Source organism: Ochlerotatus camptorhynchus, unplaced genomic scaffold (genome assembly GCF_037179485.1).
Source record: "Ochlerotatus camptorhynchus isolate MF236.1 unplaced genomic scaffold, CSIRO-AGI_Acam_v1.1 ptg000323l, whole genome shotgun sequence".
NCBI classification, from domain to species: Eukaryota; Metazoa; Arthropoda; class Insecta; order Diptera; family Culicidae; genus Ochlerotatus; species Ochlerotatus camptorhynchus.
Window position 1 is genome coordinate 1,490,607 of NW_027040811.1, and position 68,841 is coordinate 1,559,447.

At 42.1% G+C, this 68,841-nt stretch overlaps 3 protein-coding genes and 2 pseudogenes across 4 annotated transcripts; 3 read left to right on the forward strand and 2 right to left on the reverse strand.

Annotated features, from left to right (window-relative positions):
- Nucleotides 1-1,365: 1,365 nt before the first annotated feature.
- On the reverse strand, nt 1,366-27,219 carry Got1 (Glutamate oxaloacetate transaminase 1). The gene is made up of 4 exons (XM_065229843.1): nt 26,992-27,219; nt 2,384-3,043; nt 2,019-2,327; nt 1,366-1,956 (listed from the first exon to the last, which is right to left on the reverse strand). The coding sequence occupies exons 1-4, from the start codon at nt 27,098-27,100 to the stop codon at nt 1,808-1,810; spliced, it is 1,227 nt and encodes a 408-aa protein (XP_065085915.1). The 5' UTR covers nt 27,101-27,219; the 3' UTR covers nt 1,366-1,807.
- On the forward strand, nt 14,714-17,413 carry LOC135707958 (uncharacterized; annotated as a pseudogene).
- Nucleotides 27,220-31,005: 3,786 nt separating the features above from the next.
- On the reverse strand, nt 31,006-46,025 carry LOC135707921 (putative transporter SVOPL). Of its 2 annotated transcripts, XM_065229841.1 has the most exons (6): nt 45,950-46,025; nt 32,939-33,062; nt 32,829-32,876; nt 32,434-32,758; nt 31,404-32,375; nt 31,006-31,335 (listed from the first exon to the last, which is right to left on the reverse strand). In XM_065229841.1, exons 2-6 carry the CDS (start codon nt 32,964-32,966, stop codon nt 31,143-31,145), a joined length of 1,566 nt encoding a protein of 521 aa, XP_065085913.1. In that variant the 5' UTR covers nt 32,967-33,062; nt 45,950-46,025; the 3' UTR covers nt 31,006-31,142. The 2 variants fall into 2 exon arrangements, with proteins under 2 accessions (XP_065085913.1, XP_065085914.1); XM_065229842.1 differs by lacking the exon at nt 45,950-46,025 and having other exon boundaries at nt 32,939-33,251.
- LOC135707942 (synaptic vesicle glycoprotein 2B-like) lies at nt 40,510-41,992 on the forward strand (annotated as a pseudogene).
- A 12,651-nt stretch (nt 46,026-58,676) lies between the features above and the next one.
- On the forward strand, nt 58,677-60,549 carry LOC135707919 (synaptic vesicle glycoprotein 2B-like). The gene is made up of 4 exons (XM_065229837.1): nt 58,677-58,846; nt 58,908-59,232; nt 59,293-60,267; nt 60,333-60,549. Exons 1-4 carry the CDS (start codon nt 58,771-58,773, stop codon nt 60,547-60,549), a joined length of 1,593 nt encoding a protein of 530 aa, XP_065085909.1. The 5' UTR covers nt 58,677-58,770.
- The last annotated feature ends 8,292 nt before the right edge of the window (nt 60,550-68,841 follow it).

Below are 68,841 nucleotides of genomic sequence, written 5' to 3' on the forward strand. Positions count from 1 at the left end.
GGAAATGAGGTTCTGATGTGAAGTATAGGTAATTCTAAAATAGGTAAATCAATTAATCATTAGCTGCTAACAGTTACTAATAAATGGGTACGATAAATCACTCATAGATGAGTATTGCCACTCCCACTGAAAAATGGGCAAAACCTTAATCATAAATGGATATTCGATTCCTACCGTGTATTTAAAGTAAAGTTAGGATCTTATCATGCAAGCACACACCTTTTACGATTCTTATCCTACTTACTGACGACTTTTCCTAGATACAAGCTTCGTCCAGTATACATTGGCTGTCTCCAACCGGCATGATCCTTTCTGTCTGCTTCCTCTTGCCGGTGCAAGTTTAATTCTTCTTTTCTTGTTCGAATTTTCTCGCTACTTTTCTCCTATTGAACTTCTGGTCGTGTTTCCATTTGTCCTCAGGCAGTTAATATTAGTACATGATAGGAAGAAAGAAAGAAATAGAACAAGTTAAGTGTGAGCCGCATGCATTGGTTACTTATTTGGGTCATAGTGTTGTCTTCCCTATTTATTTGCCTCTATACACTCTCATATCGCAACGTTTAACTCAACCCCTTCCCTCACACTATTATGGTCGGAAAAGAGAACCCATATTTAGTAATCTATCGCGAACTGCGATGCAGAAGATATTAATAGCAAACTAATCTGGAACTGGTCTAAGACACATAACCCAGTGAGTATTGACACATCACACTGTTGTGAATGAGCACGGACGCGAGATTTACTAGAGTATTAAATGCAAAACGCAAATTCAAAATAAAACTTGACAAGACATCGTCAATCCCCTTATTCTTGGGCAGGGTCTGACGATGTAAATCTGATTTTGATCAGTGGACGGGCCCCATATGGTACATTTTCTCACTATGAACCTGTCATTTCCAGCCTTCATGAACTATTTAATAAATGGAAACCATAACATGGGTTACGCTTCCCCTAAGCGGGCCCTCCGCATCCTATCTCTGTCTTACGTCAAATGCCAATGGTTTGAATGTATCAATATATACATTGGAAATCACGTTCAATCAAATAAACCCATACCCCACTCACTTGGCCAGGCTTCAGAATCGTCCAGTGGGCAGTGCGCTCTACACTCCAAGTTCCCTTTCTTTCAACTTCACCCCAAATTTGATATTTTACCCCTTTGAGTGTTGATTAATCACAATGAAACATTGTGACAGAGCACGGACTTGAGGTTACTAGAGTATTAAATAATCTAGGTCCTATTTAGGATTATATCTGAAAAATCCAAATCTGGCCAACGCTCACCTATGTTCCAATCCTTGTCCGCCGTTTTGCGCCATAAATCAATGCCATTCTTCAAACCACGGTCAAACAAATCAATTAAGCCTGTTTTCATTAGTAGCCACTATAATTGCGTTATCTAAATGCTTTGTTGCTTGGAATACGAATCGTTGTTGTTTGTTATTATTGTTCTGTCGTGCCTCTAATGGAGTATAAAATATGTCGATTACAAAAAGTGTCGCTAAACTTCGCTTGGTTCTTGTGTTGGATTTATGTTGGAAAAATTTGTACATGCTTTGCTTGAGTCGGTTGTATTTACTACCTCGGTTTCAGTGGAGGACTTGCTGAGTAGTTGCTTGCACAATTTAAGATTGTAGGGCGGTATTATACGATTCCAAACCAAGAACAGATAAATGATCGAACTTTTTTGATTCACCTGCGAATAATTGCTGCCTGCATAGCAGGATAATTTTTAAGGACTCACATAATCACATAAAATAATAAACTGTTCTAGGAACAACGGCTTTTTTTTTTTAGTTTTCCGAAGCTAAATTTTGGAGGAAGCGCGAGTAACTGCCTCGTGGATAGCCTTTGCCACGTAATTGACGTTGTTCGCGTTCAAACCGCACATGCTGATGCGACCGGTCTTCAACAGGTAGATGCTGAACTCATTGATCAGAATATCCACTTGTTTCTCTGTTGAAATGTTGTAGAACTTAGAAAATTGATCGACTAACAAATTTTGCTATGGTTCTTACCATTCAACCCGGTGTAGGAGAACATGCCAATCTGCTGGGTGATGTGTTCCCACGTTCCTGGCGTCTTCAGTGCGATCAGTTCATCGTACAAAGCCTTGCGCATGGTGATGATACGGGAACTCATCGTCTTGATGCATTCCATCCACTCGGCCCGCAGAGCTTTATCGTTCAGCACCATGCCAACGATGCGACTACCGAAGGCCGGTGGGTTCGAGTACATTCCTCGGACCAGCAGCGTGATCTGCGAGGCTACGGCCGCCTTGGTGGAAGCGTCCTTCTGGACGACCGTTAGGTTGCCGATACGTTCATCTGAAAGAACCGATGTTAACTTCGGAAGACAATCATTCTGAACACAAGTTACTCACTGTACAATCCAAAGTTCTTGGCGAAGCTCTGCGCGCAGAGCAGCTCAAAGCCACGCTCCACAAAGTACCGGACGGCGAAGGCATCCTTGTTGGGATCGCCACTGGCGAATCCCTGATAGGCGGAATCGAAGAACGGGAACAGCTTCTTCTCCTCGCAAACGTCGGCGATCTCCTTCCACTGTTCCTGCGTCGGGTCGTTTCCGGTAGGATTATGGGCACAGGCGTGCAGAATGATGACCGCTCCCTCCGGCGCATTCTTCAGATCTTCAATCATACCCTCAAAGTCGATACCGCGGCGTTCCTGGTGCCAATAGCGGTAGGTACGTGGTTCGGTGAAACCGGAGTTCACAAACACCTTGTGGTGATTTTCCCACGTCGGTGACGAGTAGTAGAACGTGGTTCGCTGGAGGATACGGGCGAGGAACTCAGCACCCACCCGCAGAGCTCCGGTTCCGGACAGGCACTGAATGCCGAAGGCTCGCTTGCTCTTGATGGCTTCCGAGTCGTCACCCAGGAGCAGCGTGGTGGCCGCATTGGTCATGGTGTCCATTCCCAGAACCGGGAGGTACTCGTGATTCAGGCTACCGTCGGCCACGATGGCTGCTTCGGCCTTCTTCACCACCGGCAGGATCCATGGTTTGCCCTCGTCGGTACGGTAGGCTGGAATGGTAATGGAAGGTGTTATAGACGTGGATCAACGAGAAACATGCAATTCAGGTAGCACTGGATTGACTGGTCGAATTAAAGTGTCATACTGGTGAAAGTTATGTGAAATTCAAGCAGCTTAAACGAAATCGCAATAGTGCGAAAATTTGTTTTACTTATTCATAAGTTCAATATGGCGACACCAAAACAATTGTGTGAACGATTTCAGATCCCCAGGTCGTCTACTTGAAGTTTCATAAGCGTGATAATTTAATAAAATCCAAAATTAAATTGCAGAATGCGGAATCCGATTGTTTGAGCTCCTCACAATCTCAATCTGCATGCTTCAAGATTTCTTTCAACAAACAGAAGTCAAATGGAGGTCAGAAATAGAAATGTATGTATCGATATTCGATAAAGTCAATACAGTTAATTTTCTGTTTCCATTATTTCTCACAGAAAATAGCGATCATAAACTCATTGAAGAGCAAGGATAGCACAATTTTAATCAACAACAACGAAAACCTGATTAATGGAAACGAAAATCTAAAAGATAGAGTTGAATTGTAACGAAGACTACACATCAAGAATACTGGCAACTCATCCATTTTCTCAGACGACCGGTATGAGACAGGCACAATCGCGTCATCTGCCGCTCAAAGGTAAATACTCCGAACGGATTCGATAGCAAAGGTTCCATCCTCAGAAGAAAGGTTTGTGTATTTGCTCATTTTTTAGGCGTTGCTTCCGCCTTCGCTCGACCGCAGCGCTACTGTATCTGTCGCTCGAATTCAGGCAAAGTTGCCAGTCTTCTTGATATGCTGTCTATGATTGTAATCTAAACAAATTATCTATAATTGAACCACCGACAAACCGACATGACACTTCATTCTAACTTATGGCCGAAAATCGTAAATGGTCGATTTAAATGTGTAGTGATCCGAACTGTCAAAACCATAGGAGTTTTTGATCTAGATAAAAATAATTTGTCCAGAATAGATCAGATATGAACCAATTCATAACTTTTGCGTGTGGGTTCATGGCTTATCTAAATTTTCCAGAGAACACGGAGCCAGATGTCAGTAGTGTGCTTTGTTCAGAAATTTTATTGTTTTTGCTATGGTCATTCATGTCGGTTTGTCGGTGATTGAACATCATCGCATATCTGTGATTTTTTTTTTCTGGGCTTCCTGAACAGAATTCTTTTATAGCGGTAAGCTCCATCGAGGATAATACGCCAATATCTAAATCAGCCTCGATTTTGCTAAGCACCATGCCGTATCAATTTTAATCTCGGGTATATTTTTAATACGCCGAGTCTTGGGGACACACACATGCACGAGCATCAAATTGATGTAATTTTTCTGATTACACGGTCAATGAGAATAACTCAGAGAGAAAGTCACTTTTACTCAGAGGTATGGAGAAATTTCCAAAAACTGCAGGAACTTAGCGCTGAGTACCTGCAGTTTTCAGAAATTTCTTATACAACTGAGTAGAAGTTAACCTCTCTGAGTTATTCTCAGTGGCCGTGTATAATCGCGAAATCCAACTCGCTTATCGCTGCATCAAATAAATTTTGAAAACCTTAACGGATCTTATTCGGGAGGAAGCATCAAGTGATGGAAAGTGTCGGAATGAATATGAAACCCCACAGCGGACTTTTCCGCAACATGATATTTCCCCTACTGCATGTTCCATGTTTGCCGAAAAACTTGTTGCCTATTCGGGATGGGTTATGTTCCTGATTATGCTACTCTTCTGGAGGAACTTCTCGTCGAAATAACTGTGAATTTGTAGTACTTCTCGGAATTTATTGTCCGCAGTTATCAGAATTTCTCCTCGGATGTTCTCATCGGAAGTTCACCTGAATTTTTCATCGGATGTTCTTAGAACTTCTCGCTGGAACTTCTCGCCTTAAGTTCTCTGATCTTCTCCTCAGAAGTTCTCTGAACTTCTCGTCGGAACATCTGTGAACATCTTGTCAGACGCACTAAGAGTTTCTTGTCGAAAATTCTCTGAATTCCTCGCCAGAGGTGTTCAGAACTTCTCGCCAGAAAATCTCAGAATTGCTCTTCGGAAGTTCTATGGACTTCTCCTCGGAAATTCTCAGGACTTATCTTCGGACGTTCTCAGAACTTCTTGTCGGCAGTTCTTTGAACTTCTCAACGGCAGTACTCTGAACTTTTCGTCGGAACTTCAGGGACTTTTTATTAAGTTCTGTGAACCTCTTGGAACTTCTCTTTAGAAGATCTCTGAACTTGTCGCCGGAAGTTCTCTGAACCTCTCTACGGAAGTTCTCCAAACTTTTCGATAGAAATTCCAGGAAGTTCTTTGATCTTCTTGTCGTAAGTTTTCTAAACTTCTCGAAGGAAGTTCGCTGTACTTCTGGTTCTAACTTCAGGGAACTTTAATGAAGTTCTGTGAACTTTTCGTCGGAAGTTCTGTGAAAATTCGTCGGAAGTTCTCTGAACTTCGCGTCTTATGTTCTGTCGTCGGAAGTTCAATAAACATATCGTCGGAAATTCGCTGAAACTGTCATCGGAAGATCTGCAAACTTCTCACCGGAAATACTCTGAGAATTTTAATTAAGTTCTGTGGTCTTGTTGTGGGAAGTTCTGTGAAATGTACGTCAAAAGTTTTTTGAAATAGTCTTCAAAAGTTCTGTAAACTTCTTATCGGAAGTTCTCTGAGCCTCTCGTCGACAGTTCCCTGAACTACTCGGTGCAAGATCTATGAACTTCTCATCAGAAGTACTCTGAACCTCTCGTCGAAATTTGTCTAAACTTTTCGTCGGAACTTCAAGGAAGTTTTGTAAACTTCTTGTCAGAAGTTCTCTGAACTTATCGTCGGATTGCAAATGCTATGTTCAATTAGACGAGTCATACATTGTATTCGGGGTACTCGTACACAACGCATATTCGTTATAAGTCAGGTAACACAGTAGTGTTGCACCAAATATTTGATCACCATACTATTCGACCGAATATCAAGCTTTGTACTCTCAAAATTTCACTCCAACACCTTGTCGGCTAGCTGAGAAAAGGCCTAATACATGTATCAGACAAAATTTTGGTTAATGGCCGAATAGCACTATTCGGTGCATCGCTATTAGTGATTGACTTAAGGGTGAGGACTTGTTACTGACTTAAGAGTGAGTGTTGTGGACCGGTCGGCAAATCTCTAAGACTCGTTGAAGAGTACGCAGGAAAGGCACCACCTGACAATGCAAGCCTGTTCGGAGATGCTCTATAAATGCCGGTAAATGTCGGGACTCTAATGGTTCGGGAGAGCTTGAAGATCCTGACATAAATGCTCCATCTAGGTCATTTATAGAGCATCTCCCTCTTAATAATGGGACAGTCCTGCATTGCCAGATGGCGCCTCTCCTGCGTACTCTTCAAAGAGACCCAGCGATTTGCCGACCAGTTCCGAGACGGCTAATACATAGGTGTAACAGTCGGAAGAAGTGTTAGTTTGTTTACTTAAATGAACCATGCCCATTTTGTTATGGCATGTTTGCTATACGAAATGCGCCTCGTATTTATTAGCGAATTTCACATCAAAGATTGATTAATTGAGTAGGAAATCAGTTTGGCACGGCATTTGTGACCAGCATACACCTTCCGGTAGTATGAAACAGGTCAAAAACTGTTCAAATCCGCAGATAAAATTTTTGTTTTGAATTTCTGTATAGCAAAATAGTGAACTTTTCGTGAACATTAACGGCAAAGAACTCACCAACACTGGGAGACTGTGAGTTCCTGCCCACCTGTTCATTTTCCATCGTGGACCAGTTCAAACTACTCACCTCAATCCACGCTATACAGTAACAAGCCGATATCACATTCGTGATTCGTCGGATTCTCGATCATCAATCCGCAGTACAGCATCTCCGAAATAATCTTCTTACAAGACGTTACAATATCCAGCGGCCTCAGAAAACCTTCTGTCTCCTGGATAGCATCATCGTCGTGGAATGTATTGGGTATGGTTTTGAACTGGCTTTGTTGAACAAAATAGAAGTAGGTATTCGAAGACGGCTTCCAACGTCGATGGCAGATCCTAAAGCAGCAGTGAGCAGAACATCTAGACCAGTACTCTTCTTCCACCTACATGCCTTAAGGCACTCACCTCGAAATTCTCTATAGAGATACTATGATAGTATGCTATGCGAGAGAGAATGGCTGCGTGCTTTCTAAGATTTATCCTCTCTTGGTGCTTACCGAATGGGGTATTAAAATCTGGATTAAATCGCGTATTATTCTCGATGGAGCTTACCGCCATTAGAGTGGTTTCGAGAATTTCTTGAATGATCATCAAAATTCCCTACTCTTCATTGAGGTTCTCTAAAGATGATTACAGGAACAACCTTGAAGCTTTCATTGTTTTCCTTTGAAATTTACCTCAAAACTTCGTTGGAAATTTCCTTTAAACTTTTCTCAAAACTGCTTTGAAATACTCCTAAGAGCGAGGGGAACGAAAGTAATCCGCTCTATATTTCATATGACGGATTTCTAAAAAAATTTGCTTCATAGTTTCGAGTTTTTGTGATAAATTCCGTTATTATCCGATTTCATCCACTATTTCTCGATAATCTAATTCAATGCAGCAAATAGGGAGTTCCAATTTCATGAGCGATGTTACAACTGTAACCGAAATGTGTGCTCTAGAACACTTGAAGTGATAGGGCATCTCAGCCATCATGAGACCATTTGTGGACTCTTCCTGAAATCATCCTAACTGATGTTTGAACAAACGATTTTCGAGAAGACTTCTCGACCAACAATACTAAAGAGTGGATCAGCAAACTTGTAATGACCTTATCTTGCAAAATAAAGCTCACCTACGCAAATCAATTCCACTATCGGATAGGAGAGAATTTTGCCTTGCCGACGGTGTTGTTGATTTGGCAAGACGAGCTTCGATTCATGAGAAAAGAACATTACAAGATTGCATTACAAAAGCTGATCCACCTTTTCGTATTGTTGGTTTCTTATAAACAAAAGACTGTCACCGTTACTAGAGTCGGTGTATAATGAGTCACGCCAAGAGTGAAGCCAAGTCTACCTATTTAACTGTCAAACCGGCTACCTATCGTGCAACGTAAACAAACATTACGATGCTATGAAAGGTCCACGAAAGGTATTGCAATAAAATATAAAATATAATCGAAGAAATGATCATAAACACGCAGTGAGTATTAAATTGTCATGGAATACGTTTGGTAATGATCAGTAATGAGAATTTCTTTTTTTTTGTTAAGATAATTTGACAACATCACTTTTATAATGGTTTACTACAGCCACTATTTTTTTTTTCTCGCTAGAAGTCATTTGAAGTTGATGTAGAAGTCTTCTGTTGCCAAGTGAAAAGAAAGGGAATCTTTCGAAAACCGTGATGCGATTTCAACTGTTTTTCTCTTGGCGTGACTCATTATAGAGCTTTTTGACGTTTAATCGGCAGCATTTAAATTGAAGAAGTGCGAGCAAGAGGGAAACAGATTAGTGGGAAAACAAACTATCCATTTATCCCTGTGTGCTCACACTTAGATTATTTTACCGAAATCTGTGAAATTTTACCGAAATCTCAACAGCTGAACGTTCGGTTAACAGTTCGGTGATTTTTTACAGATTTCCTGTAATTTTTCACCGAATATCTGTGAAAAATTACAGGAAATCTGTGAAAAATCACCAAATTGTTTACCGAACGTTCAGCTGTTGAGATTTCGGTAAAATTTCACAGATTTCGGTGAAATATTCTTAGTGTGCTAGATAGAGAAAGACAATTAAACGTCAAAAAGGTCTATACACCGACTCTAACCGTTACCTGTGATGATAATTCAAGCTGAACATTGCATTAGGTCCTAAGTAACATTGATCGATTCTCTTCGTCGTCTTTCTCTTTGTATCCCCACGGCCATGTAAAGACATTCCCAGGTATTTTTAGCAAACAGATCGATAAAAGAAGCTTTTATCTAGCATCTAACACGGCAAACACAGCAAGAAACGGTTATGTGCTCAAGTTATTAACGAAAGAGAAAGTCAACGAAGAGAATCGATCAATGTTACTTAGAACAAAATGCAATGTTCAGCTTGATATGTGACCCGATATCAAAGATGTGATCGATGAACATCGATATTATTCGTTTTTAGAGATTTAAGCTCGATTATATCGGATGAAACCAAAGAATCATTAAATCAAACTTTAGAGTAATTTTTGACAAAATTTGAATAAATCTGGAATATTCATCCTCTTTGCCTAAGAGTACTTTGGGCATGGTCTTCAGAATTTTCATTGAATTCTGTTCATAATTCCCTTTGAATTTTCTTGTAAATTCACTTTGAATCCTACTCAGGATTCCCTTGGAATTCTACCCAGAACTACCTTTGAGCTCTCCTTACGTTTTGCCTGGAGTCTGGAGCTCCTCAGAACTAATTGGAAAGGAATCCTCAGATTTTACTTTGATCCTTTGATCTATTCATTTGAATTCAATACGTGTCAATACTTTGTAGGCCTTTTTCATCCGAATCTAGTGCAGCCTGTTATCGGTGGACGTTGACCATAGCATTTGCAGATTCAATATATGAGTCATTTTAACCCGAGGGGACGACTCTATGTACGTTGCAGAAAAGATTGTGTTTTGCTGTGGATAGCTGCGTGCACGCTGAATAGATAGAAAGGAGATTAATGACGATTCTGCAAGTAGATGCGAGAGCTGAAAGAAGAGTTTTCGAAGATTGATTCGCTAGTGTGAGCATCTAGTATTGAGATTTAGATGTGTCGCCCCCCTCGTTCTAACCGACCACTGTGCTGAAGTACATTTCTCTATGAACATTTCAAAGGGTCCTATCTGCTTTGATCGATTCTCTTCATCGACTTTCTCTTTTCATAACCACTGCTATGCAAACAGATTTCGCGCTAATTCTACCACATAGTTTGATAAAGGAGGTTCTTATCTAGCGTCCAAAACGTCAAATACAACAGGGAAGGGTTCTGCAGCTGAGTTATTGACGAAAGAGAAAGTCGATGAAGAGAATCGATCAATGCAGATAGGACCTTTTGAAATCTTTATCTAGATTTGGTTAAATTGACCGTAGTTTAAAACTTCGCAAACCATCAACGTCACGACTACGGCTGTGTGGTGCTAGAAAAATAACCCCTATATTCATTTAGGATGCTGGATTTTCAGGAAATTTAACTTCAGACAATCATATGCTAAGTTTGTCGCGGTATTAAAGAGAAAAGCAATACTTTGTCATCGTCTAGCCATATTAAAAATATTATTTCTCGATCAAACGAAATCAAGCTCCCATCCATTTTGAATTCCTAACTTGAAGCCTTCCCACGTTTAGTTTTTGAAACGCTGAAACATTTCACTTATATGACAGCTAAAGCTCTCCACTTTATTTCGTGGTACAACATGTTTTCATTATTGTTCAGTTTGTTAAAATGGCGTCGAATCAAGTGGAAGTGTCGGTACGCGATCTCGCCAAGAAGCTAAAACCGCCGAAGAGTACCGTTTTTAGTGTGTGCAAATTGTTTGACCAGCGCTTAACTGTGGATCGGAAGGTTGGAAGCGGAACAAGTATACTCTCGACAAATGGACCAGAAGGTGGTAGCCATTATTGAGAAACAGCCAAACCTTTCAGTTCGTAATATGACTCGCAAAGTTGGAAAATCAAAATCATTAAGTACAAAAAGTGAAGCAGAGGCATGGTCTGAAGGCATACAAAGTAAAAAGCAAAATTTCACTGCCAAAAAAGTTCTTGTATCGTAATGGACGACTTTCGAAATTCCCCAAAAAGTATTTGGTTTGGCAGACCATATGTAGTTGCGGACGGAAATCCAGCACTATCAACAAATATGTGTACGAGAAAGAATGTTTGCAAATGCGGTTGCTACCCTTCATCAGAAGCCACGACACTCACACCCAATCCGCCAAACTGTCCTGAACATCGCCCAATAGAAAGATACTGGCGAAGACTACAAATCAAGAAGACTGGCAACTGTTCCATTCTCCCATACAAATGTCAAACGTCACTGATAACAGTGCCTCTGTCAATCAAAGGTGGAACTTTGAAGCACAAGTGTTAGTAAGACTGCTCATAAACAGTGACCGTGTGTGTGTGATCTAATGGTACCGAAACGAATAATCATAACACGGTACTCATTGTTGTTGTTTTTGTTTTGCTCTACAAAATTTCACGGCAATTTGTATCCTAATCACAGCAAGCCGGTGGTTTTCCAACTACAAACCGAAAAACTTGTCATGGTGGATCAAGTAGAGGATTGAAACTCGGATCGATACCTAGTGAAAGTAACTTTTACTTATGTACGATGAACCGAAATATTGTTTACTTTGCCTGTTGGAAGCAATCAATTATAAGGAATTGTCGGCTTCCACCTCCGTTGAGTGAACTACCGTGATTCGGAAGCTGCTGAAAATTTATGGATCCAAAAAGAAGAAATATCCGGTACCTACATCACGATCCAACGGAAGACGTAGCAGGATCTAATTTAGGAGAAAATGAAAATGAAGAACAACAATCCCAAACGGTACGTATTGATAAAGAATATATTTTCATTTTAGATGTTGTCAGAACATGAAACCACCGGATAGTGATCCTCTGTATGCTTTAACAATTCTTAGAATCGACCGACCCCTTCCAGAGAATGATAACAACAGTGTCGGATTGGCCAGTGACATTCACGAGCGTCACAACTTAACTCCCCTCGCTGTGGCCAGGTGCCGAAGCCGTGCGGAACGGGCATGTATTTTAATAATGCATCATACGAATGCCCATAAATGCACCACTAAAGCAAAGATGAATACTAAGATGAAACTGTCGGAAGAAAAACTTTCTATTTTAGTGTCTTCTTTCACGGTCCCTTTCATCCAATGAGAACCCCCCGTATTCAAGGTAATTTTGTGATTTTGCTGCCCCCTCGGAAGAGATGAAATTTTGCGCTCATTTTTATCAAAACAATCACACCACAATCAGAGATGTCCCATTTTTAATTACTCGATTAACAACTAATCGATTATTTTTTGTTCGCTGTGCTGCCATTTTTCCACCAATGAGAGTGCAGCACATGTTTGAAACGATCGGTGATGATCCTGTGGAGATGTTATCGGCATGATCTAACCGATTATAAATAGTTTACTTTTCGGTTCGTTAATCGATTAAACGATTATTCGAATGAAAATCGGACATCACTAGATGAATGTGAAACGTCATTTCAAATATAAGGCCGTTCATAAATAATGATACAATTTGAAAGGGACCAGGGTTAATCACAAATTACGTCTCCATGGTAACTGAAATAAACACGAGTGTTCACCGGTTGACTAAAGGGCTTAGGAAAAGTGGAAGATAATTCTGAGATAGCAAATTAATGATCGAGGAAGGTCCCACTATCATTGTGCATGGCATCATTGCCATAATTTTAATTTTCAAAACAAATTTACTTACGCATCTCTAGATAGAGCTGGAATAAGGGCGAATGTCGCAAGTGTAAACAAACTGAGGTTAATACATCACGTTATACTACTATTAAAATGCTACAAAACGATACTAAAAATGTTTGGACAAATAATGTACTTTCTTAAAAAAAAGCAAAAAACATAAGGGCGAAACCAACTTTTTTTTTATTACAAATTGAGTTGGCTCTTACGGCCGCTTCCTCCCATATACATAGATGGGGCGAAACAGACATATTTTTTCCATACAAGGCGAAAGATATAATTTGAATCTTTTCACTACTCCTTGCAATTACCGGTTGGTAATCAAAAGAAAACATTGTTAATCTGATCGAAATAAGCGAAAACACTCCAACACATGAATTTATCTAGAATCCAACAAACTGCAATAGGTCGATAGTAACAAACCATCAGGAAAAAGAACGTAAACATTGAGGCGAAACAGACAATGTCAAAAACTAGCAGGCGAAACATAGGGGCGAAATAGCTTCTGTGAACGCAGCCGGGCGAATAACCTCAGGGCGATACAAGATACTATAAATGAAAAGGGCGCATGCAACATTTTCATTTTTTTCGAGCTGTAGATAAAAATAATAATATTTTTATTTATCTCACCATAATGCTAACCAATAATGTAATAATTAGGAACAGTTCATTTCTAGGAATGGGTTTATAGTTTAAATTATATTTAATAATTTTTGTTCAAAACTTCAGATTCATTTTTCTCAGTTCAAGCCCATTGCGACATTGGCCCTAATTCCAGCTCTATCTAGATTCTGTTCAGTTTCAGCTGGAATTTTACTCGTTGTCAGTATAAAGCAAAGAAAGAAACGTTTCACTTTTTACGACAATCATAACAAAACCAATAATTGACAGCTATTTATTTCCATGTCTGTGAATGCACTCGTGAATTAACACACACCATCATACACAGGTTCCACTTTTGCTCAGAAGAGGCGTTGCCGTTACTGTCTCCTGATATTTGGCAGAGTTGCCAGTCTTCTTGACTTGTAGTCTTCGGTACTGCGGGAACTATTCGAAACAAAGGGGGAAAGGCAAATGGCATCAATGATTTCAAGAGGAGATGGAGGCACGTCATCACTAAGGAATCTGAGGATACTGTACGGAACCTGATGACGCTGGCTATCGATATAAGTCTACTTTATGGAAATAAACAATCGGTTTTGTTGTATTATGCGTAGATTTTCTTTTTATCTTAGTGTCCGAAATTTAACGTGAACAGGCTTTATCACTTATTATTTCCGATGCTTTAATTTACGTTTAATCATATTGTCGAGCAGTCTTAAGATGATCTTCTACACGGTCACTGAGAATAACTCAGATAGAGAGAGAGAGAGTTACTTCTCCTCAGACATGCAGAGAAAATTGACCTTATTGAACAAAAAAAAATATTATTGCAATATTTTGCAATGTCAAATAGGGGAATTTACGTATTCTTGGCAACCTAAGCAGCGACCTTCTTTCTAAAGCCTTTTTCTCTAAGGAACGCACACATATGCAGTATTGGTTTGTTTACAATCTTTTGCTGCCAGCTGCTCTAACAATTTCAGTCGAAAGAATTGTCAAAAACTGTTTTGAAACGCTTTTACAAAGCTCCAATCTTCTCTAGTGAGAGCGAGTATTGTCGGCAACCGTTCCATTTGAACTGCATGCAAATCTGCTGTTCTATTATCGGCAACTCGAAATCAGCTACAATGTGTAGTGCGTGTGTTGCATTTCAAGAAAACCTTGCTAGATTGCTTTTTCTAAGCGGTAAAAATATAGTCAAATTGAAGCTGAAAGCATAAAGAATCGTTTGCATGCATTCAGCGAAGTGTTTTCGTAAGAAAATCCAGTGAAAATAGTGTTTCAATTTGTGTTGCCGAAAATAGTCTGTCATGCCAAAGCCGTCATTTCCCCTATAACTTTTTTAAATTCAATATTTATATTTTGTAGCTTCAAAAAATTTTGTTGCTGTTTTCATTGCAAATTCTGAAAACAAATATATTGTAGATTCAATAAAATATATTTTTGTCTTCAAATATTATTTTAACTACTTTTAAAAAATATATTGTTAAATTAAAAGCAACACTTTTCCAAAACATACACCGGCTCATTTTGTCAGTGTATGTGTGTGTTTTCAATACTTGCGCATGCTCGGCTTCCCAGTCGCCATTTTTAGGCTTTATTTAAAACGCAAAATGGACTCGTCGGAAGAAGTTCTTTTTGAGGAAGTGGAAGAAGTAAATGACGCGCTAGTCGATTTATTGCAGAGTTTTGAACTCTCGGAACAAGTTGTCAATTGCTTTCTTGGTAAGGAATTCAGTATTTGCATTTTAATACGTGTTTTAACGATTTTTTCTCAATTCCACCGTGGAAACGTTGAAAATTGTCGAACGCAAGGAAATCGAAGAATTAATACCACCGCCATTTCTTGCTGAACGGACGAAGTGCATATATGGATTGAACGCTTGGAGAAAGGGACAGGTAAGATTGTACGAACAAATATGTTTTATGACAACAATTATTCAGACTTTCAATTATTACCAAAGGGATTACCGTCGCTATCGTCAAACCAATCAGCGGACAGCACCGCGGCTTCATCGCAGCCGGTAAAAAGAGTTTTTACAGCAGAAAATCTTACTCGAGAACGTTGCAACGCAAATTACTTGCTTAACGCGTCATCAAAAGGTCGAGCCATCCTTCAAAAACGCCAAACACAGACATTTTTATCAAGAGCTGATAAGAGGACCATCACTCACATCGTTGTTGATGAATTCAAGGATCGATTTGGAAAATTAACCCCATCTGAGCTACGGGACAGAGCATCCGAGCTAGGAAAGCTATTTCCAGGAGAGCAAGAGGTAATTTACTTTTCTTCGATGATTGTAAAGCTTCAAAACGGACATAAATCGATTTTTAAAATACCCCCCGAGATAAGTGTCAATTATAGTTGGAAAGACTAATTAAATGAAGACTAAATTAATGTTCTTAACTAGGACGGATGGTACCAGCCTACATTCATCAAAAACGGTGCGGGTCGAAAAATCAAACTTCGAAAACAGGCTAAAGGACGACTATACGACAGGAATATTAACTACAGAGAACCAATTGAAGATAATCAGGATGACTTGCAGCAACCGTCAACATCCGGTGTGAAGTTTTTTGAAGCGGAGAAGATAGTTTCGGAACAGCAAGGTAGACTGATAATATTATTGCCAATTGAGAAATCCAACTTAAACTCCTGCGCGCCTGGTGGCAGGAATAAGCACTAACCGACGGTGATAAGTCTGTGACAGCCCTTGAAAATTTCATTGATTGTATGCCAAATTATTTAATTTCAATGTAATTTCATGAAAATTTGTTGTCAGCATGGATGAATCTTGTACAAAATGCATAAAACTATTTTGTAATGCATTGTTCTTAAATAAAAAGCTACTTCAAGACTTATAAATCACTGAAAACATGTTAAGGTTTGAAATCATCTGCCGATTAAACAGCAGACAAAGTTGGCCGACTAAATCAATCGAGGAAAAACTATTAAATAGGCCGATTTTTCGGTGTAGCACCAGACGAAAAACGATTTAATGTGCTGATTAATACACCGACTGAAATTAATTTTTAAGTGGCAATGGATTTAGTCGATGGACGCATCGAGTGATTTGGATGATGTTTGTTTATTTGGAAGATATTTCCGAAACAAAGCACGATAAAATTCAGCATTATATACCATTATTACGAGTACTACTTTTTTGCTCGGATCATGTTTTGAGTTCCACAGAAACTCGCTAGAATGAATAGAAAATAATAGTTTTTTGGTGGAAATTTCAAAAATGTATTCAGTTTGACACATTATTTCGGACTTATCACCGCTGCGATTGCAGCGTCACGGTGGTCGATTGAAACATGGATTTGTCAATAAAAATAATTTGCTAACGTTACATTATTTGACAGCTTCAGAATATCAACAAACCAAAGCCTGGTTCGTACACAACCACGACGACTGGGAAGAAGTGAAGCAAAAGTGGAAAGCAACCAGCAGGCTAAGATCGTTGGAACTTTCAAAAAAATCAAGTTGGACCAGTTCCTCGATCTTGGCTGTGTATCCAACATTGAGGAATCATCAAGGGTATCAATTAGTCAAGATTGATTTTTTGCATAAGTTCCCAGCAAGGAGACGCTTCTGCTTAGTTCGTTGGTCAGCATTTTTTGAAGGTATTCGTTCGATATTGGATATTGAGGTAACAGATGTTGATGGAAAATATCTTCTGTCTTTGCTTGATAGTGAAGATTTATCAACAGGTATGAAGGCAAAATGACTTAATCATGACTTAATTTTTAATAACGTGTTTGTACACAGATACTCGCAATTTCGTCATCGTATCGTTGTTGTCACATATTCTGCCAAGTCCTGATCTAACTTGTTCAGGAAACGGTGGAAACCATCAATCCTCGAAACACGTCAAAGTGTGGTGATTCATATCAACGATCTGTCGGAATTGAACGAAACACTTGGTGGACTATTCGATAAAAGTCGCGAGAGAGGAATCGAGACAACTCCTTTTATACTGGTTCACGGAGATTTTAAGAACCCTGTTGGCTTTCTTGTGTGGAACAATGTTGTTTCCTATAAGCTACCCAATTTTCTGAAGGCTCTTGACATTTGCATGAAAATATTCAAAGCATACAATATTGATCACCCGCGACACTCATCAGCAGTATGGGACTTGCTTTCTACATTCCTGTTTGACTTTGATCCTGTTAGCGACAAGGCTACTATTTCTACACTGTGTGCAGCTATACGAAAGAATCGGTCATCACAATGATTTTGTGCATAGTAAAACGATGCTCGTGGACAACTAATTCTATCGACCGATTGTATGACCATTTAAAAAGGCATCACCAACAAATCAACATATACACATGTAATTATGAGAGCTGTACTCAGTGATGTCAATATTCCAGTTTAAACTGGATTCTTCCAGTTTTTTTTACAACATCCAGTCAAACAGTTAAATCTTAAAATCTTCCAGTTTTTTCAATTATTGTCCAGTTTTATCCAGTTTTTACATAGCCCCGTGTATAGAACTGGTTGTTTTACCCATTGATTGATGTATTTCCTTTTAGAATGCAAAAGCATGATTCCTATCCCCTCTAAGCCTCCTTAACTTCCCTTCGCTTATATTTATCTTGATAATGACAGTGAGTGGTGAAGATGGTGGCTGTATGGCTATCTCTTTTTGTCATGTGACCCGCGTTTTGCATAGAAAGAGATGCAGTTTTTCTCGAGGTTTTTCTTTGTTCGGTGGCTTATGCTGTGCTATAGACCTTTTTGACGTTAAATCGTCTTTCTCTATCTAGCACGCATGGATGAATCGGCGGTTTGTTTTCCCACTAATCTGTTTCCCTCTTGCTCGCACTCGTTCGATTTAAATGGTGCAGTAGTGTGCGCCGATTAAACGTCAAAAAGCTCTATGCAAGGTGCCATTCTCTATTTGCATTTGATGTGTCGATTTTCTGATATTTTTTAAGCGATTCGACAGTTATTCCAAAGCATTTTGAAGTGATTTATCTAAGGTTTATCAATATGTTTCTTCTGAATCCGTGCTTGTTTAAGTGGTTTTGCATTCCCATGAATCGTAATTTCTGGAGTGTTGGAATGTTTCCGGCATTTGCCGAAGTAAATCCGAACATAACTGAAGTAATGTATCATTTTCCAATTTTTGAGTCAAATAACTTATGAATTTATGCAATGGTGTTGTGCAATACGAGTTTATAAAAATATTTGATTCAAACTAATCCCGCTTTAACGATCCGATTCATGTCTGGCCTTTTTTTAAGCCAACCCATGTTTTGAATATTTCCCTCCTTTGTCACCATTGTTGTTGATTTAGGCTACAAAAAATGTCCATTATATCATTAATCTCTTTTTATAATCATTTCAGTACTGAATGTGAATTCCACGAATTTCATTTTCAAGGACGTCTACATTGGCTTTTTGTGAACCTATCCTGTTTGTCAAATTTGGCGGTATTTTGTGAAAAATGCCGAAACGAAAAGCAGTTCCGAATGCAGGAAATTTACTTAAATACTTCAAAATCTTCGGTATGTTATCAGCTTTCCCTAATGCATAATTGAGTAGTAATATGATGATAGGCAATTTGCTCTTTGCAAACAATAATTGCAACTGCAATTATTATGAATTAGAACATCAGCTGGTAAAAGAGCTCTTAGTCTATCTTGTGCTCTGCCTGGCTTAGTTCTCATTAACTCCGCATTTGTAGTCATTCTTCAAAAAAGAAAATGCCTGTTCAAAAAGCATCGATTTCTAATCATTTTTGCGTGTTTATTATATTTTTAGGAGCCGAGTCTCAGGACAACCATACAAGCTCTCGTGAACGTGATGATGATGTGAAAAAAGCTGAAGAAGCTAATAATGAGTCTCGTAATAATGACATAACATCTCGACAACATGATGACGATGAAAAACACTCTGGATTTTCTCGAAGGGTTCCAACCACTGGTAATCAACACCCAAGCAATTTTCTACCAGAGAAACAATCAACTGACCAGCCTTCACAGTTCACAGAAGAGGGTTGTGCATGGAAATTCGACGAACTAAATAACGGTACCAGCAGAAATGGTATACTTAACATTTTTTGGTCAAATAATTCAACAGCTAATGTTTGCGCACTTTTTAATAGGGGATGAAAATGGTTCTCAGGATGCATTCAGGTCTCGTGATGACTTTAAAAATATAGCTGGTTGCTCTCGATCGCTAACTAGAACTGAGGCGTTACTGACGAATCAATCAGTTAACAAAATTTCGATAGATATCACAAAGGATTTTCAGCACGATCAAAAGGAGACGGTCGATTATATTAGCGCTGATGATAGCGACTGCAACGATGAGTCAGAACTGGTAAAATAATCCTGCAATTTTTACTTTATTTTATAACAAGCCATTTATTTAATTATCGTAGGTGACTGTCGTGAAATCGTCGAAAAATCCAAAGAAAGCTGGTCAAAAATACTCCAAGGAATGGGAATTTAAACTTCCATGGCTGATTGCATCATCCTCGGACAATCATGCTGGTCATTGCACTATCTGCGACGTTGATATTAAGTGCTGGGCAGGTATAATTGATTTTCATAAGCATAGCGAGCGCAAAAAGCATCTACAGAAAGCAAAGGAAGTAAAAATTGTATCCAAAAGCATGAAGCATTACACGGGCGGTGAGTTAAATAGCAAAGCTCGCAACTCAGAGCTACAACTATGCGCTTGGGCTGCAGCAAACAATAAATCTGCGTCGGATATTAAGGCATTTGCTGCATGCTTGCCTATAATTTGTCCAGATTCCGAAATCGCTAGAACTATACGATTAGGCCGCACAAAAGCAACATCTATAATTACAAATGTGCTGGGAGAGGGTCAACTAGAAGATCTGAGCGAGCACTTGAAACATCATCCATTTAGCCTTATTGCGGACGAGTCTACCGACGTGTCGACAAAAAAATCATTGGTTCTAGTTGCACGGACTTTCTTTTGGAAACAAGACGCCCTACAAGTTCGAGATTGCTTTTACGATGTGATCGAAGTGACAGAGACTGACTCGCGAACCCTGTACGAGGAAGTTGTTTCCTCTTTTGAAAGAGCAGGGATACCATATCGCCAGAACTTGTTAGGTTACGCTGCGGACGGTGCGTTAAACATGACCGGACCAGTGAAGTCTCTTGGAGCACTGCTTAATAAAGACTGTCCTTCTTTATTTATCCTTAAATGTGTTTGTCATAGTATGGCACTGTGCGCTGCTTATTCATGCAAACACATCCCTGACGAAGTTGAACAACTCTGTAAGGATATTTATTCGTACCTAAGTTGCAGTCCACTACGAAACAGTAAATTTAAAGACATACAGACGCTGCTGGAGTTAAAGCCCCTTAAGATGCTCCACCCGTCCGCAACTCGTTGGCTTTCCCTTGAAAGCGTGGTGAAACGGGTGTTGGAGCGCTACGAAGCATTAAGGATTTACTTCGGGTTTGTACAGAATGTGGATCAAGTAGAAAAAAACCGTGTTAAGACCATTTTTGATGGACTAAACAATCCTTGCACGAATCTTTATCTTACTTTCTTAACGTATGCTTTGAATCTAGTGAACAAAATTAACAAACTGTTTCAAAGTGAAACGTCCGAATTGCATGTTTTACATTCGACTATTACGCGGCTTTTTAAAACGGTTTTGGATAATTACTTTCGATCAGATTATATGAAATCGCTTCAAAATTTGAATGATGTGGAGTTCGATCAAAAAAACTATGTTGATTTAAATCAGGTTTATGTAGGAGCTGCAGCAGCACTTTTGATTGAAGAATATGTAAAAGAGAACAAAATCAATAGCAATGATTTGAATGAGTTCAGAACAAATATTATTATGCAGTCGGTTTATGTGTTTCTTAAAATGTCTAGTATAAGAATTTAATTCCTTTGTCTTTTGTCTCTCTTTAATAGTTTCTGTTTGTCTTGTCCCCCCGTCTCGATGAGTCTCATCGTCGCCCACTGGTCACCATAGCCGGTCGAACTCCAGACGAAACTAGAACCGCACTACCATTCATACTGGCGACAATGCTCTGATGAGACAACGAAACCTTGCCCCCAAACTCCTCCCCTGATCCTATCCTTCGACAATGTACCTCTCTAACCTCGAGTAAGCCGCGAGTATTCGGCCCAACTCCTACTAGACATAGAATTAAGTGAATTTTGTTACAAACAAAGAACAATGAACTATCGGCTCCGTAAAGCTAACGCGATTGAGCCTCCCAAATAAACGAACTAGTTAAAAAAAAGAACAAATATTATACGGTTCTATATTACCTTGTCTCATCAGATTTTAAAAAGATTTGATTTCAATCATCCGTTGATCAGCAATATGTCAATTCTTGATCCAAAAAATGTGCTGGATGGAAAACATTCCACCATTTTGCCCTTGATTCGCAGCATTCCAAATATTGTACATCCTTCCAAATATCAAGATACGGATGATGAGTTCCGGGAACTGAGGAACATAGATTTTGAAGATTTAGGTCAGGAGAAGGATGCTATATTATTCTGGGGCAAGATTTTGTCTTTAAAAACATATGATGATTCATATGCATTCCCAAATTTACGAGAATTAATCCCCAGATTATTGATATTGCCCCATTCATCAGCCACGGTTGAAAGAGTTTTTTCAACTTACAATATAAATAAAACCAAAATTCGGAACAGGCTGGGTACAAGCACAATGAAAGGTATTTTGGCTACAAAAAACTACGTTAGTTTCAATAGTGACAAATCGGGGTCTGTTAATATTAAACAGAATGTGAGGGCCAAATACAATTATAATATGTATGAAGCAACCAGAAAGGACGGCAGGGAGAAAGAAAACAAAGAGAATTAATGACTTTTAACTGTTAAGTTTTGTTTAATTGTTACAAATAAATATTTTTGTTTACAAAAGAAGTTTTCATTTTACATACGTATGATTCGCCAACGAAAGAAGTAAAACTTTCTGCTACTTTAGTATACTAAACACTCATTTTTTATTTTGTTGGCTATCAAGTCAAAACTGCCTCAATTTTTATCTTTTCTGAGTACATCAACATTTGCTCATTTACAGTATTCAGTATTCGTCATATGGCCCCAATTTCCATCGTATGCGTTAAAACAATAAAAACAGAACACTTCAGCGAATTTACACGATCAGATTGTCTGTTTAATTGAAGACAAAACGCGTCAAAACCGTCCCAGCAATTAAACGATTTCTGTGACGTTTTCGGCGCGATTTGTTTCCAATGAATCAGAAAATAACGTTTTTGCTGACGAATTAAATTACATTTAGTGTCAATAAATTAGCATTATTCCATGAAATCTAGATGAAAATTTCAATTGGTTCTATCTGAATTGATTGATTCTCTTTATCGAGTTTCTCTTTTGATAACCACGGCTATGCAAGCACATTTAGTGTTATTTTCGCCACATACTTTGTGTTTGCATGAGGTTATTTCAAAGCGCCCAAAACGACAAACACAGCTGGGAATATTCTTGCAACTGAATTATTATCAATAGAGCAAGTCGATCAAATCAGATAGGACCTATTGAAATGTTCATCAAGAAATGATAAATTTTACGGGGGTATGAGGAAGAGACATCATTTACTCAAATTAATACATCTAATTTCAGATTTATTACAAAAGGATAAGATTCATACTGCTGTTTTTTAGTTATTTTTAGAATCCAGTTTTTTCCAGTTTTTTTTTAGCATTCTTCCAGTTTTTAAAAAAAAAATATTGGCAACGCTGGCTGTACTCGTAGTTACAATGTTCGAGCATCATTTTTCAGACATTTAAAACAAAACTTGGGCAATAAAAACGATCAGTGTTCACTCGGCTGTCGACAAAAGCAGACCACTCTCGATGTGTGCTACGCGATCGTCTGTTTTCTCGGCAGCAACCATTGTGTGGTCCTCCTCATTGTTCTTCATCAGCAGTTCTTTCGGTCGATGCGTCGTCGACTTTGGAAAGCAACCGTTTCGTGATGAGTGTGTGAGTGCTGACCACGTTTTGCGTCCATTGCTGCAATGGACGCACTCTGACCCTCGTTGGCGTACAACAATTTGCCATACAATGAAACTACTGGAAGCGGCTCCAGTTCTGATGGAGGAGGCTTTTTGGATAGCGGAAGATAAAGTGTTTATTGTGTTGTACCTTTTGACTATATTGTTAAGATGTATTGTATAGTGACCAAGAATCCTCGGCTCTGTAAAGTTAATTCGGTTGAGCCTTATCAAATAAATTAATAAACAAAACAATAAAAACGATCACAGAAACATAAATGTGGGTGAAATTCAGGAAGACAGGAACGAATGCTGTACAACTAAATCCGAACGCAACGAAGCACAACCATCGCAACCAAACAGTCGTCGCAACAGCAACGACGTTTCAGAATTTGATATCGAAACACCTACCCTTGATGTTCATGATGATTCTAGTATCATTGATATTAAGGCTATCGAGACTCAAATGCGCAATCTGAGTATCGGTTTTAACCTCAAACGGTTGGACATCAATGTGTTACCGAGAAAAACAGTATTTGAAATTCAACATGACGTACAACAAAAAATACTCAAGCCATTCGACGAAGTTGTCAACACGATGCAAATCGCCGGCCTACTATCTGTGGAAGGCCAAAGTATACTTAGAAAAATGTTTGAAATGTTTGAGGGAACGGACACGGAATACAAATTCATAGAAAGTTTAAAATCAGCCGACTTGTATGCAGTCCCAAGAGAGTTCGTGATAAGTAATGAGTTACGTCCTGGAATCGTTAACAACGAGCAAGGAATGGATAGCGATCCTATTACTGGTAAATATAAACAATATAACAAATAATTTAAATATATTGCTAACTCAATGTATTTACATTTTAGGAATCCTTATGCCGCTAAAATTTCAACTTAGAAAGTATTTAGAATCGCCGTCCGTTTTCGAGACAATTCTTGAAAATCTCACACCGTCACAAGATGGTTATATTCGCAGTCTTATTGATGGTACCATATGGCAGCAGAGGAGAGCCAACATTTATTCTAAAATCGTCATACCGCTTAACTTGTTCTTCGATGATTTCACCACTACGGACACAGTTTCTCCACATGCGTCTCGTACGTCTATATTAGGAATATATTACTACATTCCTTGTCTCCCAGGTTTTATTCTGGCCAAATTAGCTTACATCTTAGTGGCAGGATTTATTTTATCGGAAGACAGAAAAGAATACGAAAATGAAGATTTATTCAGTAACCTAGTAGAACTGTTGAATGGCCTAAAAATAACTCACAATAACGCAAGTATCACGGTTCATTTCATGGTAGGATTTATAACGGGCGATAATCTAGGTATCTCAAGAATTCTGGATTAGGTTGAATCGGCTAGAGCAAATTTTTATTGCAGAATGCAAACGTAACCGTGAACAACGTGAAAAGGATAGTACAGAATACGAACAAAGTTTCAGAATGATTTTGGAGGCGAACCAGCCCAAGGCTGAAAGCCTCCCTAATAAAGTTAAATAATAATAGTTTCAGAACGATTGACGGTTACGAACGTGATTTGCAACAAAATGATGTTTCAAACACTGATATTCATAAGAACAGTGTTTTCAATCAGATTCCATCATACCACGTTGTTTTGAATGTTTATTTTGACTTAATGCACGACCTATGGGAAGGCGTTTGCGTATACGGGCTGGCTCATTGCTTAAACTATTTCATCAAAGTGAAAAAAAAATTTACTCTTGATGAACTTAACTATAGGAAGAACGTTTTCGTTTTCGGAAGTTTGAACTCATCGAACATACCAAATGACATCAAAGACACGAACATACTTAAAAGTAAAGTAAAAATGACTGCCAGTGAAATCAAAACAATAATAACATTTTTTCCACTAATAATTGGTATGTTGATCCCGAAAGATGATGCTGTTTGGTTATATTTTTGCAGTCTTGAAAATTTGCCATATTTTAATGTTACGTGAAATACATCCAACATTATTAGACACATTGAGAACGTTAGTTGATATTCATCACACGCAATATCAACAACTATTTGATGATACATTAAAACCTAAACATCACAATATCGTCCACTACGCATCTTTTGTACTACATTCGGGTACACCTCGCCATCAATGGGTAATGAGAGGAGAAGCTAAACACCGAGATTCCAAATAGTACAGCAGGGTAAATAACAACAAAACGGATCTATGTAAATCTTTGAGTATAAAGGCGCGGTATAAATTTGCACTCAACGTTTACAACAGCGCTTTTATTACCCCAAAAATAGATTTCAGCAAATCTAAAATCTTGCCGCCACCTCCTTCCAATAATGATTTTTAATTATTTGTGACAGAAAAAATACGTTTACTTGATATTTCAGTACAATTTTTAGACAGTTTCATGAAACAGGGATCGAAATTCAGCAAAGGTACTATTTTATATGTAAAACATTGTAATATTATTAATATGTTTCAGCTGGACTGTAAAATGATAGACAAAAACAATAATCTAATATTAGTTTGCCGTAGCATGCAATGTCGTTATTTTGACGAACATCTGCAATTTTTTGAGGTTTATAAATCACAGGATCCTACATTGGTTTCAAACATTGCCCGTTTCGAAGCGCAAACTATTAATTTACATACCGTTAATGAAAGGTCATACCTACGGTTTTGTAATTTTTGTATAATGGATAAACCTATTGACTTACTATTTGTATACTCGTTTGTTAATAAATAAAAAATCAAAAACAATTTTTCAATTTATTTAAAATTATTTCTTGAAAAGAAAAACTGCTAAAATTAAAAATTAAAATATTTAAGCCAAACCATTTTTTTTTTTTCAAATTATAAAAAAACAAATTGTTATTCGCAGCATTTTTTTTTAAATCAAAGAAAGTTATTGTTGGTAGCAACTTAATTTTTTTTTATTAAAAAAAGATTTTGTCTGTTTGAAAATAAATGTTGTAAATTCAACAAAATATATTTTTGATTGCGTTTTTGACAGATTTTGAAAAGAACAATATTTTATGTCCGAACAATAAAGATTTATTGTTGAATTCAATAAAAAAAAGTTATTAGCCGGGGAATGATAATTTTTGTTGTTGTTTTTAATACATAATATAATTGAAATTAAAAAAACTTTTTTCTGCGTGGAGGTATGGAGAAATTTCTAAAAACTGCAGGAACTCAGCATAGCACATAGAAATCTTTCTATGCCAACCAATACATGCATTTGTATATTGTGTGGCAAGCACAATGATACTCTCAGGGAAGCCGAGAAAACTTCCACGCAGCAAAATTTTCTCAACCGGGAATCGGTAATACCGTGCCTTCACTCACTAGGCTATCTGAGGCCCTGAGAACAGATAGGTACGATGAACAATTATCATCAATAAGCATGCCGGTGCCTCGACTCTCAAGTAGTATCAAATTTCGCACTCGTCGCCATATCAGTGCTTGTTAGACTCAATAAGCCCTCTCTACCTTCAATTGATATGCCTGACTGACTGGCTGCACGATGATACGAAGCAAACGACTCCACGATGATGAAGAAATGAAGCCGGTCGCACCATCACCCGGTGCTGGCTGGTGGTGCCTCAAAATGATGATGAAAACATCTCATTTCTGCACGCAGTCACCGCGGCACATCATGCCTGTATACGCGAAAATCTCATACAGCTGACCTTTTTGACCTTGACGAAGCCCTCCCTAATCTACTAGAGCGAGTGTGCATGGCACTCTCACTCTTTTTTTCGCAATCTAAATAAATACTCCATCAGCTGCGTGGTGGGTGTCGATGAAAATGATCGTAGCACCCTTGCAGGAACGTAGTTCAACGTAACGCGTAAAATTCATTCATAAAAGGAAAGATGCACCACCTACTACTACTCACCTCCGACTCCCAGGTTGACCTTGTTCGGGTTTGGATCCTTCAGGCAGGCCTGGTTCAGGGCAAACACCTCGATCGGAGGTCCAACTTCAACTCCAGTGAAAATGCTCATCTTCACGGTTTATTCCACTGCACACAACAGAATAGTAATACAAATAGTAACTTCAATATTTTTCTTTCAAATTGAAACCGCTTCCGCCGACAAAATGCGCACGATTGTTGTATAATAGATTTTTTCCTTTCTTTTTAGATCAGAATACACATTCCGGTAAACGAATGCGGAGGAGAGAATCGATGGGAACCGACTACTGACGGGACGTGTATCCAATGAAGATAGATGGAAAGTGTAACGCACTTACAAACGGAACCGAGCTAACATAGCAACACTTACACGACTACCACACAACTCAATACCTACGGCTTACTGTTCGGTAATAATGGGAAAATGCTACTCTTGTGAGGGTGAGGGAAACAAACACTCTTGTCGCACGCTGTACCGAAAGTGATAACAAACAATAATTATTATTTTAGGTGGTATTGTTGTTATCACCGCATCGATCAGCGGCTCGAGGAATATTTTCGCACAATACTAGCTCCTATGTACACATTAAACACGTCAAAAAGAGATATATGAATGTATACCAATGTGTCTGTGAAATCTTTTAGAAAGTGCTGATTCCGGTGTGGTGTAGAGAAGCGAAATCGCGAGAAAAACTGCACCGAGAGAGAGAGAGAGCGATTCGCGAATGATGATTTAGGGAGCACGGGGTATTGTGAGTGTCATGCAGTGCCTCTGAAATAATGGGATAATGTGGAAATAGATTGACCAATAAAAAAGGATGGGTCAACTTTACGATTCTACTGAAATAGGATGGGTGTGTTGCGATTCCTGCAGAGTGGCCAGATTATTTTTTTCATTATCGGTAGCTTCTCAAAACTTTTATGGGTAGGTCGGTAGGAAGGCTTTTGTGAGCGGGGGGAGGGGGGGGGGGGATGACTCTGTGCTCCAGAACAATAGACTGTCCTTCAGATCTTCTGCTTTAAACGTGTCGAAATAAATTTTCTATTTATAATCTAAAAATCTGTGATTCTCGGTAGGAAAAGTGAAAAATCGGTAGTTTTGAACCTTTCGTCTGTGAATCGGTAGGCACCCCGAAAATCGGTAGGACTACCAATAAATCGGTAGGTCTGGCCACCCTGGATTCCTGTCTGAAGTAAAGTCATATAATTCAAAATATACAAAATCCTGCAAACTGGCAACTTTGATTTCTTCAATAATAATCTGCACCCCGTGAAAATACTCAAGCTTTTACAGAGCGTCTTCGTTCTATGTAACATAATTTTTTTATCAGTGCAGTTGGGTTTTTGATCTAATTTCCGTCATACTACGCACAACCCGCGGTTTACCTCTCTTTTTCGAACGGGTTTGAACGAAAAATGGAATATTTTTTTTAAAGATGACTTCTAAATTTATTGGATTTGATAAGGAGTAACAAATTATTGAGATATTGTTTAAAATCTAATATTGCTTCTTGATTCTAAATTCGTCCTACGAGTTTCAATTTTGCCCAAACGCATTGAAACGCCATTAGATTTTCTTCGTCCTACGGATAAACGTAGAAAAAAAGGATCCGCTACGAGCGCTTCTTTTGTTTTGAGAACAATGAGCGTAAATATTCATACAATGCGCTCTAATAGGATTTAGGTTTTTTTTGCTTTATTTTCCCCTATTCTGTATTTCGTTTCGAACGAAATTCTCATACAAAAAAATATTTTTTTGTATGAGAATTTCGTTCGAAACTAAATACAGAATAGGGGTGTATAGAGACTTTCAGCCCGTAGCTGGTTCGTCTCTTTGAAGGATTGGGGCTCCTGAGGGGGTCCCGGATAGAGAAAATAAATAAATTACATAGTGTTTGTTACAGAGTTTAAGTATGTCAGAGTTCTGTGTCGATTGTTTTAACAGTAAGGAAGGTGAACGAAGTTGTGGTTAATTTCCGAGAGAGAGGGTCAATGTCCGTAGCCTGCGGGGTTGTCATCGTTGTTCTTCCGTTTGACATGTCATTTAGAGAGCTGGTGTTGTCCAAGTGCCGTCGTTCGTCCGTTGTCGTGTCATTGTTTGTTGCGGGGTTCTACGGTTCTACGTATATTGATAATAGCCTGTGTCTTTAAGGAAGTCGAGAAGTGATCTTTCCCTGTCTGGGTCATTGGATAGTGCGTCTCTGATGCTGAGACCGATACCGTATTGGTCTCGGAGGTTTTGATGTGCAGGGCAATTTATTATGAGATGCTCAACTGACATTTTGGTTGAGCACCCCATACATTGCTTGTGGAATCCATCACGGGATCCGAGATCGTGTGAGAATCTGGTGTAGCCGCAGCGTAATCTGGACAGTACTCTCTGGTCCTTCCAGTTGTTGGTGTCGGACCAGCATTTCGATTCTCCTTTTATTTTGCGTAAGAAAGGGTCTCGGGTATTAGCCCATTCCTTGTCCCATGCCGAAGCGATGATCATTTTGATCCAGATTTTTAAAACCGCTGCAGGGACTTCCGGTTCCACTGGGGTTTTCGATCTGCCGATCGCTGCCAGCTTGTCCGCAGCCTCGTTTCCACTGATATTGCAGTGGCTGGGAACCCAGACATATATGGTGTTGCTGTTGGAAGCCATTTTGATTGCTTGCACTAACGGGTGTCGGTTCTTCGGACTCTCAAGGGCCTTCAGCACACTGGCCGAATCGGTAATGATGACCTTCCAGGAAAAGCTCGACTCCGTAACGCCTGAGAAGATGGCAGCTGCCTCAGCCGAGAAGATCGATGTAGGCTTAGGAAGGCCTCTGCTGGTATCTAGGTTGGGGCCGAATACGCCATAGCCGACTTCGCTCGCTGTTTTTGAACCATCAGTATAAATGAGCTCGTATCCATTCAGCGTTGCTCGTTGAAGCGCGGGACCACAGTGTGGGGGTTCAGATTTTCTTTGGTTGGTTTATTTAATGCCCATATGATCTTAGGCGGAGAGTGGTCCCACGCTTCGTCTCCGACCCAGTGGACCCTGGACACTGGGGGGGAGGTTCTGTTGGGTGAAACCTTGAAGGAGCTTGTTTGCCTCTTTGAGGAGGAACACTCCCTCGTCATCACCGGTCGTCTTCTCCAGGAAACTAGTGGCTTTGAAACATACGGCTTTTGCGAATATGTATCGAAAGGGGAGGATTCCAGCCTCGACACACGTGGATGCTGCGGGAGTGCAAGGAAGAAGACCAGACACACGGCGGATGCATCGGTTGAAAGTTGGTGCGAGTTTATCGATTACATTATCGAAATTTCTACACAGTATTCAATCACTGTGTGTGGTGGTGTCCGGTTGGTCGTCATCAGCAGCAGCAGTGCTGCTGCGTAGCGTTGCATATTTTTCTCCAGTACACAACGAAAGGCTGCCCGCAAGCAGCGAGCTGCAGCCCACATGAGCGTCCATTCACCGAAGAAGGAGGAAGAAGCCGCCCCGCTACTGATCGGAATCATTAGCATTTCACGAGTCGCTGTGAGCCATGTATGCCAAGCGCGTCAGCCTCGGTCCAAACAACATACATATCGCTAGCTTCATCAGTGTTTATTTCGCCACACATTTTTTTTTTGGTTTGCACCCCTGTATAGTCAACAAAGACGTACTTCTACGTCAAAATGTCAAGTGCCGACCGGTTGGTTAGGCCCTTAAGAATGTGAACGCGTTAGACAATTTCAAGGGCATGTACGGGAGGATTCGAAGTAGAAGTCCAGAGTTCTTCAAAGAGCGTTTGAGTCTTCATCAAAATGTTCAGAAATCATCTACGAATAGTAAAAAGTCCAGAGGATCTTCAAAATTTGAATATTGAGTACCTAGCTCTAGAGAGCATATACAGAATTTTTAGAGAACTTATAAGCTATGTTCAAAATGTTACCAAGCGATGCCCTGGAAATCAACTCACTAGTCCATACTTATTCTCCAAATACCGCCACTAATCCGTCTCACAGAGTAGAGTAGATCGTCGATGAATGGATGGTGAAATTATCTCCGGAAAGCCACTATACACACCGATTTTAGAAAACATCACATACAAATCTCCCATCATTGAGTATATGAGACATAAAAGTCCATTTGATCCGTTGAATACAAATCAATCTTACGTCGTCTTCGTTTGCACCGATTGCCGAATGTTCGGTATAAAGAACGTCAATAGCCCACAGATGATCAGCAATACCGAAGCGATCCCGAACGTCAACTCACAGTGCCGTTCCAACAGAATTCCCAACATGTTGGATCCGACCACACTTCCCAGCCGGCCAACCATCAGCGCGATGCAAACGGCCATTGCCCTAGAATAGATCAAAAACAATTTCGGTAAGCTCTTCCCGCAGGCATCCCCAACATGACCTTGACCTACCGTAAACTGGTCGGATAGAGATCCACTATGATCGCGTTGACCACGACCGCCGTATATCCGCTGCACAGGAACACTATATACAACCAGATCACCGCAATCGGTATATCCACTACGAACAGCAGTAGCCCAGCTACGCCACAGGTCACGAACACGAACACCAATATGGGCAACCTTCCGACGGCGTTGATAATCATTCCGATGACGGCGAATCCCACCGCGTAGATTAGCTCCAGGACAAACGAAAGCTGAAAAGCAGCCGGTTCCAACATCAGGTTGCCCTGCTGATCTTCCTTTACGGCGCTGAAGTTTCCATACTGGTAGATAACCTCGCACATGGTGGCCCTACTGACGCCGGAGTCCCTCACGATAACCAGCTGGTTGACAATCTCCGGGAAGAACATGAACATCCCGTGTGCCGCCAAGTACGTGCCAAACTGAAGAATACATACAATCACCGTCTTCTGCAGATGTTGACTCATAAATAGCGGAGCAGTCTGGTTCCAAACCAGTTGCATGAGGGCTAGACAACCCTTAGTGTTCCTCAGCGCATCCCGCTTCTCCCGTTCCTGTTGATCATCCGCATCTTCTTGGATGGATTCAATCACAAGCGGAACTGATTTTCTGCACAGGGAGTTGAACCGATACACCCACTGGATGGCCTCGATCGCTTGCTTCGTGTCACCTTGGTTGAACGTGAACTTGGGGGTCTCGGGGAATTTAAGCAATATCAAGGCACAGATCAGTCCCGGTAAGCTGCATACAATCAGATAGAGCCGCCAGGGTCTATAGATGATGCCTAAGAAGGGAAGAGGCAGCTCCCAGCCCTGGTTGATCACGATGTAGGCAAGACCGGGAAGTAATATACCACCTGTTCCGAACACCACGGAAGCTCCCATGATAGCCCGGGATGCATTTTTGCGGCTATGGAATTCTCCCAAATAGGCGTAGGTGGCCGACGATGGACCGGAAATGCTGCAAAATAAATGATGGTTGAAGTTGTCTGCCAAAAAATCTAGAATCTGGACCTCACAAGAATCCCACCATGAACCGCAGGAAGACGATCACCCAGAAATTGGCGGTGAAACTGGAGACCGTGCTGATTACGAAGGTGATTAACAACGCCGGGATGATGATTTTCCGCCGACCGTACGTGTCCGCTAGGAATCCCCAGAGATGCGAGCTGACGATAACCCCGGCAAAGCCCACTGCACTGAGCACACCTTTTTCCTTCGTAGAAACATCCAAGTCCTGACCAATCACCGGAATGATGTAGCTAACACCGAGGATTTCCAGCAAAAATGAAGCCAGGATGGTTCCCGACACTATTATCAGGACTACGTTGAAAATGCCGAATTCTGCAACCGAAGAACTTAGTTAAGGCACATTTGCTATGTTTATCAGGGTCGCATTTGTAAGGTTCCTTACTTGCCATCGCTAGAGCATCCTCCATAGTCAAGCTGCTCGATTTGCCAACTGAAGTTTGAAAAAGAAAGTTGAGTAAAGATTCGAATTTTCCCGCCTGGATTTAAACGTACCTGATCCCTTCCTTTCTACGATCTCCATCCTGCAGCAGGTGTTCCAAAGTTCAACGTACTATTCGTGCTGGATCCAGACGCAAACTGTACCTGTCAATGGGATTAACAAACTACAAGCTGCACGCTTTGCGTACAGGTTGATACTCTTAATAAATGGCAATCGGAGAGGCTCGGATAACTGTTTCTAACCAAATTTAGCCCATCTTTGTTATCAGCATGCCCTCTATAATAACACGAGTAAACGTATCGTAAATTATACAAACACGCGGCCTAACAGGGGAAGCTACCTTCATGGCAGCTGCTGCTTTGTCTCGCTTGGTCTGTGTTCTTAGTTCTTATCATCGAATGATGATGATGATGATGAAAATTTCATCATCTGGCTTATCAAACTAAGCAACAGGAGTCTGCGTGCGAATGATGGAGATAATGCGGAAGTTTGTTTGACGAATTCGCGATCATTTCTATGGCTATATTACTATTTGAACCGTTCCGGGGTTCGGTAGACGAGTTCAACGAAGTGAGAGAGCTCAGCATGTTAGGAATTGTTAGATTGTTGGAATGCACTAGAAGATGTTCTGTAGAATTTCAGAAGGATTTGCTTGGAATCGAAAGCCGATATGCTGTGGAATCCCAGGTGGGATTCGGAAGACAGTGAATTTAAGGCGGGATTCTGTGGAAACTCAGACGACAGAATTCTGTGGTATGTTAACTGGTTTGCATGGAATTTAAGACGATATTCTGTGCAAGCGCAAGCGGGACTCTCATAGCAGGATTCAGATGAATTACGAATTTCCTAGGAATCTCTATGGAATCGGCGATGGATTGACTTGGAATCCAAGGTAGGATTCTGTGGAATTCCGTAGCAACCCAGGCGGCATTCTCAAGTTAGGGCTAAACTAATCTTCGACTGGTTTGCTTGAAGTCTAAGGCTGGAATCTTGGCCAAGATTTGTTAATTTAAACACAATTTAGATCCCTATAACTACGGGTAAAATTAGTCTGCATAAGCTCGCCATAATACTTAAAAATACTAATCTAAACGCTACAATATTTTATTTAAAACGTTGCCGTCTTTGAACTTGTCCTATCTCAGGAGATATAAAGTTATGCCGTCTTTCGTACAGCGCAAAAAGTTTTACGATCTTAATCTAAAACTAGCCCTGATGAAGATCTCATATCTTATCCCCTGGATTGAAACGATGACAATGATAAAACTGTAATCAGCACGTTTTCTTGGAGACTGAAAAGCCGAAACAAACAAAAAATTCCCCGAATTTCTAGATTTTTTTCAAAGTTTTCGGTCTTTCCTTGAAGTAAATGGAACTGTTTTAGAGATCTCTACTGTTCAATAAAGATCTCTAGACTTTCCTGAATTTCTTAGAACTTTTAACAAGTTCCCGTAATTTTCCAGAAGTTAATTAAACTGCTTTCAAATTCTTCGGTTTTTGATCCTTGAAGCTCATAAAACTTCCTTTGAAATTTCTAAAATTCCCTGAGCTTCTTTGGACTTGCCTGGAGTTTTCGTTCCTCCATGAAGCTCTCCAAATTTACAAGAAATTCTCGGAACTTCTCTTACGTTCTAAAAAATATTCCTTATATTCATGGAACTTCTCTGAAGACCCCACAGTTTTCTAGAAATTTTTGGAACATTATAGAAATTCGCGGAATATTATATAGTTCCTCGGTACTTCTTGAAAGTTCCTGCAATTAATACTAAGAGCATCCCTGAACATAATAAAACCACAGAGAACAGACATTCAAGTTTGAACAAATTTTTTGAAGAATTCAAATAAAATACGTTAGAAACACTAGCGCCGCCATACGAAATGTTGCGACTCGAGTTATCACTTTTTGCGATTAATTAGTTAACTGAACTAAAATTTGGGTTGATCTTATTGACCGTGTATTCAAATGAACTGTCAAATCAGTTCAAAACAAACAAGACAAAGCAATGGAAATCAATCGAGTTTCTGCGGACTAAACTCTTTTACAGTTTCCTGTAGATCTACAACCGTTTTCGCTCCAATTTGAACTGGGCATAGTAGTCAGGAGCAAAACTTACTTTTTTATTAGTTCACTGGCGGCGTATCTTCAAATGATTCAATGATGGTGTGAACTCTAATAATTAACCCTCATTTAAATTCAGAAAAATGTGGTAAGATTTGAACACTGCTTACCCTGCATCCGTTCATCCAGGAATTCTAAAAGCCTCCGGGGGAAGTGGTCGGAACATAAATTTTTTGTTGCAAGTGCTTGGACTTTACGTGAGAAGAAAATCTCCTGTAGTTTGTGCAGGAAAATTGTGAAAAGATTTTCGCTTGGTAACACCTTGTTTATTTGCGCACCAATGAAACTCGTTATGCGCCAACCGATGCTGCCGAGTTACAGGACAAAGAGAACTTTTACAGTCAACTGAATGCAGTCGTGGATAAAATTCCGAGAGGTGACATCAAGATCTACATCGGCGACTTCAATGCGAAGATCGGCTCCGACAACACGGATTATGAGCGTGTCATGGGGCGCCATGGTCTTGGCGAAATGAGCGAAAACGGTGAGCTGTTGGCAGAGTTTTGTGGCAATAACGACATGGTGATCGGGGGTTCGCTCTTCCCCCATCGACCAGTGCACAAAGTCACGTGGGTTTCCCGTGATGGACATACCGAAAATCAAATCGACCACATCTGCATCAGCCGAAAATGGAGAAGGAGCCTTCTTGACGTTCGGAACAAACGCAGTGCCGACATCGCGTCTGACCACCATCTCCTCGTTGGAGAGATCCGCCTTCGTATCGCGCGGGTCCAGCGGCGGGAGGAGCGGCTCGGACGGCGATTCAACACACGCCGATTGGAAGATCCAGCAGTAAAAAGGTCATTCGTCGAGGAACTGGAGACCAGAGCTGCGGATATTCCTGATGGTGGCAGCGTAGAAGAGCAATGGACGGCGATCAAGGATGCCTTTACTGAAACGAGTGAAAACAACCTGGGCGAGCTGCGCGCTCAGAGAAAGGAGTGGATCACGGATGACACCTGGAGGAAGATAGAGGAGCGGAGAAATGCAAAAGCCGCGATAGAGCGGGCGAGAACCAGAGGAGCGAAGAACCAGGCCCGCCAACTGTATTCGGCTCTCGAGAAGGAAGTGAAGCGCTCGTGTAGGCGGGATAAGCGAGCGTGGGTGGACTCCCTAGCCGATGAAGGTGAGAAAGCCGCAGCAACAGGCGATATCCGTCTCCTCTACGATATCTCACGACGCCTGAGTGGAGCAAGGATGAATCCTAGGATGCCAGTGAAGGACGCGACTGGTCAGTTGCTCACCGACCCCACTGATCAGCTGAAACGCTGGTTTGAACACTTCGAACAGCTTCTACAAGTTTCGTCGGTCAACCAGCCATCAACATCTCGGCATGAACCGCCAAGAGTGCGACGCATCACTCGCGTCAATTCTGAGGCGCCATCCCTACCGGAGATCGAAGCTGCTATCCGAACCATGAAATCCAACAAGGCTCCCGGGGTCGATCGCATATCAGCAGAGATGCTCAAAGCTGACCCCATGCTATCTGCACAAATGTTGCATCAACTATTCTGCAATATCTGGGACACCGCGACTTTTCCGGCTGACTGGATGCAGGGCGTCTTAGTGAAGGTCCCAAAGAAGGGGGACCCAACTGTATGCGATAACTGGCGTGGCATTATGTTACTGTGTTGTGTTCTCAAAGTTCTATGCAAAGTTATCCTCAACCGGATACAGGAGAAGATCGACGCGACTCTCCGACGGCAGCAGGCGGGATTCCGTGCTGGAAGATCCTGTGTGGACCATATTGTCTCGCTCCGCATAATCTTGGAGCAGGTCAACGAATTCCAAGAGTCCCTTTACTTGGTTTTCATTGACTACGAAAAAGCTTTCGACCGACTCAACCACGAAAACCTGTGGGGCGCCCTAAGGCGCAAGGGAGTTCCGGATAAAATCGTCAACCTCATCGAAGCTCAGTATGAGGCTTTCACGTGCAGGGTGCTGCACAACGGAGCCCTATCTGACCCTATTCGGGTAGTCGCTGGAGTGAGGCAAGGATGTATTCTATCACCGCTACTGTTCCTCATCGTAATCGACGAGATAATGGTTGGTGCGATCGACCGTGTGCCGAACCGTGGGTTGCTCTGGCAGCCTATTACAATGGAGCATCTAAACGACCTAGATTTGGCGGATGACGTTGCTTTAGTATCACAACGGCGTTCTGACATGCAGAGTAAGCTCGACGATCTCGCCGAACGCTCCTCAGCGGCAGGTCTCAACATCAACGTCAGCAAGACTAAATCGTTGGATATCAACACGGGAAATCCATCCAATTTTACGGTAGCTGGTCAGGAAGTGGAGAAGGTTGAAAGTTTCCAATATCTTGGCAGCCAGATAGCGTCGGACGGCGGAACCAAGAGTGACATAGGTGCACGGATCAAGAAGGCAAGGGCTGCTTTTGCGAGTTTACGAAACATCTGGAAGTCAAATCAGATTAGTCTCCGCACGAAGATCCGAATTTTCAACTCTAACGTGAAATCTGTACTGCTGTACGCTAGCGAAACATGGTGCGTATCAGCGGAGATCACACAGAAGCTGCAGGTGTTCATCAACCGATGCCTGCGGTATATAATTCGTGCTTGGTGGCCTCACAACTGGATTTCGAATGCCGAGCTCCATCGACGGTGTCACCAGAAGCCGATATCGACAGAAATTCGGGAACGTAAGTGGAGGTGGGTTGGCCACACTCTACGGAAGAGCGGAAATGAAATCTGCAAACAAGCGCTGGATTGGAATCCAGCCGGACATCGCAGCAGAGGCAGACCCAGGGGCTCATGGCGGCGAAGCCTAAACAAGGAGATTAAGCAAGTCGACCGGAATTTGACCTGGGCCCAGGTCAAGGCGAAAGCAAACAATCGCCCAGGATGGAGATCTTTCACGTTGGCCCTTTGCGCCAGGGATGGCGCTCAGGACACTTAAGTAAGTAAGTAAGTAAATGAAACTCGCACTTGCGGCCCATGTTTTGATCGGATTTAAACAAACAATGTTTTGCTCACAACAATTTTGACATTTATGTTAAGATGACGTCTGCCGGTCATCGACGTCGATGGGCAGCGACACTAGCACCACCACGATATTGCTAGTTTCAAATGTCTATTCAAAATAGCAGTTAAATTCCTTACACACCTTAGGAATTTGACTTAGATGTCTGTTATCTGTGATAAAACCACAAACGAAGTGACAGACGACTACCTGGCAAAGAAATCAATTAAAATAATGTGGTTCGCTGTAATATAATTTTCTTAGAAGCTTGTGCCATCAGCCACCAGAAGGGCTAGTAATTTTGTTTTGATTTGAAAAAAGTTGACCCCCTGATCAGGATCTCGAGGTATATTATAAGCTAGAATTTCACGTGTATACTAGCCCGCGTAGTGAGAAAAATCTGAACTATTGTGCGCCAAGAAATAGGGTTTGACATTCTGAACAACTTTTTCGAATACAGTAACTTTCTATCTGGTCAGGATCTCAAGATATTTCATGTTGTAAATAACCAATTAAGTCAAATCGCACGTAATATGGACACCGTTCACGCGGTTTCCATTAATACTTTCCCTATTATCAGCATTTGTTTTGGCGTTTACTGTAATCAAAGTTTAGCTTGTTCTGTTCAAAACAAGTTTTTTGAGGAATACCCGTCGGTTTCAGATCGATTGGTAGCTCGATTGGTAGAGTCGGATAAAAAGCAGGTTCAAGGCTGGAGATAACTCTGCAGCGCTGAAGAGAACAGTAGCCGAACTGCTAGGCTCGGACTATCCAACCCATTCCCACATATACACGGATGGATCGCTTTCCCAGGCCGGGGTCGGAATTGGAGTAGCCGGAATTTCAGCACCTATGAGTAGCAGCCTACCGCCGCAATGCTCGGTTTTCTCCGCCGAAGCTGCGGCCATCTTTGTTGCCGATACAACACCCTCGGACCGGCCCATACTGGTGCTATCCGATTCGTACAGCGTGATACAAGCCCGTACATCGGAGACCCTGACTAACCCCTGGATACAGGGTATTGTGGAGGCCACTCCTCCGAACACAGTGTTTTCCTGGATCCCTCGGCACTGCGGTATCCCAGGAAACAGCGAAGCCGACAGCCTGGCAGGGCCCCCGTTACACCGACGAAGTACCACTACAGGACATAAAACGATGGATAGTCAGCAAAATGTGGAAAGCCTGGAAAGCAGAGTGGTGCCAATCCCAATCCCTCTTCATCCGAAGAATCATAGGAACGACGAGCAAGTGGACGGATATGTCGTAACTACGGGACCAGAAGGTGGTTTCTCGTCTTAGGAGAGGACATACAAGGATCTCACATAGTTTTGGTGGGACGCAGTTCCACAGAATGTGCTACGTTTGCGGAACCACTGCATCGGTGGAACACATCCTATGCCTGTTTCCGCAATACCAATAACTACGGTAGCAGTACGCACTTCCCAACAGCATTAGGGACATACTGGGCGACGAACCTTCCACTTTAGCGACAGTTATTCATTTCCTCAAGGACGCTGGGCTATACAACAACATTTAGGTTTTTAACTTTCTTTTGGCTGACGGGACATCTCTGCCGGACGGAGGAGCTCCGATCTCTTTTAAAACCCTACATAACTTTGATGTACCAAATTGTTTCTTTTTCTCGTTGCCTGTATTGTTAGTCTTTTTACTGGAATCTGTTTTAATTGCTTCTATTTGAGTACGTGTGAATTGTAAGCCAACTCCGTAACAACATTTGCAGGTAGCAGAACCCGCTCTAGGGCCTCCTATTTTATAGAGATGAACTAGCCAACGGCTAAAAATCTCTCTAATAGTCAAAAAAAAAAACTAGGCTTGTATGGATTCAGAATCATCCAAATTGTTCGCCTGAATTGTTCTAGGTTAGGAATCGGTACTTCTGTCGTATACAATGTTCATCCGACGTTTCGATCTATTTACAATCGTGTTCAAAGACTGTTAAATATTTAAATATTTAAATATGCATTAGGGACTGTTAATCAACGTAGGCAGTTGATCATACAATGTTTTCAACAATCTGCATGGATCTGTATTTGTAGACACTCGTAGAACCGTAGAAAACCGTCTACGTAGTTTATAAACAACCTCTTATTTTCTGTCGAACACCTTATAAAATCCGAATGGTTCAAAAATATAAATTAAATGGCACATTCGGGTTGCCGGAAAGTGTTGATAGCTCTAGCTGTCCGGAATAAATCACTCTCGACAGGAGCCCGCTACACATTCCGCTAGTTGAATATACATTCAGATCGCGAACAAGTCCAATTTGTGCGGATATCCAGAATTTTCCGGATCTTATCGAGCGCTGCAAAAACAAGGCCGTTCAACTCTATAAAGCGCGAAATAGAACAATGTGACTGCAAGTCAGTGTTTACGTGCAACTTAAAACAGTTGAACGCAGACTTCAACCCGAGCGGACCATCATGGATCACTCCAAACCGACGACTGCGGTAACCAACGAGAAAGCTGTAACCTTTGACGATGCTCTCTCGATAACCAGTAAGTATGCCACACTTTACACTTGATGATCCTTCAACCTTCAACCTGCGGACCGTTCCAGAATTCGGCGTATGCAACATCGTTCTGATGGCCATTTTCGAGACGATCGTGACGGCCTCCGTGCTCGAGACGTTGGGTATAAGCTACATGATCGCCGTAGCCGGGTGCGATCTGCAGTTGTCAACCCAAGAGAAAGGAATTCTCAGTGCCGTGCCTTTCCTGGGAGTCAGTGTCAGTTCTCACCTGTGGGACTTCTTAACGGATGCCCGCGGCCGCCGGAAGGTGATCGTGCCGACGCTGTTGCTGACATTCGTCGTAACGGTCATCTCCAGTTTTAAGACCAACTTTTGGTTGATAACCTTCTTCCGATTTTTGGGCGGATTTTTGTGAGTATTGAGAGTAGATGGAAGTTAGGTATTATCTACCGCCCATGGCGGTTGTTCTTGGTAGTCTGCAGCATTCCCGGCCTGATCGCGGGTTTCATCTTGATCTGGTTTCCGGAAAGTCCCAAATTTGTGCTCATGCAGGGGGACGTCACACAAGCGATCGAGACGGTTCAGTGGATTCATCGATTCAACTGCGGTAGGAAGGTGGAACCGCTTCCGATTGAATCGATCCTCGGTGAAACGGAGGCTCAGCAATCGAAAGATCGTCGGGCCGAGTTGAGCAGAACGAAGGGAATCTCTGCGTTGGCAAAACTGGTTTGGAACCAGACGGCTCCGCTGTTCATGGGATCGTTCCTGAAGAAGACCATGATCGTGTGCTTCCTTCAGTTTGGTACGTACCTAACCTCACACGGAACGTACATGTTCTTCCCGAGTATTTTGAATCAGGTCATGGAGGCTCGGGAGATCGGTCAGGATCGTTTCAGTATTTGCAAAGTTGTTTACGAGCGGGGAAATTTCAGCACTACGGAGCTGGATGCCGATGAAACGTGTCACCAAAAGTTGGACGTGACCATTTATGAAATGTCGTTCATTTTGAAGGTGATCTACGCTCTATGGTTCGCCATTATCGGAATGATCATCAACACCGTGGGAAGGCTGCCGATTTTGGTGTTTGTTTTTACTGGCTGTGGCATCGCGGGGTTACTGATGACCTTTGTGGACATCCCAACGCTCGCTGTCTGATGCTACATGATACTGGTGATGTGAGGCTTTGCTATACTGCCCGCGATCACGGTGGACCTGTTTCCGAATAATTTGATGTAAGGATCGTGGTGAGAAGTTAGGTCATCAAACTTTTCTGAACGATGTGATTCTACAATTCTAGGGCAATGGCCGTCTGCATATCGTCGATGTTTGGCCGTCTGGGAGGAGTTGCCGGCGCTAATCTGTTTGGTTTGCTGCTGGAAACCCAGTGCGAGCTGACCTTTGTCATCCCTGGAACGCTATTGATCGCCTACGGGCTGCTATCGTTCTTTATTCCGAACATCTACAGACGAAGCACAATGCCGGAAATGATACACAGCGTTTCTTCCAGAGTGTGAGCAAGGTTTTTTAATGATAAAAAGGGTTCCTTCCTGAAAACTGAATTATATTTATGATTGGAAATCAAAGGAAACTTACAGTGGGTGATTGTGTTTTGCGGGCAGCGTGGCTCGAACTAACATTGTCAACGATGGGAACATCCACAGCTTTTGAAGCACTAATTGAATGCCGCTCGAGTTTGCGATCAATTAATTCGTATGCCTATCGTCACATGAATTAATTTATTGGACTCGATTCGGCAGAGGCAAGGGTTTTTATTTGTAGATGTAGGAGGACACCATATTGGCTGAAAACACCATAACACCACATAGTCGTCTGATTCAAGTGTTGAGATATGCGAACAACCGATGGTAGTATAAAAAACAGCATCCACTTTAGAATGTACCGCAATATAGCTTTCCCCTCGCCCGGAATAGGGTTTTGGATTTACAAACGGGGAAGCAGGAAAATTCCAATTCAAATGATCCGTACGTAGGGTTTTTGATCTAATTTCTGTCCAACTAAGAACAACCCGCGCTTTACCTCCTTAATTTCTCTCAAAGATGAGTCATTGGGACGGTACTAATGGATATTTTTAGTCGCTATTGAAAATTCAATCGATTGCTGATGTTTTGTATGGGCCCAAATTAGGGACAATTAGGCCGACATTACATCCATTTCCCCTATTATAGATCTTTTCTGATCGATAGATTCTGATTACGACGAAGTAGTGCTCTACCCTACTTTGATATTGTCATTTGGTAGTGAAAATGATTTTAAAGTCCGTCAATGCACTATGGGCCTGGAATGCAATCTGATAACTCCGAAACGTCATGGTGTCTTGAGCAAATTTTCTCACAATAATTAGAACCATCTATTGACACGAACAGATAGTTTGAAACCCAACCGCATAGGTGACGTAGAAATCCAACTATTTACTCTGACATTCAGGAGACTTGACGTCTTGGACAAAGTTGTTGATCCTATAACTGATGTCAGAACTCAGCACTCACCAACTACCTACTAGGAGATCAAACATACAGCACCCGGTCGACTCAGGCGACAAGAGCAAGCTCCGGAACACCCAGGGTCGGCTAGCTACCGGGTAATCAGAGGGTTTCGCGATACAAAAACGAAGAACTTTCACTTTTCTTTAAACGCATTTATTTTCCACTTTCTGTATTACGTGCGTGTTGTTCTGTGTTCATAATTTCGTGTAATATGTGTCGTGTAGCCTAATCGCGTTGTTTACTGTACCGGTACATACCGCTGCTGCCGTTGATGGTGAATCGGGATGGCCGACACAGTGACTCCTGTCCTACTGTGCGGCCGGAACTCTCGCCAGATTGGCGAAGCGAGCGGATGAAAGGCCAGTGGGCGTTGCTGGACGGTGGGATGGCAGGCGTCGTCCTTCGTTGGCACGATCGGCCGACCGTGGCAAAGCCACCTTGGTCAAACCGAGAAGGGAAAACTCCTTTACGATTATGGCCTACGTTTGGCCAGATAATATCGTTTGATCCTTGATAATTAGGCTCGGAAACTGTTTCCAATTTTACGAGCCGGCCGTGTGCTGACGGATGATCTTTTTAAGGTCCAATATAAAAAAGAGGTCCTGAACGTTAAATTTCCCTAGCGCACACTAGATGCTGCTAGGGGGGGTCTCCTGGTTATCGTTCAAAACACCAACCACTGCACTTAGCAAATTGAAATGCGTCTTAGCACACGGACGCCTGATATTGAAAGAGGTCGATTTTGGGCAATGGCCGTTCTTTCTCCCAATTTTCCATCATCCCGTCAGCCTTGTTTTGTACAGTTGTTTGTAGCTCTATGGTGGACATAACGTAACGGCACAACATTTTCACAGCGGTACAGAACCCTATCACTTCTGTGGTATACTGCTGTTCTTGCACAAGAAACGTGAAGGTTCTGAATATATAATATAAATGACAAAAATCTATGAACTTGTGACCAAACGGTTACAATCCAGATCATGGAATTCTCACCAACTAAACACTTATGTGCACAATGAATACCCCAAAAAACCGTTCCGGTATTCAAGAACAAAAAAATCATGAAAACCTGAATTACTAGTTCACATTAATTCATGACTTAGTTCCCGAAAACGTGATCACGCAAATATGAACATAATATGTAGTTCACGCCTGCGCAGGGCGAGCAGCAAATTCGTAACGCTTTAGTAAATCTATGTATGGGGGAATGGATGTAATGTCGGCCTAAATGCCCCTAATTTGGGCCCATACATAAATTCAACAATCGACTAAATTTTCAATAGCGACCAAAAAATATCCATTAGTACTGTCCCAATGACGGGTTCATCTAGATAAAATTGATAAATAGCAGATTTTTACCGATGGGCCAACATTAGAGCCATTTCCCCTATATAAAAATTAATTTCTGTCTGTCTGTCTGACCCTTAAGCTGGGTTTAGACAGGGCAAGTCAATTGATCAAGTCAGTTGAATTCAATTGGCTTGAAAAGTTGAGCCTGGTTCAACTTTTTTCAATTCAAGTGAGTTGATCAAGTCAGATGAATGGCATGGTTTACATGTTAAACTCAGTTGAATTCAACTGACTTGATCAATTGACTTGCCCTGTCCAAACCCTATAAATAAAGCTGGGTTCGGAATCATAGTTTAGTTGCAATGCAAGCGAAGCAACGCTCTCACGGGGTTCAGCTAGTACCAAATAAAATCATGATTTTGTGATATCATGCACCCATAAGCGTGATTACGTTCCTGCATTCGTGAACTTAGATCACGAGCAGAGCTGCAGCTGTCATTTTTAGTGGTTGTTTATTGTTTATGGTCAGTCACTTGTACGGCGGTGGAGCGTCCGGACTAGGGTACTTGTGGTGGCAGCGCAGGTGGCGAAATGTCATGTGGACGGGGATGCAGCATGACTACAGCAGCAACTCATCTAGCTTCGAAGCGGAGTGCAGAGTCGTCTGGGCATACATTAACGGGGCAGGCCAAGTAGGACACAACAATATTCCAGATTAATACACACCCAGACGACTCTGCACACTGGCCAATCCTAGAAGCAGAAGCAACTGCATTCTGCGGGCGTGTGAGGTGAAGTGACAGTGAACTGATGGTGAAGTAACAATTGTCACCTCGGGTGAGATGACTCTCCGTGAAGATCAAATGGCGAAAGAATTTTCATTTCACCAACACTGCACTGTCACCCCACCTCACACGCCGCGCAGAATAGGCCTATGAATCTGTGGAGCTACCTCCGGAGATTTTCCAGATGAAAAAAGTTCAAACTATGACGAAACAAATTGATTGGTACTAGGTTCAATATAACCATTGCAATTCTGCGAGTCTTTGTCACCGGTGGGGTGATAATTATCACCTCGCGTTAGGTGACTCTCCATTTGATTTGCACGGAGAGTTACCTCACACGAGGTGACAATTTTCACACGCACCGCATAATCATGGATCAACTAATAACAATTATGGACCTTACTAGCGTGTTAATCCTATGGAAGTGATCCATAATTGTGGGTGATCCATAACTGTATGTTTTACACCACCGAATTTTTGCTCGTGATAGTCATGATAGTGACAAATGACTTAGTCCCAAATTAAGCGAAGACAACACTGGCCGAAACGGCGCCGGTGGTGTAGTGGTAAGCGTGATTACTTCTCACCCCAGCAGGCCTGGGTTCAATCCCAGTCGGCGCCGCCGGGATGTTCTGAGGCATAACATCTCTAATCACGCCTTCCTTCGGAAGGGAAGTAAAGCCGTTGGGCCCCGGTTCATGAGTTGATGGGTCGATGGGAGGTGGGTCCAGATGTGGGAGCTGCATTGGTGCTCAGCACGGAAAACAAAATCGACGGAAAACAAATCAAGGGAAAAAACACTGACCGAAACTCAGAGCCGGGAGTGTGGCAATGTGGCAAGCAATGTTAAATGTAACTGTAAAATTGTCCTGACGCTATTATTTTTACGTACCTTTAATAGAAATTGAAAATTCACTATCACCCGAACTGTAGTCGAGCGAGCGCGTGGCAGTCTGCACAGAGTCCGTCTGTGCAGACGATGGACCGTTTAGTCGGTGATCAACAAAATAACTGCTACGGAACTACAATATTGCTGCTGTTGCTGTTTCGGTGAAAGTGGAGGTAAAGGAATGTGAGCGGAACACTGTCTCGATCAACCAGCTGTACATCTATTATCAGCAGAGGTGGCAACAGTACATTTTTTGAAAAACCATCGTCCAGAGCGAAACAAAACAGCCAGCACACGGGCGGCCGTTTACAACTACATTCCAAGCGAACAGCGGAGATAGAGAATAAATAAAATCTCGCAGCCTGATTTTTCCAAACAGTTTATTGTAATGAAATTTTAGCTGCAGGCTTGCGTGTGACAGTAAATTACCAACTCCCTTATTTACGCATAATTTTAACATCAATGCTTATGAGTGGTCAGTCTTCATTCTTATCTTTTAATTCCATGCAATAAACATAAAATAAATGCAGTAATTAGCCAGAAATCAGCAAAATTCTACACGACATAAATTTATGTCGCGCGCACCGCCGGTCTTGTCTGCTTCTTTGTGCGAAAATGTTCTGTCGCTGGCAGAAAACAGTTTAGAAATGTCATGACATTTTTGCCGCTTGCCAGTTTGTTTTTGTGTGTCGTCAAAATGGTTATCGCAAAAAGTATCAAATGTTAAGGAAAAAATGTTAAACTCCAGGACTCGTGCCACCACTGATTATCAGGCTATAGATAGCATTTCAGTATTCTCGGCTTGTGCGAAACGTTTGCACCTTCTGGTCGTCGATCAGCTGTGTGACATGACATAGCCAAATATAGTCGAGTTATTTACACACTTACTTTTGTTTTCGCAAGCGCGGCAATTTTTTGATCGACAATAAATTTTACTGAGATCTCAGCAAACATGACGTTTGTTTGCTGAGATTCAGCAAAACATATTCCGATACTCAGAAACCAAGCACCACTTTTGCTGAGAACTCGACTGTGTAAATGTCGGAAAAATACCGAGATTCGGCAGAAAAAATTAAGTGTGTAGATAGCAGGGAAGAGAAACTGATTTTCACGTGGTGGTCAAAATATTTTCTACCGAAAAGTGTTCACGTTCGGCATGAACAAACATAGCAAGCAGACTGACAACTCTTCCGTTTTCTCAGACGACCACTACGAGATAGGCACAATCGTGTCATCTTCCACTTAAAGCTGGGTTTAGACTAGGCAAGTCAAATGATCAACTCAGTTGAATTCAATTGGCTTGAAAAGTTGAGCCTGGTTCAACTTTTTTCAATTCAAGTGAGTTGATCAAGTCAGTTGTTGTTTATTGACTTATTTGATAAGGCTCAAACGAATTAAATTTACGAGGATTCTTGGTCACTATACAATACATCTTAGAACTATAGTCAAAAGGTACAACACAATAAACACTTTATCTTTCGCTATCCAAAAAGCCTCCTCCATCAGAACTGGAGCCGCTTCCAGTGGTTTCATTGTATGGCAGTTACGCCAACGAGGGTCAGAGCGCTTCCATTGCAGCAATGGAAGCAAAACGTGGTCAGCACTCATACACTCATCACTAAGCGGTTGCTTTCCAAAGTCGACGACGCATCGACCAAAATAACTGCTGATGAAGAACAATGACCACACAATGGTTGCTGCTGAGATAACAGACGATCGCGTGGTACACATCGAGAGTGGCCTGCTTTTGTCGACAGCCGAGTGAACACTGAATGATCAAGTCAGTTGAATGGCATGGTTTACCTTTACACGTTCAATTCGCGGTCAAGTCAGTTGAATTCAACTGACTTGATCAATTGACTTGCCCTGTCTAAACCCAGCATAAAGCTTAATGCTTCGAACGAATTTTATTTTATATTTTTTTTTTACACCTGTAACATAGGATTTACATCTTTTTTGCGCTAAGCAAACATAATAATTAGTATAAATGAAGTGCATATTTCACATGATGATTAAATTCATATAGGGGAAATGGTTCTACTGTTGGCCTATGGATCTAAGATTGGGCCCATCGCTAAAAATCTGCTATTTATCCATTTTATCTAGATAAACGCGTCATTGGGACGGTACTAATGGATATGTTTGGTCGCTATTGAGCTTGAGCTTGAGCTTGATTGACCGCCCACGGTTGCTACTCTGTTACTGCCAGATCAGCTGTAATTACACAGAGAGCCAATAGACGATGCTTGGGACTAGCAATCATCCTCAATGTGTAAAAACTGGTGATCTTAAATTAGGCAATACCAGCGCCGGCTGCGCCCGAACACAGGTCAAGAAAGGAATGGGAAGAATTGTGTTGACATGACACTCGCTTTGATGGAAGCCGAGAATACCTCTGCACTTCCACGAGGAATCACTGGGATGTTGGATAAGAGGATTGGGTTTGCAGCAGGGTTCGTTTTGGTAAACGATAAGCTGAATTGATGTCTTAACGATCATATAGCGCGAAGGAGCTTGGGACTAAACCCACGGTCTTCTGCTCAGTAAACAAAAACGTTTGCCACTAGACAGACGAGCACCTTTTTAATCACCGAGTTGCTGTTATTACCATGTAGTCATATTAACAAATAAAACGATTGACGAATCTTGAATGTGGATGGGCCTGAGATTAGACTCATGATGTTCTGCTCAGTAAGCAAAAACGGTTGCTCTAAGGCCACCGAGTCCCTCATATCACATAATACCGTTGCTCAAATTTTTGTATCCATTCAAACCCGGAACCAACGACAACAACAAGTTTCGCAAAATACACGATACACAAGCGATTTTACCATACATTTCTTTGATATGTAAGGACCTGGGACCGCATTTTTCTGCTCAGTAAGCAGGCCACTGTAACCGACGATCTTTCAAATCAGAAAACTAAAAACTACGAAAAAGTACTTAGGCCTTCATTAAGTTCCACTTTCACGCGACGTTCAATGACAGGGTCCTATCCAGGATTACATCTGAAAAATCCAGAAAAATCTGGTCAACGCCCACCTAAACCTGTTCTAATCCACCTGAAATGACTAACGAATGGAAGACTTTGACTACCCAGCCATGCAATAGTCTCATTCCGTGCCTTATGGCAACTTGATGATTCTATTGCACTCATCTTTTGGCACCACCCAGAGGAGACTTGGTCCTGTACCCAATGCTTAACTTATCTCCATTCCACTCAGCTACTCGTAATTTCTTGTGATATAGTGGGCGGAATATTATTATATGAGACAATTCAATGCAGACGTCTTTCCAAATTTGGCAGATCGACAGGTAAACGGTGAGTTACCACGATAGTTGCTATTGAACAACTCGACAACGTCCCATCGTCAACGCCTGCTATGAGAATTTCCCATTGCAGACGCCAACGAAATGACGTCATCGAGCTATCGATCAACTACCCTGGTTATTGCCTGGTACCTTATAGCACGATGCTAGGAGGCGAACCGGAAGAATCGATGAGCCACCTCTCCCCCCTAATGGATATGTTTGGTCGCTATTGGAAATTTAGTCGATAGCTGAATTTATGTATGGGCCCAAATTAGGGACATTCAGGCCGACATTACATCCATTTCCCCTACTTATAATTCTAAAATTATAACTAATTCAAAATAGTTCTTGACAGGTCTTCCGAAACATAACCATACTATTTTCATGAATTATCTCCTGAGGAAGTTCGTTTCAGTGAACAACTCCTCTAATGAAAAAGGTTCTACCATAGTACCATACTGATTCGTTCTGTGTCTTGGGATAACAAATTTCCTCAATCTCACTCCTCTGAAGTGATGTAGTCTGCTGTACAAATATTCAGGACTCTTTGATTTCAGGAGTTGGTGAATAATTATGTATGCCCTTGATTTAGCGAAGTTATTGAACGAAAACCCAAGAAGACTTTTTTGGACATGGGTCACTGTGGGAAACCTGTTTAAATTATAAACAAAGCATACACCAACATTGATAAGAGAAACGGCTACTGCTCATTGCTCCTTATCAATGTGCTATTGGTCAGTGCAGGAAGGTCGGTTAATTCACCTCGCTCACCTATTGTGCTCCATGCGGGACCATTCCGCCACAGAGTGTTAAGGCCCAAACGCAATGTGGGCGGAAGCGGAACGGAAACGGAAAGTTTGACAGCTGTCACAAATGGCATCAAGATGTCTAAAGCAGGGTTTAGACAGGGCAAGTCAATTGATCAAGTCAGTTGAATTCAACTGACTTGAACGCGAATTGAACGTGTAAACCATGCCATTCAACTGACTTAATCAACTCACTTGAATTGAAAAAAAAAGTTTAACTAGGCTCAACTTTTCAAGCCAATTGAATTCAACTGAGTTGATCATTTGACTTGCCTAGTCTAAACCTAAATTAACTGAAGTCGATTTGGTTCTAACTAGTTTTCAATCCAACAAGTAGGCTTACTAAGATCGGGCCCGTAACGTGGGTAGATCACCTTTTCGTGGTACGTTACGGGATGTAAGATCTACCACCGATTCCTAGTCTTGTCTACTTCAGACTAGGGGAACAGGATTTTTCAGTAATCAAAGGAACACATCTTAGTCCTTGTTACTTTTTATGCCTTGTAGATAGTGACAAGTCCCCGGGTTGCCTTGACCGAGGATGATCTTGAAACAAGGAAAAAATGAGTTAGTCTTCACCTATGTGATTCCAAATCTTCTATTCATTGTTCCCTAGTTTGAAGTGGTTAAGACTAGGGTTCTGATGCATGGTCATTATCAGTGTCATTGCTTGTTTTTGTTGCTAAGAGATCCAATTTTGATTGACAAAGGAGCGAAATTGCGACCGCTAAGCTTGATAGGCTAGGGATCGCTGGAAATCTTTTGAGATGGTTTCATTCATACCTCACGGAGCGCCAATTGACAGTAACTTTGGGTACTTGTCGCTCAGCAAGCTTCTGCGCAAAGTCCGGTATACCTCAGGGCAGTCATCTAGGACCATTGGTATTTCTCCTCTACTTCGACGACGTTCACCATGTTATCACAGAGCCACGATTATCGTTTGCAGACGATCTGAAAGTTTTTCTGCGCATCCGCTCACTCGCCGACTGCCGTTCTCTCCAAAATCAGATTGACATCTTTGCTGACTGGTGTAGTCTAAACCGGCTGGTGGTCAACCCAACTAAATGTACAGTTATTACTTTCTCACGCAAGAAACAACCGATTATTTTCAACTACAAACTACGAGGCACGACTATCGAACGGGTGCACTGCGTGAAAGATTTAGGCATTTTTCTAGACTCAAAGCTGACATACTCACACCATATATCGTATGTCGTCGACAAAGCGTCCAGAACGCTTGGCTTTGTCTTCATGATTACTAAGAACTTCACGGACATTTACTGCTTGAAATCGCTCTATTGCTCTCTCGTACGATCTACGTTGGAATACTGCTCTGCTATCTGGAGCCCGAACTACAATAATGGGGCCGAGCGAATTGAATCTGTTCAACGACGTTTTCTTCGCTTCGCGCTCCGTAAGCTGCCTTGGAGATACCCACTTCGTCTTCCAAGCTACGAGAATCGCTGCCAATTGATCAATATCGAGCCCTTACGTATCCGAAGAGATGTTTTCAGAGCCTTAAGGTGAATTCAGATCTAAGCGTACATTAGCGGAGCGGAGCAAAATTTGCGTTGGAAGGAGAGAGACAACTAGTACTCTTCTCCCTCTCGTACTTTCGCAAAATCTCTCTCCGCGCGTGAAATATCGCTCAGATCTGAATACACCTTTAACCGTCGCCGATACTCTGCAAGGAAGAAACGACTGCGAAGCAATTCTGCAACAAGTGAACATTAATGTTCAACCTCGATCACTACGCAACAGCCTTATGCTGAGACTTCCACTTCTTCGAACTAATTATAGCATAGGGAGCGCTATTTACGGCTTGCAGCTAGTGTTCAACCGAGTAGCGTCGATGTTCGATTTCCACTTGACACGGAATATGCTTGCCCGAAGATTCTCTGCCTTTTTTGCTCACCGAAGGCGCTTGATGCCCAACAGCTAAGTGTAAAATTTAAGACTTATAAATTTTTAGTAAGTTGACAATGCTTTCCTAGTTATTTTCGTTTGTAACTGTAGTAACTGTAGTATATGTATGTCGTCTGTATAATCTGTACTTTTTTTTACAACACATCATTGGGACTATTTCTAGTCTGTTGATGCAACCAGAACAAATAAACAATTAAACAAATAAACGTGACTAAAATCGATTATTTCTAGTGTGGTTTTACCGGCTTCCAAATGTAGCGACAATATGTTGGATTTGTTCTGTCGACGCCCCGCGCGAAATAAGATCAGCAAGATTTTGTTCCGATACGATGTGGCTCCAATTGACTATTGGTAAGTGCGTTGTTTTTTTTTGTCTTTATTATAGAGATTTTTAGCCATATGGCTAATTCATCTCTTAACAGTAGTGCGTTGTGATTTCTACCACCAGATTGGCAACAAAGGTTTTCCAGCGAGAACCACCTCCGTTCAATCAGGCAAGCACAACACTTGAATCTACCCAAGCTCGTATCATCGACGAACCGACGTAACAGCTCATAGAAGTTACTTTCAAAATCTTGCATGAGACGCCATATTTAAATTAAGTTAAACACTACCAGCATCTACTCATAAGATCGCGTTATATTGTTTATATAATGAGCAAGGACACGAACACACGTAAAATTTATATTGACTTGGTTTGTGTCTCACCTCATTTGACAGATCTGATCGCCCGTTGGGTTGGACATTTTGAATTGCGAGATGCTCCAGTGGCATGACGGTTCGTCGGTGCTCGTATCCCGAAGAAGGGTTGATTGATCGCACTTGTTACGTTGTTGATCAACCGTGCGAGGATCACTGCAGCACATAACTCTAAACGTGGCAGCGTCGTGCGTTTATTTCCAACTGGCGCAACCTTGGACTGGTGATTCCCAGCATCGTCGACCGCTCGGATGTATATGCAGGCACCCATGGCTCGCTCGGATGCATCACTGTAGCCGTGCAGGAACATTCGCGACGTCCTGTTAGTGCAGATAACTTGTCTCGGAACCTGAAAAGAGTTGCGAAGGGCCAGACCTTGCACGAAAACTTGCAAGATATCAGTCAACTCACTCCCAGTGCACCTTCAGCTTCCACAAATGTTGCATGAGTAGCTTCGTTTTGATGATGATAGGTGCAAGCAGACCAAGTGGGTCGATGTTGGAGAGAATGATGCGCGTTGTATGCTGAAGGATCTTGGGTGGCTGGACACTAAACAGGTACTGGACTCTCTATATGCAATTTTCACACTGCCGTACTCTAACGGAACTATCAATTCTATACTTTCATCTCCTCATCTATCGTATAAAAAATTACCACTTTAGTCTGTTATTTGAAATTAGCATCTTCAACTGGGAATTCGTCGCTGCACGGCTGCCAGTGCATCCCGAGGGCCTTGATGGTGTTGGGTTCATTGAGCTCGATGGGAATTTTCAATTCGAGGTCCACTTCAGCAATACCTTCCAGGGCTTCGGTGCTATTAGAAGCCCACTTCCACAGGTGGAACCCTCCGGCAGAGAAGATGATGGAATTTTCTTGATGAAAATGCTTCTTTTTTTTTCCTTTATTAACGAGACTTTCAGCCTTAGGCTGGTTCATCTCTAAACCTCCAGAGGGGAGGCTCTCAAAAAAGGTAGGGATGGATGTTCCAGATGGGAACTCCTGAAATCATATTTTTACAGAGTTTTTTGTTTTGTTCCTGTCTCGTTTCAGTTAAGGGGTTTCTGATTCCGGTTGGTCCGTTTACGTTGCGTTAGGTCTGGTGTATAAAGGGTTTGTGTTCGTTCGGGTCGTGGTGATATTTTCGTTCCTTAGCTTTCCTTGTTCGTTACGGTTGGTCATGATAGGGATTTTAAGTGTTATATATGGTTGAAGAGTCCGGCTTCACGTAAAAAGGCGAGTAGGGCCGCTATTCTTGTTGGCTCATTACCTAGAGCATCGCGGATATTCTCAGGAATGTCGTAGCATGTTCTAGCTCCTTCATACTTTGGACAATGACAAATGAAGTGTTCCACAGTTTGCGGCGTGAGGCATATATCGCATATCCTTCTAAAAGGCCCATCTCCCTTGTAGTTGTGGGAGATATTTGTATGGCCAGTTCGGAGACGGGATATCACGACCTGCTCTCGGTGCAGTGATTGATCGTCCCATCTAGTAATATTCTCTTTTAATTTTCTAATAGCTGGTGTTCTAGCTGCTATCCAGTCGCGGCTCCAGGAATCCTCGATAATTTTGGTTACCCATTTTTTTAAGATCTGGTCCTGGTACCTCTCGCGTATATTTGGCCATGTGCCGACCAGAGGCTGCTAGATGGTCCGCCTCTACATTCCCCCGAACACCACAGTGCCCTGGGATCCAAACGAATGTTGTGTTATTTGGTGCATGTTCCTGGATCGCCTGGATCCAGGGGTGTCTACTCGTTTCGGACTCAAGGGCAGCAACCACACTGGTGGAGTCGGTGAAGATGGCTATCGGTCGTTCATCGGAGGTGGTGGCAGCGATGAAAGCCGCGGCGGCTTCGACGGAGAATATCGAACACTGGTCTGGCAGTCGATGACATTCGCTGAGATTGGGACCACAGATCCCGATCCCCACCTTCCCCTGAGCGACCGAGCCATCGGTGTATCTGATTGAGTATCCTTCGTATTTTTGTTTTTGAAGGTGTAGGACCGTTTGTGCCACTGCTAAAGGGTTGGAATCTGCTTTAAACTTATTTTTGATTGTAGGGTCGGTTCGAATTTTTGGCAGGCTCCAACCCCTGGCTCCACACCAGTGGACCCTGGACACCGGTGGGAGTACTTGGTTGGATGATTCTCTGAGGAGTTGGTTAGCCTCAACGAGGAGGAAACCTTCCTTCCTGCTACCGGACGTGTTTTCACAGTGGCTGATGGCTCGATGGCAGATTGTTTTGGTTATGTACCTGTTGAAGGGGAGCACTCCGCCCTCGATACAGGCAGCTATTCCAGGAGTACCTGGGAGGAGGCCCGATGATAATCGTAAGGCTTGCTGGTAGACGGGTGCAAGTTTTTCCACCAGCAGAGGCATTGCGAGGTAGGTTGCTTCAATCCCGTATGTTAGGCGTGAGTTTATGATAGCTTTTGCAACGTTCAGACGAGTCTGCCGGTTGGCATTTGGGTGGTGCCCAGCCAGAGTTTTCAGCAGGTTGATTCGCTGTTTACAACTGCTTTTAACCTCGTTGAAGTGCGGGCCGAATGTGAGGTGACGGTCGAAGCAGACTCCGAGGATTCGAATGGTTTTATGGAATGGGACTGGTTTCCCGTTGATGAGGATCTTGGTGCTCAAGACCTTGTGATTGGTCGAGCATACGTGTGTATACCCGCTTTTGTTTGCGGAGAGCTGAAATCCAACTGACGAAGCCCAGGTTGATACGTAGGCGGTGGCTTGTATAAGTTTTCTTCGTAATGCTCTGACTGTTGCTCGGACCACCATGAGAACGATATCATCAGCATATACAAATATAAGGACTCCTTGATGATGAAGATGCTTCATCAGCACCCGTCAGCACGTCGTCGACGTAAATACCTCTAATAGCTTTCTGGACTGCATCCGGAAATTGTCTTTGATGGGAGAGCAGCACCCGTCAGCACACATTTTGTCTCTAGATACGAAGCGCTCTTGGTACCGTAAATAACGGTATTTAGGCAATATTCCTGGATCGGTTCGTCCTCTGACCAGCGCCACAAGATTCGGATGTAGTTTCGATCTTCGTCGTTGAGCAGCGCCATTCGATACATATGCTTCACTTCACCAGCGAGTACCACTGGGGGAAACCGGAACAGTAGGATGTTGACCAAAGAATTCTGCAATACAGGGCCCGCCGGAAGGATTTTGGTGAAGCATCGTAAACCACTCTGCACTTCGTCGTCGAGCTATCTTCCTTTAAGAAAACACAACTCTTCGAAGCTAGTGTAGTGGCGAGACTCATGTGCCCGAGGTCGATGTACTCTCGCATAAAGGAATAGAACTGTTCTTTTAAATTGGGACTCCTTTCCAATTTGCGCTCGAGATGTAGCAGTCAGAAGTAGGGCTCTCCAAGTACGGGGGCCGAACGATATATTTTCCGGAACTATCGCGAATCGTGTGCTTTGTGAAATGCTTTGAATTCGTGTGCTCCTCCAGTTCCCAGAATTTGTGGAGTTGATCGGAGAAAGGATCAGTGGAAGCCATCAGTAAGCACGAAGGAGCATTAGTGCGTGGTTGATTATCACAGTGTTCTGTAGTACAGGAAGGCAGTCGTCCGAAGTAAGTTAGATGTTTCCAGGCTCAAGAATCTGGATGAAAAGTTCGTTGCCGAGAAGGATGCTGATTTTTCCTGGATGGTGAAATTGGGGATCAGCCAACTGAATCGATCCATAAATTGGCCAATATGCGATATTGATTCGCTTTAGTGGGAGCTCGGAAGTTACTCGCTCCAGAATAATGCACCGCACTACATTTTGATAGTCCGATTTGCGTGACCGTGAAATTCTGCAATGTCACCGTGGTAGAAATACTTCCGTGGTAGAAATACCCAACTTCTTACACAAATCCTCAGTGATGTAGCTTGTGTGGGATGCGCAATCAAGGAATGTTCGGCAGGTATGCAAACGCCCGAACTTATCGATGACGTTGATAGTAGTGGTTAAGAGAAGAACGTTGGTGTCCGTCGAATCGATCGACAAGCTTTGGAGTAAAATCAGCGTTTGCGACATTGAGGACAAACCAGATGAAGTGGTTGTGGTCGCTGTACTGCTTGGTGGCGTTGAAGATGCTGTCGGTTGGAGTGCCTCGTGCAGACGAGTATGATGTGGATCATTACATAATATCCGACAGCTGCCGGACCGGCAAGGTTCACCGGAATGCTGCTTTAGGTAGTTCTCACAGAGCTCATGCCTACGGATAAAACGGAGTCGATCATCGGAACTGACGTGGAGAAACTTACCACACTGATACAGTTGATGCGGTGATTTTGCACACAAAAACGCACATTGGTGGCGGAGAATGGTACCCGATGGTGATGAGAGCTGTTGGTCCCCGGATAGGAGTGGTTTGATGAACGATTTCTTCTGGCGAATCGGCTGAACGGATTTCAGAGCACAACTTTGCGCATCAACGAACTTCGGGAACTTCTCCAAGGTAACTTCATCGTCGTTGAGCTCCGAATTTTTTCTGACACCACAACTGCTTGCTTTCAGAATCTAGTTTCTTGGCCAGAATGTAGCGATGAATGTGCTGTGCAGTGATTTCGAGCGGCTTGTTGCATCTAGGATTCAGTCCACCCCACACGACAGAAGTTTCGTCAATGTTCCCACCAATATTTTCATGTCAATACTTTCTACAATATTTTCAGGGTCGCTTCTCACTAACATTGATGTATCCGATGGAATATTCCGAGTCAAATCACAACCACCTTGACAAAAGTTGCCAAGAAACAGGCACCATCTCCTTTAGTCAAACAGAAGGGGAAAATTAGGGGAAATATTGAAACATGAAATCAAACTTTTCTGATTTTGCTCATTAATATTTTCGTCGTCAATATTTGCATCAACATGATTGTCAATACTACCCTACTCACATTTCTCAATCCGCATCGAATGTCCGTACAGAAAAAAATGCAGATTTTTATTAATAGTAAAAAAAATTGAGATTAGTGACGTTTAACGCACGCACCCCAACAAACATTTAATGCTGAATAAGAGCTTATTCAGGCAAAAATATACTTCTTCAGCTAAAAAATGGCTTATTCAGCTTTTATTCAGCTCATATTGTTTGTTGCGACACTAGCGGGTTCATCGCCGTGTAAAGTTGTTTATTGTTTTCCTGTCTTCTTCTTCTTCTTCGCATTTCAAGCTTATTGCATTTCACATATTAGCTTATTACGTGCTCTCAACTTAGTGTTCTAGATGCACTTCCACAGTTATTAATTGAGAGCTTTCGATGCCTGTATCATTTTTGCATTAGTATAATTGTGTGGCAAGTCCAATCATACTTCTATGCCCAGGGAATTCGAGAAATTTTCCAACCCGAAAAATTCCTAGACCGGACCGGGAATCGAACCCAGCCACCTCCAGCATGGTCTTGCTTTGTAGCTGCGCCTTTACTGACTGAGCTAACCCAAGTAACATTGCAATGTTTATCGAGGTTTTAAAGCATGCTACAAGACTAAATGACGGTTTTCAGAACCCTTATAAAACCAAAATTGTTACTTGGGAAGGGAGGCCCCTCTGGCTAACCTAAAAAATGTATGAAATTTGTTATGTATTTCCCTCGCAACCAATACAACCGGACGTGAAAATCTCTATGGACCACATCCCCAACAGTTAAGCACACGGACCAATCGTCAACAACAGCCCCGTTAAGGCTTGGCAATCTAAAAATACATAGCACACGGTCAATACTGGGAAATTCAAGCTGCTTACATCTGTTCCCGAGCGATAAGACATGACAGTGAATAAGCCGGAAAGTTTTGATAGCCCTATCTGTCCGGAATAAATCACTCTCGACGGGAGTCCGCGCAGATAGCAAAATAGGTTCGCGCCTCGAATTTGTTGCGTTGGATACACATTCAGTTCACGATCAAGCTCAATTTGTGCGGATATTCAGATTACTCCGTTGCAAAAACAACGTCGATCAACTCTATAAACCGCGAGATAAAACAATGTGACTGCAAGTCAGTGTTTATGTGAAACTTAAAACAGTTCAACGAAGACTTCAACTCGAGCGGATCAACACCGGACGATCATCATGGATCACTCCAAACCGACGACTGCCGTGACCAACGAGAAGGGTGTAACCTTTGACGATGCTCTCTCCATGGCCAGTAAGTAGACCACATTTTACACTTGATGATCCTTCAACCTTCAACCTATGGACTGTTCCAGAATTCGGCGTATGCAACATCGTTCTGATGGCCATTTCCGGGACGATCCTGGCAGCCTTCCTGCTCGAAACGTTGGGCATAAGCTACGTGATCGCCGTAGCCGGGTGCGATCTGCAGTTGTCAACCCAGGAGAAGGGAAGTCTCAGTGCCGTGGGTTTCCTGGGAGTCATTGTCAGTTCTCACCTGTGGGGCTTCCTAGCGGATACCCGCGGCCGCCGGAAGGTGATCGTGCCGACGCTGTTGCTGACATTCGTAATGACGGTCATATCCAGTTTTATGACCAACTTTTGGTTGATAACCTTCTTCCGATTTTTGGCCGGAATTTTGTGAGTATTGAGAGTAGAAGGAAGTTGATCTTTGATCATGATCATGGTGGTTGATTGCAGCATTTCTGGATCGTCGGCCACGATTTACGCCTATCTGGGTGAGTTCCACAATCAACAAAACGGTTCGCGAGCCATCATGGGAGCGTCTTTCGTGTTCGGTTTGGGATGCATTCTGCTCCCGGGCATTGCCTTCGGCGTGATCAATCAAGAATGGGAGCTCCTGATCAGTCCACTAGGTATTATCTACCGCCCATGGCGGTTGTTCTTGGTAGTCTGCAGCATTCCCGGCCTGATCGCGGGTTTCATCTTGATCTGGTTTCCGGAAAGTCCCAAATTTGTGCTCATGCAGGGGGACGTCACACAAGCGATCGAGACGGTTCAGTGGATTCATCGATTCAACTGCGGTAGGAAGGTGGAACCGCTTCCGATTGAATCGATACTCGGTGAAACGGAGGCTCAGCAATCGAAAGATCGTCGGGCCGAGTTGAGCAGAACGAAGGGAATCTCTGCGTTGGCAAAACTGGTTTGGAACCAGACGGCTCCGCTGTTCATGGGATCGTTCCTGAAGAAGACCATGATCGTGTGCTTCCTTCAGTTTGGTACGTACCTAACCTCACACGGAACGTACATGTTCTTCCCGAGTATTTTGAATCAGGTCATGGAAGCTCGGGAGACCGGTCAGGATCGTTTCAGTATTTGCGAAGTTGTTTACGAGCGGGGAAATTTCAGCACTACGGAGCTGGATGCCGATGAAACGTGTCACCAAACGTTGGATGTGACCATTTATGAAATGTCGTTCATTTTGGAAGTGATCTACGCTCTAGGGTTCGCCATTATCGAAATGATCATCAACACCGTGGGAAGGCTGCCGATTTTGGTGTTTGTGTTTGCTGGCTGTGGCATCGCGGGGTTACTGATGACTTTTGTGGACATCCCAATGCTCGCTGTCTGGTGCTACATGATACTGGTGATGTGCGGCTTTGCGGGCAGTATAGTAAACGCGATCACGGTGGACCTGTTTCCGACTAATTTGAGGTAAGGATCGTGGTGAGAATTCGGGGTATCAAACTTTTCTGAACGATGTGATTCTACAATTCTAGGGCAATGGCCGTCTGCATATCGTCGATGTTTGGCCGTCTGGGAGGAGTTGCCGGCGCTAATTTGTTTGGTTTGCTGCTGGAAACCCGGTGCGAGCTGACCTTTGCCATCCCCGGAACGCTATTGATCGCCTGCGGGCTGCTGTCGTTCTTTATTCCGAATATCTATAGGCGAGGCACACGGCCGGAAATGAGACACAGCGTTTCTTCCAGAGTGTGATCGATGTATTATTATGATAAAAAAGGGTTTCTTCCTGAAAACTGAATTGTATTTATGATTGGAAATCAAAGGAAACTTACAGCGGGTGATTGTGTTTTGCGGGCAGCGTAGCTCGAACTAACATTTTCAACGACGGGAACATTCACAGCTTTTGAAGCACTAATTAAATGCCGCTCGAGTTTGCGATCAATTAATTCGTATGCCTATCGTCACATGAATTAATTGGTTGGACTCGATTCGGCAGAGGCAAGCGTTTTTATTTGTAGATGTAGGAGGACACCATTTACTGTCATCTGATTGAAGCGCTGAGATATACGAACAACCGATTGTAGTATAAAAAAACAGCATCCACTTTAGAATGTACCAAAGAAACGGGGAAACAAGCAGGAAAATTACAATTCAAATGATCCGTACGTACTTTAATATTGCCATTTTGTCATGAAAATGATTTTAAAGTCGTTCAATGCACTATGGGCCAGGAATGCAATCTAGCGGGATAACTTCGAAACGAAGCATTTCCTTGACTTGGTGTATTCAGCAAAGCTTCTCACAATAGTTAGGAGTCCTAGCTTAGGACCATCTATTTACATTAGCAGACAGTTTGATACTCATGCGCATAGATGAATCTAACTTTATACTCTGACATTCTGGAAACTTGACATCTTAGACAAAGTTGTTCATCTTAACAAAATAAACAGCTCTTCAATAGACGTCAACATTCCACAGCCTACTGTTTTAGAGTTATTTGGAAAACAAGAAATATTTCTCGAAAAAACTGTTTTTCCAATATATTTTGATAGTTTCATTAACAACCAGGTAAGTTTATTTTTTTTCCTGATGTAAATATACTAAACACAAAACTTTTGCTAAGATATAAAGATTTTGAAATTTGATGTTGCGAGACAGAAGGGGGTCTTATGAAGGCCAAATCTCAAGTCTCAAACTATAATGTCTAAAATTAGCCACATGCCCCAAACAACCACTAGAACGGCTCATTGTGAAATCCGGGATGTTCAGTTGATCATCGCTACTTGAATCGCTGAGAGTATCTGCCGAGTTTTCGTATTCTGAATCCACCATTTCAGTTAACAACCTTGGCGCGGCTGTTTTAACTAACTTCTGTTATTAGTCACCTCTTGCCAATAATTCGCCGATCGGCCGCTTATTTCTACATCCTGCCTTGCGCTGGTTTTCTATGTGAAGCATGGTCTTCCAATTGTCTTCTTCACCGGGATTACGTGTATAGGGCTCTCCTGATAATCTGTTGTGTAATCTGTAATGTTTTTAAAAAATTGAATGATGTTCTATCCCTCTATCATGGCTATATGTTGATCCAGCGTGCAGATAATTAATATCGTTCAAAAAAAGAAAATTGCCACTCGATCAAACCAAATTCAAAGATAGTAGGGTAAACGCTCCTATAGTTATTATTATTATTTTTTTTTATATTATTATTATTATTTGATATAATTCATCTGACACTTTTTTGTCTTAATGAATAACATAATTTAGGGTTCATACAAATATACATAAATAAAATTACACAAATTTAGTCAAGTATTACGAAAATGGTCAGTAAACCGTCGTTGCAGCGTGGACACCGGTACGTTGAAGTCGAATAAATGAAAAACTTCATCAAAGGTAGCTGACATAAATCTAACCGGATCATGCTGTCCATATAGGGTATTGCGGGGTTCAAACTGTAGGAAATTTCGTCGTCGTAGTAAACGTTCGGGGGCGTAGATATTCATTCTTGCTAGTAAGGATGGTGAATCAATGTCATTCCTGAGGATTTTAACGACGAACATCGCTTGAGCAACTTGACGTCTATTTTTCAGCGTTTCTATTCCGAGTAGTTGACAACGATCCTGGTATGGTGTCAGATGCTGAGGATGACGCCATGGAAGGTTCCTGAAAGCATAACGTACAAACTTCCTCTGTACAGATTCGATTCGTGTAATCCAACTATCGTGATAAGGACACCAAACGATTGCTCCAAATTCCAGAATTGACCGTAGTAGAGCACAGTACAATGACCTCAAACAGAAAACATCACGAAATCCACTAGCAATTTTCATAATGAATCCAAGCTGCCTGTTTGCTCTAGAGATGATGTCATCATAGTGGAACCGGAAAGTGAGTTCTTGATCGAGACTAACTCCCAAGTCTCGAATACGTTGTACCCGCGCTAGAGGTTGCCCGGATAACGAATATGGATATACGATTGGCTTGAACTTTCTGCTGAACGTGATTACCTGACATTTCTCGATGCTGAGAGTCATACAGTTCCTTGTGCACCAGTTTTCGAAGGAATTCAAGATATTCTGCAGTTCGAGACAGTCTTCAAAGCTGTTTACAATGACGTAAACTTTAGCATCATCAGCATAGAAAAGTCGCACTCCCGGTGGCCGAATCAGTGACACATCGTTGATAAACAAGGAGAACAACAGTGGTCCCAGGTTGCTCCCTTGTGGTACGCCAGATTGATTAACGAACATCTCCGATTGACTTGAACCGATTTTTACACACAAGGATCTGTTGGTTAGGTACGACCTGAACCAATCCACTGAAGCAGACGTTACACCAATCTTCTCCAGCTTCTTCAGAAGGATGTTATGATCAACCCGATCGAAAGCAGCCTTCAGGTCCATGCAGACAGCGTCCATCTGCTTCCCAGAATCGACTGCTTGAATGCACAGAGAGATAAATTCAGCAAGGTTTGTAGCAACTGACCTTTTTGGATAGAATCCATGCTGATCAACCGAAATGTAATGTTTAGAGCGGACAAAAAGAACGTCGTTCACGATGATTTCAAATACCTTTGAACATGCACACAAGGACGTTATGCCACGGTAATTGCTGACATCTCGTTTATCCCCCTTTTTGAAAACTGGAAACAAGAATGATGATTTCCAATTCGAGGGAAACACTCCTTGTTGAAACGAAAGGTTGAAGAGTTTCATCAAAGGTTGACATAGCGCAGAAGTACATCTTTTCAGCATCGCTGAAGGAATTCCGTCAGGTCCAACAGATAGCGAGAATTTCAGTTTACTTATTGCCCTCGCAACCTCATTTTCATCGATGTAGAAATTGTCGAAGTCCAAGACGTCCTGTGGAGTATCTCGAACTGCCTCTTCAACTTGAGCAGGTTGCGCAGCGAAATTATTGAAGGACAATTTGAATTGGGATGCAAAGAGTTCACATTTTTCAGCAGTTGAGTCAGCAGAGAGATTTCCTAGATACATTGACGAAGGAAGACCCTCTTCGTTACGTTTAGATTTGACAAACGACCAAAATTGCTTCGGGTTGGTACGTAGGTTGCGCTGCATCCGAATTATGTACCGAGCGTACAAGAAACGGTTGTGGTTCCTGTATGCTCGGCTTGCACGATTGAACTGTAGTTTTAAGTGCAACGAACGACTGCTGCAATATTTTCGAAGGCCCGAAGAACGGTGGCGTTTAAGCATTCGCAAGCGATTGGTTGACCAGGGTGGTTTCTGTGCAGCTCCAGCAAGAGGTACATGTTCAGCGATAATACTGCTTACAGCGTTCGTGAAAAAATCCACAGCATCATCCAAGTTCTGGAATGAATTAAGGTAACTCCAATCGATAGCAAGTAGAGCTTGATTCATCGCAGCAAAATCAGCCTTTCGGAAATTGAAACTGGTGTTATCATGCACCGCTTCGTATGAAACTGGGACCGTATGGGATAATGCAACCTCTATGGCTGGATGATGAATATCAATAGAAGTCAGTGGTTCGATGGCTTCTGAAACCGTACAATTAGGCAAAGTGATGTCATTTGCAAGTATTAGATCGAGGATGCGGCCTTTTGAATTTGCAATCTGGTTGAGCTGCGATAATCCATGCAAGTTGAATCCGTCCACCAATGCGCAGCTGGCGGTTGAAAGACGGGAACGATCCATGTCCACAGAAGAGTAACCGTTTTCATTTGATATCCAAAATACGTCTGAATGATTGTAATCGCCAAACTGAAGAGCCAAGTCGTTAGCTCCTAGACCAGCGGCGACCGCACCAATTGAGTCTATGTGCAGTTGAATATCGTTGAGATCGTTTTTCCGATCGGGTGGAATATAAATAACTCCGCCGCTGATGATGCAACCATTCATATCAATTCTCACCCAAATTTGCTCTAGTGATTTGCAAATGGTTGATGAATCTAAACAGCTACTAAGATGTGTAGAAACAGCTATGAGAACTCCACCTCCACGATTTTTTTACTGTTGAGTGGTTGGCGGTCAGTTCTAAAGACAGAAAAATTATTCCTGAATTGCTGCGATGAAAAGATGCACTCGTCAAGCCACGTTTCCGTCAAAACAATGACATCGTATTCTTTTTCGCCAACAGCCAGGTAGAAGTCGTCAATTTTTGTCCTTAGTCCACGCACGTTCTGGTAGTAGATTCGCAAGTTTTGGTGGAGATCATCAGAGTGGCGAGTTGCTGAGCTGGAACATGCAGGCACATCAGGCAATGGAACAGTTCTATTAAACGCATACTTGCCAGTGTCAGGAGGTTGGAAGACCCCGTCACCATTCTCAACCACAGGGCCAGAACGACTGAGGCGACTGGAACCAGCTTGCACGACTGGGTCAAGAGGGCTAGGGGCTTCCATAACGCAATAGGCAGTGCGTTCTGGTATCGGTGATAGGCCATTAGAGATGTCATCGATGCATGGAGTAGAACATTCACTAGGTTCGCCGTGTCTGCATCCAATATCGTCAGGCGAAGGCAAGATGCAGTGTTCTTGCAATCCTTCTGAAGTGGAAGGTTGGAAGACCCCGTCACCAAGCTCAACTGCAGGGCCAGAACGTCTACGATGGCAGCAACCAGCAAGCGCGACTGAGTCGAGTGGATCAGGGGCTTCCATTAGGCAACAGGCCGTGCATTCTGGTTTGGAGAGTTTATTCGTGTGATGATAAGCTTTGATGAAATCGGAGAGGCGAAAAGCTGTGCTGGAACACGAAAAGTCATCAGGCAATGGAATGATTTTATCGAACACATACTTGCCTGAAAAAGGAGGTTGGAAGCCCCCATCACCATTTTCGACCGCAGGTCCAGAACGGCTAAGATGACAGGAACCAGCAAGCGCGACTGGGTCGATAGGCTTAGGGGCTTCCATAAGGTGCATCTCTTGATAGTTGCGATACGTTAGAAGCGTTAGGTTCCTATATTTGTGTATTGAGTCTCCATGCCCGTGATGTGATGTCCGATTACCACTCGATTAATCGAGCTAATCGATTATCTGTTAAAATAATCGATTATTCAATGGCTCGATTATCTGCTAATTGATTAATTGGCTTCGATTAATGTACGATTATTTATATATTCATTGGAAGTAGGATTTGAATTTATTTTAGTGTATATAGACTTTAACTATTTTGTTTGTATTACTACATACGTGAAGTTAACGATTTACATATTCGAAGATACTAAGCGTCAAATAATAAGGCTGTTATTAAGTGGCCATTTTTATAAAGACTGGAACGCACAAAAATTGGTCGACAAAAAAAATCGTTTCTTTCAGTGAAATTCATATCACAAAAATCTTCATTTTTTTGGTTGCTCCAATTCATATATTTAAAGGAAAAAATGTTCGTTTATTCTTTTGGTTTGCCAAATCCGAACTGCAGTGCCTTCCGCTCAACCCCTTCCATTAAATTTTGCACAGTGGTCTCATCGACCTTATTCGCCGCCGAACGCCAGTTAGATTTAAACTGCTGCTCGTTTTCCATGGATTTATTAGTTTTTTTTTAGATTCCGTTTGATCAAGGCCCAATACCGTTCGATAGGGTGGAGTTTTGGACTGTTGGGAGGGTTGTGGTCTTTGGGTACCACAACCACGTTGTTCGCATCGTACCACTCGATTGCCTTTTTTCCCAAGTCCGGCCAGGTCTATTATGTTGCTTTAGGAATGGTAGCAGCCGCTTTTCCAGGCACTCCTGGACGTAGATCTCTTGATTGATGGTTCCCGTAGTAATGAAAATGCCGTTTTTTAGACCACACGTGCATATGGCCTGCCAGAAGAGATATTTTTTCGGAAACTTCGATAGTTTGATGCCCAAGTAACCAACAAGCCCGCTAATTCACCTTTTTGCAATATGCGGCTAATGTAAAGCTTAGCTGCCCTATGTTAGCCGTGTATCAGTCTTATATTGCAAAAAGCCGAAATAGCGGGCTTTTTGGTTACTTGGGTGGTTTTGAAAATTTCAGAAACCTTCCCTTTTCCTGATGCGGTAAAAAAACTCCTGTCCCGGAAGCTGCTTGAAATCCGCCTTCACATAAGTTTCGTCGTCCATGACGACACAGTCGAACTTTGTGAACAGATTCAAATACAGCTTTCGGGACCGCTGCTTTGCCGACGTGTTTTGTTTGTAATCTCGGTTCGTCACCTTCACTATCTTAAACTTCGACAACCCGGTTCGTTTCTTGGCCCGCTGCTTGGGACCGAAGATAATACCAGAGCTGAGCCAAAAAGTTGAGCTCGTTTCTTCGGGACCTTCTGGTCTTAGAGTTACCTCTATGGTAGTATGGGAGACATTGAGCTTGCCAGCGACGTCCCGGATGGAGAGGTTAGGATTCCGCTTATATTTCACCGCCACCTTCTTCGTCGTCGCTGCCACGTCCGGATTACGATTGTCACCGCTTCCAGGCTTCCTCTACGGCTTCCTAGCGGTCAACAGATGCTCCCGAACACTTTTAACACGTTTGTCACGGTCAATTTGGCCACATCCAGTAATTTTGCCAACTTGGCGTGTGAGAACGTCAGATTCTCTTGATGCGCAAGCAAAATTTTGACACGCTGCTCCTCTTGCTTGGACGTCATTTTGAAAACTGGAGAGCAAACAGTGAAAATTCATCATAGCAACCATTGTATATACACTCAGCTTCCAAATGCAGCATTTCAGGTTTTTTTCATATGCACTTTTAACAGAAATACACCAATTTGAAGTTGACCAATTTTTGCGCGTTCCAGACTTTACAATAGATGAGGAGAGATAATTCCGTTAGAGTACGGCAGTGTGAAAATTGTATATAGAGAGTAGAAAGCGAGCAAGAACAACTTTGAGGAAGGTACAAATCGGATTGATCATCTCTCTTTACCAAACTCCCCAGTTGGAGAGGGATGGCGAGGGATGTCCCCCACGCCACCACTGGCAAAAAGAGATGATCACCGATTTGCTCATGTACCTACGATGTGTGGAAACAGTTCTATCGATTGTACCGCACTCAAGTCGTTATCTGAAAGAAGGCATGTAGTCGTAGGTTTGGAAATTGCAGCTATTGTTGCCTCTACCACTGTACGTGCTCCTGTCATCGTCATCTATCGTATAAAAATGACCACTTTAAGTCTATTGACGCTTAGCATCTTTAACTATGTATGTAGAACTTGCCACCAAGCCAATAGAGCATCGATTAAACTATGTTTCATCCCAACTTGAAGTTCAGAACGTCTATTCTCTAAAGCAGGTCAGACAATAACAAAGTTGAGAAACCGTTTGTATGGCCCTCATCTCAGACTATTTCTGGATATACTATTGGAGAAGTTGTTTGTTTCGAGTAGTATTTTTTTCGGGCAATGAGATTGCAGTCCAAAGTCAAAATCAATTCGTTATAAACATGCAAGTTGTCTTTTCTCTCACTATTAATCTAATAAAAACGTTAATAAGAATTAAAGAGTAAAAGCGTATTTTATTGAATTGTTATACCTATCTCGAAACAATAATTTACACATGATCCAAGGATGAATAATCAACATCTGGCTTTCTGAAAGACGTTGGTTTTCTTTATTATCAGAGAGTATTAACATTAATCGATTATTTCTTGTCTTATTATTAAAAAAATGTAATCGATTAGTTGGGAAAATCGGACATCACTTATATAGGTACCTAATGCTTCTAAGGTACCGCAACTATAGGAGCGTTTCCCCTACCTCTATGATGTCGCATTCCAAGGTCGGGAGTACTGTTCGAACGAGCAACGCAAGTACTGCAAGAGAAAAGAATCCAGATGTAGCCGACGGTTACCTACTCTCTGCAACGAAACGGTGTGGCAGAACGCTTCAACCGGACGTTGGTCGAGAGGGTGAGGACGATGCCGATCGATTCCAATATGCCGAAAAACTTGTGGTCGGAAGCGGCGCTAACAGGAACGTACTTGCTAAATCGTAGCCCAACTCGAGGGATACGTGACTCCTGCCGAATGCTGGTTGAAAGCGAAACCAGATTTTGGAAAGCCCCGTCTATTCGGCTGCAAAGCTTTTGGAGGAAACTG

Excerpts from the sequence above, each read along its gene's own strand:
- Got1 (XM_065229843.1), bottom strand. The coding sequence starts at position 27,100 with ATGAGCATTTTCACTGGAGTTGAAGTTGGACCTCCGATCGAGGTGTTT. Across the intron at positions 3,044-26,991 it reads GGTCAACCTGGGAGTCGGAG|CCTACCGTACCGACGAGGGC; the intron begins GTGAGTAGTAGT and ends TTACCATTCCAG. Across the intron at positions 2,328-2,383 it reads CAAGAACTTTGGATTGTACA|ATGAACGTATCGGCAACCTA; the intron begins GTGAGTAACTTG and ends CGGTTCTTTCAG.
- LOC135707921 (XM_065229841.1), bottom strand. The coding sequence starts at position 32,966 with ATGGAGATCGTAGAAAGGAAGGGATCAG. Across the intron at positions 32,759-32,828 it reads GGATGCTCTAGCGATGGCAA|AATTCGGCATTTTCAACGTA; the intron begins GTAAGGAACCTT and ends CTTCGGTTGCAG. Across the intron at positions 32,376-32,433 it reads CGGTTCATGGTGGGATTCTT|CATTTCCGGTCCATCGTCGG; the intron begins GTGAGGTCCAGA and ends TTTATTTTGCAG.
- LOC135707919 (XM_065229837.1), top strand. The coding sequence starts at position 58,771 with ATGGATCACTCCAAACCGACGACTGCCGTGACCAACGAGAAGGGTGTA. Across the intron at positions 58,847-58,907 it reads CGATGCTCTCTCCATGGCCA|AATTCGGCGTATGCAACATC; the intron begins GTAAGTAGACCA and ends GGACTGTTCCAG. Across the intron at positions 59,233-59,292 it reads CGATTTTTGGCCGGAATTTT|CATTTCTGGATCGTCGGCCA; the intron begins GTGAGTATTGAG and ends GGTTGATTGCAG.